Here is a 60,948-nt window from a genome sequence, read left to right on the forward strand (position 1 = left end):
GTTTAAACATTTCAAAAAAAAAAAAACGGCCACGTAAGCCAAAATAATTGGTTTTGAGATTATTTGTTTAATTTAACAGAGTACGCCCACAGGGATGCGTAGCACAGCTTGTGGTCAACTCTCATTTTAACGTAGCAGGGCGGCGCAACAGAGTCATCAGATGTCGACCACCTGAGGTTGTTTATAGTGTGCACACAATGCATGGGTCTCGGGCGTTTTTTTTTTTTTTTTCGCTTCCATCGGAATGCGACCGCCGCGAACGGGATCGAACCCGTGACCCCAAGTTCATCCGTCAGTGTTGATATCGTGGTTTTGACACTTAGAAGCCCCGAGGTTTCGTAAATTTTTCGCGCCGTATTTCTGTTTACTGTTTTAGAACTACCCACGCATTCATTTTTCTCCTCGGTGATTGAGAGACTACAGCGCCGCAATTCCCTTTATCCGTCCTCGTAGGGAACTCGGTGGCTGAGACGGGGAAGAGTGCTCGTGGTCGCCGGGACTCACCCTATAAGAATGGCAGCGTGTCTCCAGGTTCTTCACTTTTATGCCTGCGGTAAAGTGTCAGATAGACAAGTTCAGATTTCTTTTGCTCTTCACTGAAGGTTGAAGCTATCTTATATTCTGGAGATTATTGTTCGAGAACCAACTTCCGAGGCATATTACATATTTCTTGAGCGCGCTATTCCTTCAAATATATTTGTCGCAGTTTTTTTTCCTCAATAATGTGCACCGGGGCTGCTCATAAAAGGGATAGTATGTTGCTATCGGTGTCATTTTAAGGACTTCGAATTTTCAATTTAGGGACTAACTGTCGCTGTAGCGAGGCCAGCTATATTATAGCATAATATATCTAATTGCACCACCAGAAACAAATATATGAGTCGGGAGCTATACTGTGAACATTTTGACTTAGTCTGAAGAACAAAAATAACGTACAGCGCGAAAGACAAGGACTGCGAAGACGACATACACAGCGCTGACTTCCAACAACATTTAATTGCGTTGCCACATCGTGTGTATATATAGAAGAAAGGGCATGCGCAGAAAATGAAAGGCAGTCACATGGGGTGTTCTAACAGCAAGTCACTGAACTAAAAGCATGCCCTTTCTTCTATATATACACACGATGTGGCAACGCACATAAATGTTGTTGGAAGTCAGCGCTGTGTATGTCGTCTTCGCAGTCCTTGTCTTTCGCGCTGTACGTTATTTTGGATCACGAATTACCAACTAGCTCAAGCAACCACCCTAGTCTCAAGAACTGTTAAAGTATATTTAGAGCGTACTGCTGCGTTGCTTCGCTGAAGTTTGGCAACACTATCGCACTTTTTCTTGTAATCAATCTGTGAAGCACCTGGCTCTTCTTTCTTTTTTCTGTTTATTCGAAAGAACAAAGAAAGAAGTAACATTAAAGTAAGGACTGGGTCGATATCAGAGAAGCCACGAGCCTGCGGTTGACCGCAGACTGGTCTTGCTGACCGTTTCCAATGTTACGATTTCACGAACTTAGAAAAACAAACAATACCCATCCTGCCACTACACTGGCTCGCTTTATTAGATGAGTTTGCATGTTTTACGAATTTCAAGTTCCTGTGAAATTTTAACTGATGTTCGTGCGTGTGGTTAAAGAAAACCCCTTGTATACGAAAATATCACTATCATTGTAGACCTGAGCTGCTGCCCTTTAGACAGGGGAGACAAGGTGTTAGAAACCTTGCGCCTTTAGAAACTCTGCCAATTAAAATCACAGACAACACAGAACGGGTCATACCCAGAGTAGAGAAAATTAAAATTCTGGGTCTTCTCACTGACGCAAGGAGCTGTAATGCTACGGCCTTGAACCGTCTCACAGGTCAGGCCAACAGTACTTTAAAGCTCCTCGGCAGGGTCTCAAATCGAAATGCAGGCCTCAAGGAGGACAATCTCATCAGAGCATATCATGCATTTTTCATCAGTCATGCGACGTACATTGCATCATACCTGAACTGGGGGAAAGGAGAGAAGGCTAAGCTAAGCGCACTTATACGCTCCGGACTCGAAAGGGCTCTGGGACTCCCGCACGGAACGAGTACCGAACTCCTCAACAAGTTAGGACTTCATAACACTATAGATGAGCTCATTGAGGCACATTCGATGTCACAAATTGCAAGACTCTCCAACACTAAGCCAGGGTGCAAAATTCTAGACGAAGTCGGAATACTGCCTCGAGGAGGAGACGACTCTAAGTTCAAAATACCCAAGGAGGGGAAGACACAATTAGTTGTAGACACCATATATAGAGATATTCATCCTGTCCACAACAAGGGCAGAAGGGACGCCAGGGCCAAATGCATTCTGGGTAAACTGCACCAACAACAAAGCTCAGCTCTTTTTGTCGATGCAACTAGTTATGGATCGGGCAACCGCTACGCTATTGCCATGGTCGATGAGAGCGGTAAATTAATAACCGCGGCGTCACTAAGAACGAGCTCCATTCATGCCGCCGAAGAAGCAAGCATAGCACTTGCAATTACAATGAGGAGAGGCTCCACGATTTTCTCCGATTCCCGTACAGCTATTAGGAATTACTCAGCCGGCTTCGTCTCAATGGAAGCACACAAGTTACTTATACACAGTATTAATACTCATAATTACGACCAACTGGATAGCTCACACCTAGTCTGGTTTCCGGCTCGTCAGGGCCACTCGGTCAGCCCCGATGACTGCAATCCTAACGAGCAAGCTCACTCTGCTGTGCGAGATCTCACATGCCACGCATCAGATCAGGAACTGCTCCAGGATGACCGCGGCTCCTACAAAGACCCACTTACTACTTTTCACGAGATCACCTCACACTATAGGGACGGCAGAAGGTTTTTTCCTCCCCCCCCCCCATAAGAAGTTCAACCGAACTCAGGCAGTCACATTAAGAATGATTCAAACTAAATCTTATCCCACACCTTTTGTGCTTAAAAAAATTGACCAGGATTTTCCCGCGGAATGTAACAGTTGTGGACACACTCCGTGTCTATTTGATCATATGTTCTGGCTGTGCCCCAACCAAAGGGCTTCGGATCTCAACAGTGAGGAGGACTGGAGTCGGCGCATATCCAGCGAAGTCCTCCAAGATTTACTGCTGGCCGTCCAGAGAGCTCACGACATCGGGAAAGCTTTTGGCCTACCGGTGCGCCTACGTGGGCGGAGCCACCGACTTAACCTGGGTGCTTGTGCCCTCGGACCCTAGTTTCCCTGGACTAAAATAAAGTTCTTGCCATGCCATGCCATTGCGAATGTGCTGCACTGAAGCTGTAAGGGCAATAAAGAAAAAAAATAACAGCCATTCCACTCTGTGAAGATGGAATTGCACCGAAAGCTGACGACAGTCAAAGCTCCCAAAGGAAAAGCAAAGTTCTTTCGCTGCCATTCCATCTTCACAGAGGGGAATGGTTGTCATTTGTTCGTTCAGCATCGCGGGAACGTTCTTCGCCGGTGGTCGTCTCGCGCCGGCGCCGTTTACATTCTCGTTGCTGGTCCCTCCGGCGCTCCTCGTGCACATGTTGTTCTTCGGGTGTACGAACTATACGTGTCCGCCCAATCGATAACGCAGCTGTGTTTAGCACCGTTACCTCTCCGGCTTATATACTGAGATAACCTTGACGACACGCTATTGTATATGGCGAGCGTTCTAATCGGTTCCGCATTTTGACATCAGCGCCGCCGCACTGCAGCCGTACGTGATCACACATAAAGCAAACAATGAAACCCAATGTGTATGGGTTTGTTAGAAATCGCTATGTGCGTTTCTGATGCCGGATTCCGAAAAAACTACGGAAGGTTAGTCATATACAGCTTTCGCTGTAAAAAAGAAAGGCAGCGGGGGTGGCGCAGTGGTTATCGTATTCTGCTGCCGAGCACGGGGTCGTGGGGTCAAATCCCGGCCGCGGTGGACCCCTTTCAAGGGAACATAATGCAAAGCCACTCATGTGTCATTCTTTGGGTGCGTGTTAAAGAATCCAAGGTAGTTGAAATTAATCCGCAGTTCCCTGTTAAGCCACCCTGGACAGACCCGTTTTGCGGCTTCCGGACGTTAAACCATGTAATTTTCCTAAAAAATCATGTCACGAGTTTTATGTAATACAGCCCACTATAAAAAAGAGAAAAGAAAACAGCCATCTTGTGGTGACTTCTGGTCCTAGTGACGTCAAGTGTAAGGTCCTGTTTAAAGTATAAGAATGCCTATCACTGCAGAAACCCATCCTCGTATCTCAGTTTCTTGGCTTACCAGAAGTAAAAGCGCTTGCTAAGAACACTACGAGAACGGTGCAGGTCAACTATTAGAGGGGTAATGGTAGCAAGGGCAGTGTCAGGAGTTCTTTTTTTTTTTTAATGCAAGGGGCTTAAAAGATTCACTAGTTGGACGTAAGAAGCCGGTGACCCGTGATGACCCTCTTCTTTGTGACCAATGATTTGTTGTCGTTCGGGTCGGGACATGGTCCATCCCTACTAAATCACGGAATCTAAGCCGGGCTACGTGACGTAAGAGAGGAGTGAATTGTAGAAATTCGCCAGCGGCTCTCTCATTCGGTGATCGTGTGCGCAAGTAGAAATTTTTTGTTAATGGATGTAGGAATACAATGGTCGACAACAGCGTCGGCGAGCAGCACGAATTTCTGATATTTATATATATTTCTATTTATATATTTCTGAAATATATATTTCTGAAATTTCTGATATTTTTATGTTTGCTGACATGCTGTCCCGTGAAACTTGGGATCGTTACAACTTTATCGATCACTCTTGCACCACTAAAAGTCCGGATAGCATGTAAAAGTGTGCCTGTACCTGATGCGTTCGTGTTTGCTTGTCAGTGCGTGCGTGTGTGCGCGCGTGCGTGCGCGTGTGCGTATCACACTCCTTTCTGAAGACAGATGATGATGATATATCGGGTCATGCCTAGCCCCTGCCTTGATCGACCTGTTTCTCGCCCGTGATCGCACGGCAGACATCTAAAAGACAAACTCGCCACGCTAAAGATTTAAAAAAAAACTTTAAATACGTGGACGACTAACTCATCATATATGATTTCAATTCAAATAACACTGAAACACTGAATGACGCGGTTGCCGCGTTTAATGAATGTCTTGACAATCTGGTTATTGCACACGAGCGACCTAAGGATAATACTATCCAGTTTTTAGATACCAAACTAAATTTGACCGCCAATCATTGCTGTTGGGAAAACCACCCTAGAGAAACAAAGATGCGGCTTCCGCATGCCTCGTCCCGTTCGAAGTTGGTAAAGCGAGCAATCGGAAACCTCTGTTTTGTGAATGCGTTCCGCAAATCATGCCCCCACCATATGCCTGGCAGTTTTTTTAGACAAAAAGAGCGGCTACTGGAAGCCGGCTACCCTATCCACGCACCTTTATCAGTGGAGGAAATTGCGCTGAAAAAAAAAAGAAAGAAAAAACTGGCGGAACCGGGTGCTAAGGGCGAGCGCAGCCACGAAAGTACAAAGAAGGTGGTTGTACCGCACAAGCATGGAATGTCACGTGGTTTAAAGAAAGTGTGCCGAAATGTTGAAGTGGACGTCGTATTTTCAGCTCCACAAAAGCTGTCAAGCATATGTAAGGCCACCGATTCGTTGAGAAAGACTCGCCGAGGCTGCGCGAAGAACCATCGGCCGCCATTTGTGCACTGAGCGCAAGGTGTCGTATAAAGCTCCCCTTTCTCGTGCGGCAAAGTTTACATAAGGCAGACAGGCAGATGCCTCAATGACGGGCTAAGGGAACACAAGCGAAAATTGAACTGTTATCGAGATGGACATCCCTCCGTGCATTGTGATGATTGCGGGTGTAAACCACTGTTTAAGGATTGTGTAGTCGTGTTTAGAAAATTACAGATCAATATACGAGGGAGATTGTAGAAGCAAGCTAGATTGCAAAAGAAGGTGCAAACTGCGTCAGCGCACCGTCGATTACTCCGAGCAGAAAGGAAACGGCCTATCTGGAAAATGGTGGGTTGCGCGTGCTATGATTTCCACTCGTGTGAGCCGGCATAAATACCATGCTTTTCTGAAATAACATTCAGTTGATAGTTAGCGCACTTCCTGTCGCTTTTCTTGTCCGTGTCAATCCAGCGCTATGATTTCAATTGATGCAATTTATGTATAAGATTACGTTTGTCAGTCTCAGCAGTGTAAGCACAACAACAGAGACGATCCTTCACTGATGAACATATCAACAGCGTTCAAAACTACACAGGTAAATACAAGTTCTGTTGCATCTAAAGAGTGCTTGAATATTAAGGGACAAAAACAGCCATTAGGAAGCACATTAGTAATGGTGTACAGATGAACGGTAGTTGGAAGTGAAGGAAGACGAAAGCTAATGGCAGTATTCGGACGACCATGTTTGTCTCCGTCTGCAACCGCCTGCTCGCGACACATATTCATGTCGTAGTTCTGGCACGTAATGTCCTCAAATTTAAATTTTAAGATATTTTCAAAGCTATTACACGGAGTCATTGCTTTGAGATGAAGCACCAGCTAAAGTGTTTTATTTTTTTTATGTCCTTAACTCAATTACTACAGGAAGCCGGATAAACGCGTTATTTGGTTGACATTCTTCATGAGAACTCTTTTAGCGCAACCCCCTCCCTGTTCAGTTCTTTTATTTTGCCAAAAAATTCTCACTTACTGCGAACAGGAGAGCCAAACTTGAATATAGCTTACACATTATGCGACCAAAGTGACCCACCAGTTCGTGATAACCTTTCAACTTACTCTGCTGCAAGCAGCTCATATCATACTTAAGAAACTCTTCCGGACTAACATGCTCAAGCACTTCTCAACAAACATGCTCAAGTCTGGCGGTGCAGTGTCATGGCTGCCAGTGGTGGCCATTGCACGGCCTGTTGCATCTGTGTGTTGTCAATGGGACTTTCCACTAACTTGCCCCCGTGAGGCTATCATCGAGCCTCCTCTTTGTGTATTCTCAAATTGGGAGCAGCAGGCGCAAATGATGGGTTGTACAGAGCTTTCTTATTTTCCTCTCTGTTGTAGTTGCCTTAATTTCTGCAAGAAAAGATTTTAAAAACGTGTTGCGTAATTATGGAAAACCACACGGCTTTATTTAGCATTATGCAAAACAGTGGCATGAAGGGCAGGCAGCCTACAATTCTAGAGAGTCGTTTTTTTATGCTATACCCACTGAGCGGCAGATATGTGACGACGATTGTTGACGTGAATTCTTGCTGACGTCCTAAATTCCTGAGCATGTCTATACAATTAGTGTTATAAATAGGGTGTCCCACGTAACTTGAGCCAAACCTTGAAAATATGCAAATGCCACGTAGCTGGACAGAACCAGAGTAATGTTGTTTACCATCGCTTGGAGAACCTCAGATTATATTTCGCGTTCCGCCTAATTGCTTAAATAGTCTTAGTTAACTGATCAACTTGAAAAGTGTCGATGACAAAATTGCAGAACGACCCGAAAAACTCCCGATGTATCTTCCTGTTGCTAAACACGTACTATATAAAAAAATGTTTTTTTTTTTCAATCATGAAAGAAGCCCACGAACGCACGCAAAATTGCCACGTGACGAGACGCTCGTGCCTTGGCGCGCATACGCGGTCGGGCTTCTCTCATGCATGGCATAACACTGCTGTGTAGCAGGTATTGAGCGATAGAAAACTGTATCGGCAGTATTCCATGCTGCACTATAATTTTCTCATTGACACATTTCATCTCGTTGTAACATTTGAGAAATTGATAAATTAATTAAGACTAATTATGTAATCAGGTGGGATGCGAAAAGTAGTTTGTCTCCAAAGCGATGGCAAACAACATTACTTTGGTTCTGTACAGATCCCTGACATTAGCATATTTTTAGAGTTTGGTTCAAGTTACGGCGGACACCCGGTATGCACACTACACATTACGCATTATCACATTATGAAAGCAGTATACTAGCTTTAGCTCTTTGACATTCTTCAATAACTACTTAGCAACTCACATTCGAAATTCGTCGTGTTGCAGTTCATACTTCGGCAGGTGAAACCGGTCAGGCACTGTAAATGCGCCATATATGTGCCGTTACGATGGTACCTTTCCTTTAGAAAAAATAGTTTGGTGCGCGGGTTCGGTTGTCTTGCGGAAGACGTGCGAAATGACGAGACTTCCTCGTCATGCATCTGATATGAAAAATTAGACGCGATCAAGGCGCCTGTAGTTGAACGACAGCGGAAAGTTCTAAAGTGCGATCGAATGTGAAAACGAGTTGAAGTCTACACAAACGCACTTAGACATATGGCTGCAATATACACGAATAATCAATTAAAACTCGTAAACGTTCACTTTCTCCAGTATTTCTTAAATAGCATTTGTGTAAGAGCTCTGCTCCGCAGTGCACCCAACCACTATGGATTTACGTATTTGAGTATTACATATATTTTAGTGCGTGGTGTCAAAAATTCAACTCCCGTAGAGCCATTCCTCCAGCTTACGCTGTAACTGTCCTGCGTGGGCCGCGCAGGGCTGTGACATTTATCAATTATTCCTTTATTTTTTGCTGTGAATAAAGAAAAATAGAAAAGCCGGGTACTCTTTACCTCAATGTCCCCATAGCACCGATGTATAACGAAATAGAGCAAATAGAGAGGAGATGAGAGAGAGAGAGAGAGAGAGAGTAACAAAGCAAGACAATATAGAGATGTTAACCATGTTGCCCCTTAGATTGTTGCGCTACATAAACAGAGGGGTACGAGAGAAGGAAAAGGAAATGAATACTTAGAAGTCAATGCTTACGATGTGGTGTCTAAGCTAAAAGCACCGGCATGGTTGACACGCATTCATGCAGGCGTAGGAGAATCTTGAAGAGTTGATGTTTTGGCGCTCAGAGAGTTTGCTAAGGCACTACCTATTCCTTGTCTTGCGTCAGCACCCACGCGGTGTGGAGGTCACAGCGGCTTGGCGGAGAATGGAAACGCTGAGCACCGGCAAAATGTCATTCTCATAGTACATTCGATGCTTGTTTGCATGCATCTGGACACAGTGGAACGCCAGAGGTAACACGGACAACTTACAAGAGGGCAAACACCCCATTGTTGCAGCGCTAGAAAATTCTGTCTGAACGGTAACGGATAAAAAAAAGATAGTTCAGTGCGGCTGGTTGTGACGTATCTCATTACTTAAACAGGACTCCACAGTCGGCTGCACCTTGAGATAGCTATAAAAACGAGCGTTTGCATTGCCTGCACTGTTTCACCACTGACGCTTCTTGAGAAACGGCAGCATCATATGCGTACAAGATGAAGCTCGAATTGACGGAGATTACTCCCACCGCCCTCTCAGCCCTTCATAGACTAAAGCTGCTAGACACTCGTGAGTAGCGACTACGTTATTAGAGTGGTCGGCAAGACAATTACAAGCCGGTCTTAAGAACTAAGCTTTTTATGAATTCGACATTAGATGCTACACTTAGTATAATCCAGCTTGAAGGCCTTTCGGCTTAAAGGCGCTCGTTGCGAGGCCCCTCCGGTGTGAGCAATCCGTGTAGCAGGGTGCGTGAGGACAATGTAAAGCCCACGCTAGAAAATTTTGCCTACCAATGACGCCTACATCTGCTCTACATTCCGTGCCCCTTGACAACATTCAAGAAGGCATTCTATCTCTCCTTCACGCATACTGTCTGAACGACGCAGAAAAGTTGTGAAGCAAGTGCCTCGTTTCGCCTCCAGCGTCAGAAAGCGTGCGCAAGGGCGTTGACGAGATAGTCCTGATCAAATAACCATACTCATGCTCCGTGAAAGTAAACAAACAAGTGTTTAATTGAATTGAGATCGTTACCCTTCCTTTTGTAAGAGACAAAGAGTGATTAAGAATCCAGTCCCACTTACGTCGCAGGTGTCTTTGTCCGCTCTGACGCCTGCATGAAATGAAAACAATCGCGTGTTTGTCTCGTATTTCTTTCGTTAAGGCACTTGACCGAGGCTTACTTATTTCGTTAAGCAAAAGCCTACTGAACACAATAATATGTGACTGATCAAATTAACACATGCTTAGTGTTTGTTCTCTTCGAAATGCTGCTTGTTCACAATAAGACTATATCTTTACGCGCGATACCTTACGTTTGCGTCATCACGAGGAGAAGTGCATTTGCATACTTGCTCTTAATTTTTTATTAACTCGCTAAGAGCACTTCGAGTGGTATGTAGACAATGAGCATAACGACCTTAGTTGAAATTCAATAAATAGGGACGAAAATAATACTTGGGCGTTGAAACATTACCTATACGCGCTAGGTTAAACCTCCGGTCGCTGATTATACAGATCGCCACGAATGATTGTACCGAAACAGCAAGAGTAACTTTGTCGCAGGGCGAAACATCTCCAGGAGGTTTCCTGTGCAGGCTTGTCCCATCGTGAACAGAGGTATTGTACGGAACACAAAACTCCCCATAGCTTATGCTGACTCTCGCAGTAGCGCAAGTTTTCCATCCAACGTGTTTTAGTTTGTAAGCTCGCGCCCAGATACGTACCAGGCTGACGAGCCAACAACTTACAGAAGCTCGCGTTCCTGCACCCAACTGTGACGTCACGGTGAGGAACACATCTCCGTCCACCACTGCACTCGCTGTCCTGGAATGCGGAGCACACAAAACAGCAAATTAAGGGCTGCCTCATGCAACAACCGTGCATTGCTCGGCTCTCAAAGGCGATGCCACTACACGGTTTTGAGCCGTCGTGCAACTGTGTGGAAAATGAAACTGTCGCACTCTAACGATGCAGTACAGGTATAGCCACGGCGGTGAGTAACCACCCGTGTACAGGCGCGAGCTTGTGTCACGTACGTGAACGTTTCTTTGGCGACTTCCGCGACACCGTTTCCTACGTGGTGTACGTATGCGCTCTGGAGCAAAAGTCTACAAACTGCGACAACAGTAATATATATATATATATATATATATATATATATTGTGTAGCACTGCCATGCAGGCTGTAATTGTCTCAATGCACAACAATTGTCGAACAGGTCCGCGTGCTCTGTATACTCCATTTCTACCTCCATGCCTAGGCTGCAAAATGATGAATTCATGACCTCCGTGGTCTCCAAACATTTACTGCTGGCTGTGCGCGAGAAATGCTTCAGTTACCATCTGTGTAAGTATCGAATGTGCCGCAGGTCGGGCAGCAGAAATTGATGAGATTGTTTTTGTTCGCAGTAGAAAAATTCATCCGCAGGTAAATAAATGCGTAACAGCTCAGCCAGAGACCTTGGCGTTTGCAGGTCGCAGGAGGAATGGTTACTAAAGCGGAGGGGAGGGCGGTTACAGGGAAGGCGAGTGAAGAGCGGCTGGCGAATTATTATTTATTATTATTTGTTTTGAACACATATACACAGTTAACAGGAAGGGAAAAGCGAGGAGCAAGCTGGCAACTGCTACCAAAAGGAGGAGAATTGGTGGCGCAAAGGCAGGGAACACAAGAGAACAAAGTTAACATTTACAGGTATGACCATAAAGTACTTTAAAAGTATGTGGTTTGTTCGTATTACCTACCAGCCATGCAGTCTTAGCATAAGGGCAGCACAAGATTAAAAATAACGAATACGTGGTGAAACCAGCTACCATAGTTTTTAAAATGGTGATCATAAAGGTCCCTCCAAACCTCTTCGAACACGAAGGAGGCTTTCCATTTCAATAAAGCTTATACCATTTTGGAACATTGTGGGTGATTCTAAAGATAAGGCAATAGCATTGAACAATAGTGTTCTCCCTGTTCTGCATTCACAGTGTTGTTCTGTATTGAATGAAATGTTCGCCTTGTTTTTTCCCCATCCGTTAAATGTTAATCTTCACAAGTATTGTATAAATAATTACCTGCTGATGGATCCTGGGCTCATAGACTCTTTTGATGTGTTCCACATAATTGAAAACTTCAAATTGTCATCCTTATACGGATGGTTAACTCGACATTTTTGAAGAACGTTGAAATTTATAGTTCCATAATATTAAGAGACCATTTTTCACAGTTCATCGCTTTTGTTCAGTTACTCGGCCACTGGAAGGTTGGCAAAAAAGAACCATTCTTCAAATCTGGTGAAGCTCATTCTTCTCTTATCTACACACATATAGCATGTCTGGCATCCTCTGCAAACTCTTAAGACTTATCTACTCAAGTGTAGTTAACTTCCTTGGATCTACTGCATTTTTCGCGACTAGTCGGCATGGGTATCGTGAATCATTTTCATGTGTGGTGCCACTAATTTGTTTTACTAATGAACTCTTCGATGCTCTTGAGAACACGTGTTTCATTGGTTGCATATTTCTAGGCTTTCAGAAAACATTTGGTCTTGTCTCTCACTCAATACTGTGTTTAAAATTAAGCAAATGAAACATATATCCTAACGTTATTGCATGGATTGAAAACTTTCTTTTTAACAAAACGCACTTTGTGAAATCTAACAATTTTGATTCCCCTTCCTGCCCAGTTGCTTCGAATGTGCTGCAGGGTTCTGTCCTCGGCTCCCTTTAACCTTAGGTTTATATTAACGACCTGACTAATGCAGTTCAATCATCTATTAGGCTATATGATAATGTCTGCGTAATTTGTCGGGTAATATCTGCAGGCACTGACCATATAGCACTTCCGACTCACCTTAACTAACAGGTGTAGCACATGGCAAATGCGTTTGAATGCTAAAAAGACTAAAATAAAAAAACCCTCTGAAGATCGGCCACATGTAACATTAGTATTTATAACATTGATGGTTCTGTGCTAGACGAAGTGACCTTCTATAAGTGTTTCGTAGTTCACATATTTGCTAACTTTCCTGGGCAAACTCATGTGAACGGTCTTGCTATAATGTTAGTTGCACGTTAGCTTATTTAAGACGCACCTTTTCGTGAGCAATATCGTCTCTTAAATTAACCTTGTATAAAACAGTTGCAATGTCTAAGCTGGATTATGCAAGTGTTTTGTGGGATCCTAGTCAAGAACTTATTAACCAATTAGAATCAGTACAAAACCGTCATGCGCGTGTCCATTTTGTCCCATTACTCCGGTTTTTTCAGCATATAATCGATGAAACTATCTTTGCCCCTTTCCAAGACCTCTTTGCACAGGAAAATGTCCCGCTTATCAATATACCACAAGATGTTTCCCCGACCAGCCGTGGTTGCTTAGTGGCTATGGTGTTGGGCTGCTAAGCGCGAGGTCGCGGGATCGAATCCCGGCCACGGCGGCCGCATTCCGATGGGGGCGGAGTGTAAAAACGCTCTCGTCTACCGTGAATAGGGTGCACGTTAGAGAGCCACAGATGGTTAAAATCAATCCGCAGTTCCGCACTGTGGCGTGCCTCATAATTGCATTGTTTTTCAGGCACGTCAAAACTCATAATTTATTTTAACTTAATCGATGACAGGTGTCTCAGCTCATATCGCAGTGTAAGCGCAGAAGCATAACCTTTCTGATGTGCTTGCACATGTAAATTAGAAGAACAACGTGGCGATCGAAGTTCAATTTCTTCGGTTACTTGACGGGTTGCAAAAGACTTATGGCGCGATGGCCTCCGAGATTGTAACGCGAAGGTGCGGCGTTGCAATATCGTAAGCCGCGATGATGCAATCTCGTTTCCAAATGTATGGACTCAAGACGGTGTGACTGCTGCAGGACCGCATGAAGACCCGAAGATGCTGAGCATGTGCCGCCTCTCCCCGCTGCGACCACGCGATAGTAGCTGATTTCATCCGGGCCAGAAGCTGATGCCTTGTTGACCAGCAGTAATGCCGGCAGCCGGTGTACACTATTGCCTGCATTCGAGTTCAGACGCTGCTTGAACACCGCCCCATCAGTCGTCGCCCCAGAGTCAGTGAAGGCCCCTTTTTGCTGCTTGAGGGTAGAAACGCCATTGACTGACTGCACGGCACCTTCTGTGCGCGTACACGCGTCTTCCCCTCCACAGTTCCCTCTCTAATAGTTCCGCTCCACTGTTCGTCTGCCCAAGAGAAGGGTACCGAACGAGGCTATTGTCTGTTTCAATTCTCTGCCTTCTCCTCCCCCCCCCCCTTCCTGCCATATTCTCAATGTCGGCTGCACTTCCTCCCCGGGGAACGGCACATCCGTGGAAGGTGTGATGGTGGGCAACTAAGTGAAGCGGTCGGTATGGTGGTAAATAACGTAGAATATAAGCAAACCGCATATCAGATTGTGTTCGCTAGTCACGTACCGTTGAACAGTTCTGCGCTGTGTGGTCTTGCTCCCACAGTTCTGCGGGAGAAACGGAAAAAGCAAACGGATAATTGCACGGCCGATCGGTTCACCGAGTCGGCTAGAGCTATGGTGAACAGCTTGCTGGAAGAGACAGCATTACTTATAGGCGTCTCCAACCTTTCCGTTCACAGTGCTGCCGAAGCCGTAGGAGCACTGGATAGGAGCAATGGAGCCATGGATTGCGCAAGTGGTACGTGCTGTCAGCGCCGACACCCTAACAAGGCAGACAAAAACTCCTAGGTAATATTCGGTTCTGGGATCTCTATGCATTTGCTGACACGCTATTGTGCTAATCAAGCGACGTTCCTTTTTTTTCACGTTCGCTTCGGGTGCTGATAGTGCATACTCTTGCGCGCATTTCGTTAATTTACACGCAGTGCGAGTAGCAAAGAAATCGTACGAGGTGTCCCTCAAGAAGAGACATGGCCTTTGGATGTCGTCTCAATTTTCTGGTTTGGTGCTTACAAGCTACTGGCAATATGAAAGAAAAAAACGTCACAGTTGTAGTGTGGTGTGCGGTTACGGAAGGGGCAATTTAAAGAATACGCAACTACGGTCCAATGCTCTGTTTATGGAATATGACATGACAGCATAGTATTCAAAGTTTCAACGTCGCGCTGTGACGTTGAAAAAGGCAGCGAACATTCAGTTGCTGCCTGTTCGTGTCAGCGATCACGCGTATTTTTTACGGTTAATTAAGCGTCTCCTTTCAAGGTTTTGCTACTTCCACTGCGAGACGTGGGTGCTTATCGAGCTTGCAAAGTGGACGTGCAAACCATACATCGTAATGAATGTTCTACAGAATCACATTTAGCGCTTTGAATAGGAATTAATTGCATCCTGAATTTGTTTTAGGAGCGTTAATACATGATAAACATTATTTAAGCAATTTCATCGCTTTTTTTCGGATGTATCATTTTTTTTCCGCACGGAAATCGGTCCCCCTTCAATATGGCGACAGACTTTGTATCCTCACCGCACCTGCACTAACCCACTAAATTTCTTTTTTTCTTTATGCCGGTCGTGCCATGTAACAGCATTCTAAGAAGCTACTTCACCGTAAACATCCCGGCCTTTCCTTGCTTCTCTAGCTCTATCTCCTGTAAAACACTTGTAACAATGCGCGGGAAGCCAGTAAACACATTCTTTTTATAACTAGCATGTTACATATCAAACAAAAGCAAATCAAAATCCTGTAGAGAAGTTAGCCAGTTCCATCCCTTCCTGCTTATGATAGCATCCTTTCAAGTGCGGGTGTTTTTTGCATGTCCACATCTAATCAAGTGTGAAGACGTATCACGAGGCACAAGCCATGCCCAACAACAGATAAGCAAAGTTCCTCGTGAGTTTTCAATTGCATGTATTACTGCATAAACTCATGTGTAACCATATCTTGTCACTACTGTCTCTGTAATTAAAGTGTCATGCAACTTTTAATATATACGAAGCCTGCATGGCATTTATGTATCTGAATCTTGGTTTTGTTAGATTTTGAGATGCAGTGGCATACTGATTTATTCCATTAAGTTATTTATTGGCATATGTCTGCAGACTCCCGAAAACTCAACTCAGCCTAGCTCACGCGGACGCTGAATCAGCCAGAATTCTACAGAGCCGAGCTTGTAATTGAACTCATACTCCAACTCCAACTCATATTCACCGAAATTCTACTCAGCCAGGCTCACATGAGCTCAGTCTCACGAGTCGGTCCAAGTCTTAGTGAGCTTACTCTTGAGTGAGTTCACCAACGCTTGTACACATTACATGACGTTGAAGTCGTGACCTGTGTGGTGCATAAGCAAGCATTGCATACGAGGCTGTGCCACATCAGACGAAGAGAAGCATAACTGTACGCATTGCAGTTTGTCTTACAGAATTTAATTGACGGTTGCATGAAACCTTCGCCTCATGTCGATTCCGACAAGCTCATTGGGTCTCCATCATATTTTTTTTTGTCGATAGTGCTGGCGATTTTTGCCATTACTGTGTGGCCCCATGACTGTGTTGCAATGAGTGTGGTGCGTCAGACTTTTAAAAAAAGAACGGGTACATCCCTGCAAGTAGAACAGTCTGAACACGACGCAAACATGTGCGCATAATAAGATGCAGACAAATGCTAAATACATGTAAAGACGGGATCGCACTTCAGCCAAATTGGTCGTCATATTTCGCAAAATATGTACAGGTCTATACTGCCGGGTCTATGGGCTACAGAAGAAACACACGCCGAACCTGGCAGTTACCGCGAAGTAGCAGCTGCGGACGCTGGCGCAGTCCACAGCCGACCACTCAACCACTCTAGACAAGTGTGTTCAGTCTGTACTTGTATTTAGGCGCACTTTTATTGTACACATATTAAGCTTTAATGTGATATCCTCAAATATTCCACAATGTTTGGCTTCTAAAGCTTGCAAAGGTAAGCAGTTTTATTCCATTGCAGTTCACAAAGAAAGCTCGTATAAAATATTGCAGGTCGTAGTATGATATTGCAATATTGCAAATATTGCAATATGTAGTGTGATATTGACATTCAATCAGCTTTTCGACACCAAGGAACGGAATCAGCCTTCCATGTTTTGAGCATTAGGTTAATGCAGGCAATTCAAGCAGGCGTAATATTTGGCCCATATTTTCCTTTCGGGAATACTAGATTAGATTGTACCTTGAGGCTTTCCTTGCACTTTCTCGTTTTCATCGAAAAATCTACCTCGAAATGGCTCCTATTAGCACGCCCCAACATTGATGCAATACAAGTGCTTGACTAGCTTAACGGATTGTGGTGCTTGCTTTAATTTGCAGTGAGGGAACCGTGACTTCTGCTCCAGTTGCGTAGGTATTTGGTAGTCTGAGGTTTTGAGCCTCACTTTAAGACAATCTGCCGAAGCAGTTAGAAGCATGCGCACGTCAATGTAGCCGCAAGCACGAACCCGAAAGGTCGCGTAAGCCTATAATTCCAATAGCTTCCTACTTTACGCTTGCCACTATGAATGCAAAATTGTAGCGGTCTATTTTATTATTAAACAAACAAATCCACTCCTGAAAACTTATTTCACGTCTGCCGTGGGAAATATACGCCGCATCGCTACGTACCGCAGCCTATTGATGTAGGTTCTTGGTACAGATTCGCAGTATAATAAATGCAAGAGACACATGGGCGAGTAAGCAGACGACACTCACGTCACAATGCCATGATGCTAAGCATAAGGCACTGCAGCTCCTAAAAAAACATTAGTGTCGGCTTTTACGCATTCTGAAATATTCAATGAGGACTTTCTATGCGTAAATATAGCCGACTCGCCGTGATGGACGAACCAGGCTCGCCCTAAGATTGAAGTTCACAACACAAATTCAATTCCACGTTCAGTAAGCACACACACACGCATTATTTGTGACTGTCTTTAGGGGCAGACGCGAGCTTTCGGGTTGGTGCTTGCTGCTGCGTTTGGTACAAGAATACGGTTACGAGCAAGCGCCGCTTATGCGCAGTTACGGGCAATATACGCGTAACTGCTGAGGAAGCTGACGCTAAACACGGGTATAGCGCGAAGGCCTCTCAGTGCAGACTCGGTGATTTCGCTGCAGCCGAATTCCGAATACTGCATATACGACGAGGATAACCATGTGGGCTTGTTGATAGGTCGTCTTGTGATTTGTTGTAGCGCAGGCAGAACTACACGGGCACAGAAGGCACATGAGACGATTGACAGCGCTGAACGACCAGCTGCGAACAACTATGAACGTCCGCCCTGTCTCCTCGCAATGAACTTTAGAAACCGCTGTTGCCCATTCCAAAACAAACTGAAACTTCAAATAGTTTTTTAATGACAAAACACGCGTAATTCTTGCCCCGATTAACGACAGATCAATAATATCATAGCGCAAAGGGTTTTTCTTATTATTTCGAACATTTTGTGGCATATGCCGCAATACTTGGCCGGAAGCAACCCTGGGTGTCGGGCCAGCGCGCCATATTGTTGGAATCGCAATCGTGTGAAATGAGCCCTATAAGTATTGCATTGCGACGCGTGTGACTGCACCGATATTTCGTGCTCCAATCGCAGCATGTGAAACAGCCTTAACGTTCAGCGAACAAAGCAGAGAATTCAGGGATACCTCAAAAATTTGTGTTCACAAGCTTTGTCGTCAAATATTCGCGTTTTCAGATGTTTTATCCACTTTGATGGCTCAAAGGATGTGGCGTCGTGGGACTTACCCCAAAATCATAGTTTCGATTCTCGGCCACAGTGGCTTCACTGCGATGAGAGTGGAATGCAAAAACTCTCATTTTGCACTTACAGTGTTGCCGTGTCAAGCACGTGGTAGCTATCGAATTGATGCCAAACATAAAATAATGATATCGAAAAATGTTACAGCCATGTCATGAATACTCACTAAGGTCCCAGCCAAAGATCTCATGAAGCCTCTTGAAACTACGACACACTTTCGACGATTGCTCATTAGGAGGTAAAAAGAATTGGCCTTTCCATTATCAAATTCCTTCTTTAGAAGAAGAAAGAATGATCAAAACATTCTGCGGCGATTTAGCGGTAAATGTGAGAGAAATTCACAAGTGTCACGTCGCACCTCTTTGAGGTCCCGGATTACAAAATTTAAACCACTTTCATCCTAATTGCTAATTGCAGCATTGCTCAGGAGCTCGCTCGACACGAGTCCCGTCTCTTCGAGGAGCTAAGTGCAACATACCACCATCAGTTGCACTATATATATATATATATATATATATATATATATATATATATATATATATATATATATATATATATATATATATATATATTAAAGAGATAGCTTCCACAGTTTTGCGTTGGGTACAAAGGTCCATTTCGATGGAAGCGCATTCGAGAAATCTTAAGTACAAAGATAATGGAAACAACCCATTACGGCGTGATTCGTAATCCATAATTAAGTCATCACTCGGACCGTAAAAACTATTCAGACGCCACCGTTTTTATCACAGTTAGGTCAATTTTTTTCTGCCATCGTAACGGCCCTGAGACAAACCTAAGCCCGAGAGAAATCTTTCCACCGTATTCAGAAATTGCGTCTTCAATTGAAGCACATACTTGACTTTCTCAAGATGACGCCTGACGAGAACGAGGCCAAAGAAAATCAATGAGTGACATTGGCACGTTCACGTCAGGCGTCGTTTAGACGAAGTCAAGGGCGGGCTTCGAGTTAAGGTGCATCTCTGAATACGGGGGTTACACGGGCTATTTCCCAATCTCGGCTGCGACATTGTAAAGCTTACATTTTACTTTATGCTAAGTCTATCTATGGACCATACAATGGTTTCAATGGGAGGAAGGTGAAAGTACGTGCAGCGACAACTTACCTGAATAACTAGGGAAGTCGGGCGCCGCCAAGGCTTTTGTGACCGAGAAAGAACAATCGTTATTTTTGACAGACATTCTTGCCGAATGTAGACAGGCTTTTAATGCAGGCTATGTGACCGTTTTCGTGCGCCGATACCGATGGCAGCGCTGCCTAATGCAGCGGCTCGACCAGTGACTTAGTGACTTTACGTTGAGCGCACAGCTGTTATCAAAAGCTCAGATAGCGCACGATGTGGCCTTCAGACGCGGTACACCACCAATGAAAGAGCGCGCAATCACTTATCGCTTCACACAACCGCTTTCGGATTCTGGATTCTTCCAGAAGTGCGCGTTGACGTCGGCAGTGACGCATACTGGGATTACTCCGCCCTAACCAGTGAATCCACCCGTGGAGCCAGCCACCTGTGACGACGTCACCGTTCAAGAGACGGTCAAAACCACCATTAGTGAACCGATGGGAATTGAGTATATTTGTCAAGTGGTTTACATGTGTATGCATATTCTAACAGTGTAAAAATTGTTAAATTGTGCATAATCGTCATCTCTAACACTGAAACGTCACGTAAACATTTCATCCTCACAACCTACGCCGTATGTTTCTTCTTCAGAAAAATTACCACTGTTCGTGAGCGAAAGCCTACTTACAAAGAACAATAATACGCAAATTCGCTTTACGTGGCGCTGAACTAGAGTTCTTGCTGCCCAAATTTTTTTCACTGTACTTGGAGTATACATGCTAATTGTACTCACAGTGGTTCTCCTCGCTTTAGGGCACTAAGATGTTTTAGTGCTGCGTGGAAAATAGTGCGTAGAGGCAAGGCGAGCGTGTTTCGTAAAATCTTGTAGCAGTTCACATGTGACACAATAACATTAAATTGAAATTGTTTGGACAAACTGCATGGTGTCAGGGTGCCAAAGGAAAGCTGGTTTCATAGCGCCAACGTATTCTGCTGCTTTTTAAGGAGTCTGCGAAGCCAGTGTATATTACCATTACCGGACAACCTAGCATATCTAACGCTTAATTCATCAATCGTGATGATTTTTCCTATATTGAAATTCTAAACTTACTGCGCATGTAATTGTTAACGATAGTGTCGTCACTTTTGGCACGAGACGTCACCGCAGAGCTTGGCGAGACACAACAGGCTGCATTCTGAGAATTACGTCGGCCAGGAAAACACGGCACTTGCTTCACGCTTACTTGAAAAAAAAAATTTCAGATTTTTTTGTGCAACATTGAACAAGAAGGCTGAAAAAAAAGATTCTCGCGACACTCGGCTGGAAGAAATCATTTGAAATTCAGTAGCCTATGGCCTAAAAAAAATTTTTTTTACCCTGAAATATTTTTAAAAGTGACGCAAATCACACGAACTTCAAACGAACTTCAAATGTCGAATGCACGAAGCATCAGATTTGCTACTTTCTGCCCGTTCGACAACGCGAGACATTACTGCATCTCTGAAGCGCTCGTAACAGAACGTTCAAAAGTTACACGAGTTGTCGTGGTACATTTTCGGCATTAAACTGCACTTTCTCTCATTTTTTTTCAGAATACTACTTTTGCAGTGCTTATTCGTGACATTTATATAAGAAACACATTTCTCGTCGTTCTTACTATATTTAGTAAAGCAATGAAGGGGGCTAGTTGGTGAACGTTCATGGTTATATTGCGCTCAGCTTTACACAGACGATATTAAGGAAGGACAGGACGCGGACGGACGTCTTATCTTACTATACCTTAGCCACGTCAACCTGTAAGCGCCGCCGCAACTCGTTCGTTTTCAGCACTTTAAATTAAATATAACCTGCAGGGACGCTGCAATGCCATGCATGGTCTGAAGGTGGTGAATAGCCGTGGTTTCCTTCAACAAAGTACCGTTGCACGGGAACCTCGTAGTATCGAAGAACGAACTTGTTTGAATAATAGTTGCGCAGGCATCCTTCGATCACTTCAATATCGTCTGTGTTGATAGGGTTACAGTCCCGTCTCTGAGGCATAAATTTCTAGCCTGAAATTCGGTGTAAGCTTGCCAGCCGTGGGTACACATTTCTTGATCTTCTTACGAATACTATCGGTTCGCAGTCTAATTGGTCGAATAAATAAATAAATAAATAAATACACTGAAGAAACTTTTCTCTTCTTCTTTCCTGCATAGTAAGCGAAAGCGAAATATCATTTGCGACTTGAAATATCACGAAGTAAGCGAAATATCATTTGCGACTTGCTGAGATACGCACACGATCTGCTGACTTACGTAAATCCGTAACGCTTGATAAGGCATGGTTTAAAAACAGCGCCGGCTGTAGCAAGAGAGTTGAAATCCAGTCCGAACGCCCCCCCCTCCCCCCTCCCCCTAAACTCCTAAAAGAAAAAGAAGGTCACTGATAATATGCCTTACCGATGGCACAAGACAACAGAAGAGAGAAACGGATAGCCATATTTCTGGCAAAGTGCACGTTTTTGTGTGCGAAGAACGTGCAAAATGTAGAAGACCACCGACCTTTCAATCTGTGAAAAGAGAAACTAAAATGTAGCATCAGAATAATACCAAACTAGAACTTTCATAACAGGGGCGCATGAATAGCCTTAATTAAACCGGTTAATGGTCCAAGTGGAATACGAGTTTCTAAATCGGCAAGTAATTGTTTCACATCTGTATACCCACCTGCTGGCCGCCGACACAGCAGGGACTTTTGTACTGTTCGTCACTTAATTGCAGTTCGCAGACTTTTACACACTCGCGTTTTTGAAGCGCTAGGAGGGAAGTGCAAGCAGCACTAGTGCTGCCTTAAATCCCGTGCGTCTCACTGCGCTCACGACACGTGTCTCGTGTCTGCGAGATGTCATCGATCACACTCGCGAGGTTTCCACGAGGGCTCCGTACTACCCCGCTAGAACTACAGTACAAAACATGGTTTTTCGTGGCGCAGAAATTCAGAAAAAAAAAAGCAAAAGCTAGTGAAAGAGCGGGCATCAAGAAAGGACCTACCCTTCCATTAGCAACTGCATTTATGTCTGCTCTTTCTTTAACTAGTTCTCTTCTTTTTTTTTCTTTCGTGAATTACTGCGCTACAAAAACAATGTTTTATACAGCAAACATCAGCTAGCCCAAGAGGACGTTATCTCTGTGCAACATGTCTTCTCCAAATTTGCGAGAAGGTTTCTTGAAGCAGTGAATACCCCCACGCGTCGTACAACGTAAAGTACCACGACGTATTCTACGGGGGAGGGAAGAGGATATGCGCACTAGTCATTATCGACACATTCGGCTAAATAGCAGAAAAGCAATCATCAGCGTTTCCATCCACTCTGTGAAGAAGGACGAGCAGCGCGAAGCGGTGGCGTGTTTTACCTCAATCGGCGCATCTATGTACATATAGGTATTATTATTATTATTATTATTATTATTATTATTATTATTATTATTATTATTATTATTATTATTATTATTATTATTATTATTATTATTATTATTATTAAAGGACACAGACAAAAAATACAGTTTTTAACTGTGGAGTTATTCTTTTATGAAATAGTGACGTGTGCAAGTACCGCCGCATGGCAGACGGGGATTCCACAATATTTACAACTTCACTGTGAACGACGTAAATACAAACAGTACATGAAATTCGCCGTAATGCTAGAGCAGTCTTAGCGACTAATTGTACTATGATTTGTTTTGTAATAGTTTCGAGAAAACAAGAGTCACAGCTGTTTTTTTTTTTTTTTTTGTAACCATACTCCTTCCGTAGACGGCAATGCGTTGACAGCAGACGGGAATTCTGTAACGTTTACAACTGCGCTTTGAACTAACTAATTATGACAAGTAAATGAAACTCGGCGTACTGGTAGAATCATCTTAGCGGCCAAGTTTGGCATACTTTCTTTCAATATACCTAAATTATATTACCTAGATTAGTTCTACATGGCTGTTCAACTGATTTGAGGAATAAACGTTGATTTTATGTCTCTGTTCTGTCTCTAACAAGTTTGCTTAAATGTTTACAAGTGTTTAAAAGTGTTTACAAGTGCTTAAATGTTTACACGCGTTTACATGGTTCTTACAAGCTGTTTACAAGTTGTACATGGTTGTTCAACTGATTTCATGAATAAACGTTGATTTTATGTCTCTGTTCTGTCTCTAACAAGTTTGCTTAAATGTTTACAAGTGTTTATCCATCATGTTATTCATGGTTCACGTTTATTATTCACTTATTACTATCTTCAGGTATTGTATTTCACAAGCAATTATTATTATGCCTGTCGCATCTCCTTGGCGGGCTTGTTGTGTACGAGATACTCGTATTCTTCAGATGTCTCGGCATCCACGCGTCTGTATTGGGCGGATGTCTTCCGCTAGGGCCCCCAAACGATGATGATGATGATTAGGATGATGCTGATGATGGTGACGACGACGACGATGATGATGATGACGACGACGATGATGATGATGATGATGCGGCATCCCCTTTGAAACGGGGCGGCCTCAAATCGTCACCTAACCTGATGAGTTACCCAAGTATGCCATCAATGCTTTTCCTTCCAACATACTTGTATAAATATTTTAATCTTATCTCTCTACCTTGTACCTTTCCCTATGCCTGTATTAGATCCGGTCGTATCAGTCTCTTCCGTGCTTTTTTTTTTCCACCAATACTCCAAACGTCTCTTCCTTATCTGGACTGCTCACCTGTGGATACTTCCGTCTACTTTAAATCCAAGCGCTTCTGGAACTTCTACGTTACGTGCGGGTCTCGCTGGGTGAATCCCTTCGCATTCCGTTGGAATGAGCCAAGGCGTCTCCGGATTTTCGCTGCAGCACACACAAGCATCATCTTGTTACGAATATTTGCTCGGGTATGTTTTTGTCCTTGGGCAACCAGCTCGAGCCTCAAATAGCAAGGCACTGCCCGTTGTGTTATCGTACAGATTTTCCCTTCTAATTTCCTTTTCTCATTCTTGTAAATCTCCATGGTCTATTTCGTTTCCAATCTTTGCATCCGATTCGCTGTCTCTGTTTCTCTCTCTTTCTTGCTGATTACTCCTGCCTGTTTATCTGCACTTTCAGCTACCTTATACTTGGTTGCCAACTTTCTTGACCTCATGCTCCATTCTGTGCCCGCGCATTTCAAAGACAGATAATTGTGCACTTTAGCCGTCCATTTATTTTGAGCAATTTTCCTGAGTTTCTCTTCTAAACTAATGTTCCTCTGCGCTTCTCTGACTTCAAATGAGGCCCACGCCATGTCCCCTTGCACTACCCCACTTTTGGTTTTGCCGTGGGCTCCCAAAGCCAACCGGCCCACTGATCTTTGTTCAACTTGCAACCCCGACAATACATCCGACTTTAGGCACACAGTGGCATTTGCGAACGTCAGCGCTCGCATCATAACTCCTTTCTGGGTTGCGCGCACCACCTCATACATATTGCGACCCCAAAGGGCCCTATGTTTCATTATTGCTGCATTCCTCTTCCATTATATTTTTATATTATCTCGGTGGGTGCTTGAGTAAGCCATTCCTTCGTTTATTCATATTATGGGGTACTTATATCACTTGACTAAGGGTATAACTTGCTGTTGAGTAGAAACCACGTCTCTTCATTACAGATAATTCCCGATTTCTCTGTGCTGAATCTAAGGCCTAGATTTGGCGTTGAGTTGCCACACATATTGGCCAGTGTGTGTAAATTTCTTGCATTGTCCGGTAGTTGTCGTCCGCATACATCAGTGGGGGATCCTTCTGTTACACCACTTGCCCATTACGGCTGTATGATAAATCAAATCTTCATTGACTGATTTCTAGTGGTATTTTTATGCCCGTAACATAAAGCTCGAACAACAACGGAAAAAAATTGTGGAGTTTTACGTGCCAAAAGCACTTTCTGATTATGAGGCACGCCGTAGTGGGGGACTCCGGAACTTTCGACCACCTGGGGTTCTTTAACGTGCACCTAACTCTTAAATTATTTTATGGTGGTTTACGTGCCAAAACCACTTTCTGATTATGAGGCACGCCGTAGTGGGATACTCCGGAAATTGCGACCACCTGGGGTTCTTTAACGTGCACCTAACTCTTAAATTAAATTATGGTGGTTTACGTGCCAAAACCACTTTCTGATTATGAGGCACGCCGTAGTGGGGGACTCCGGAAATTGCGACCACCTGGGGTTCTTTAACATGCACCTAACTCTTAAATTAAATTATGGAGTTTTACGTGCCAAAACCACTTCCTGATTATGAGGCACGCCGTAGTGGGGGACTCCGGAACTTTCGACCACCTGGGGTTCTTTAACGTGCACCTAACTCTTAAATTAAATTATGGAGTTTTACTGCCAAAACCACTTTCTGATTATGAGGCACGCCGTAGAGGGGGACTCCGGAACTTTCGACCACCTGGGGTTCTTTAACATGCACCTAACTCTTAAATTAAATTATGGAGTTTTACTGCCAAAACCACTTTCTGATTATGAGGCACGCCGTAGTGGGGGACTCCGGAAATTGCGACCACCTGGGGTTCTTTAACGTGCACCTAACTCTTTACTTAAATTATGGTGGTTTACGTGCCAAAACCACTTTCTGATTATGAGGCACGCCGTAGTGGGGGACTCCGGAAATTGCGACCACCTGGGGTTCTTTAACATGCACCTAACTCTTAAATTAAATTATGGAGTTTTACGTGCCAAAACCACTTTCTGATTATGAGGCACGCCGTAGTGGGGGACTCCGGAACTTTCGACCACCTGGGGTTCTTTAACGTGCACCTAACTCTTAAATTAAATTATGGTGGTTTACGTGCCAAAACCACTTTCTGATTATGAGGCACGCCGTAGTGGAGGACTCCGGAAATTGCGACCACCTGGGGTTCTTTAACGTGCACCTAACTCTTAAATTAAATTATGGTGGTTTACGTGCCAAAACCACTTTCTGATTATGAGGCACGCCGTAGTGGGGGACTCCGGAAATTGCGACCACCTGGGGTTCTTTAACATGCACCTAACTCTTAAATTAAATTATGGAGCTTTACGTGCCAAAACCACTTTCTGATTATGAGGCACACCGTAGTGGGGGACTCCGGAACTTTCGACCACCTGGGGTTCTTTAACGTGCACCTAACTCTTAAATTAAATTATGGAGTTTTACTGCCAAAACCACTTTCTGATTATGAGGCACGCCGTAGTGGAGGACTCCGGAACTTTCGACCACCTGGGGTTCTTTAACGTGCACCTAACTCTTAAATTAAATTATGGTGGTTTACGTACCAAAACCACTTTCTGATTATGAGGCACGCCGTAGTGGGGGACTCCGGAAATTGCGACCACCTGGGGTTCTTTAACGTGCACCTAACTCTTAAATTAAATTATGGTGGTTTACGTGCCAAAACCACTTTCTGATTTTGAGGCACGCCGTAGTGGGGGACTCCGGAAATTTCGACCACCTGGGGTTCTTTAACGTGCACCTAACTCTTAAATATAAATTATGGTGGTTTACGTGCCAAAACCACTCTCTGATTATGAGGCACGCCGCAGTGGGGGACTCCGGAAATTTCGACCTCCTGGGGTTCTTTAACGTGCACCTAAATCTAAGTACACGGGTGTTTTCGCATTTCGCCCCCATCGAAATGCGGCCGCCGTGGCCGGGATTCGATCCCGCGACCTCGTGCTTAGCAGCCCAACACCATAGCCACTAAGCAACCACGGCGGGTGAACAACAGTGGAGACAGAGGGCATCCTTCTGTCATTTTGGGGGGGGGGGGGCGTTGCTTCAACTGACCTACACCAACTGGCTACACCCACACTCTGCTATGGCATCCTTGCTTCAGTCCTCGGTGAATTTCCACCACTTCATTACAATTTCGGCCTTCCCGCGCAATTTTCACTCGGTTGTCTCTATATATCTCCCTTAGCTGCTCCCCGAAATTGTTATCTATGCCTTCATGCTTGATAACGCTGCTCGACGTCCTGCAGCTCCTGGTGGGCCCGATAGTTTAGGGCTAGACGCAATTTTGAGTCGAATACGTCGAAGACGGACGAGTTAAGTTAATCTTTATGAATTTAGATCGCACTTGGGGGCGTCACGGCACAGGATGACATCGACTCACACTTATTTTCAATCCAGTTTTCGGCTCCTTACACTCGTTTCCTTTTCTTGTGTTTATAGTTGCCGGCTATTCCTGTGTGTTCTCGGCATGACGAGGTGTCATTTAATATCATTGTCATGTTCATACGACATCTACAACTCACCTAACCAATTGTTTATTTCTACAAGTGGTTGCAAGATACCCATATCCCAGATACGCCAAATCCCTCTCAAGTCGGCAAAGAAGACCTTGTCTTCAATATCAAGGCGAGATAGGCAAAATGCGAGACTTCTATAGGTGTAGCAGGACCTAATTTGATCAAGCAGGCTACGTGATGTTTTGCCGCCACCCTCTTTCCAAGGGAACGCCAATATCATCATCATCATCATCATCATCATCACCACCCACAAAAGCTAAAGTCACTGAAAAAAGTAAACCTGTCTCCATCCGGATAAGCCAGTTGATTCCAGGAGACGCCGCGGCGCAACATCAGCTAGAAAGTTTTGCCTAAGCTATTCCTGGCCATTGTGGAATAGCTGGAAACGAACAGGCTGACGCAGAAGCAAAACAGGCGCACACTGACGGAACTATTATACAAATTCATTTTTCCCGGTATGACATTAACGCCTTGCTCCATACCTCCCTTAAAACTTCTACGGCGCAACGTTGGGACAACCCCGAACATCGACAAGAGCGCCTCCATAGACTTGACGCTGGATTACAATTCCGGCTTCCACTTCGGTTGCGGAGAAGCCAGGAAACGCTCATTCATCGATTACGGCTGGGTGTGGCATACACCAATCGATACCTTCACAAGATTGGACAAACACGGGACCCTGAATGTAGCGTCTGTCACACTCTCGAGACAATAGCTCACGTACTTTGCGTGTGCCCTCAATACGCGGCCGAACGAAGAAAACTCAAATCTCCATTTGACAGCTTGGACTCCCGCCCCTTTTCAGAAGAAAAGCTTTTGGGCGCGTGGGGGAGTGTTGACTGTGCCCAACGTGCCATAAAAGCACTTTTGAACTTTTTAAGTGAGACTGGTTTAGACGATCGCCTCTAGAAGCTGTGAGACGTGTAGTCAGTGCGAAATGTGTTTGCGCAAAAACTTTTTGTGGCAAGATTACTTTTTGTATGGACAAGATTACTCTTAGTGTATTGCGTCTCCAGTGCGCATCCGCATATTGGACAACGTGTATATAGTATCTCATTGTACCATATCATAATCATCCGCCACCTACCTTTCCCTGTATTTCCCACTTCCCCATTCCCCAGTGAGGAGTAGCAGGCTAGAGACACGCTCTCCAGGCCGACCTCTCCTCCTTTCTCTCCATTAAAATCTACTCCTCCTCCTCCTTGCCTAAGCAGCTGAGATAGACAAGACAGCGGTTGGAGAGGAGGAGGTTTACGGGGCGTGGTCGTGGCCTTGTCTACCCCTCTGTATTTGGCATGGCTGTTGCTTGGTCTCTCTCTCTCTCTCTCTCTCTCTCTCTCTCTATATATATATATATATATATATATATATATATATATATATATATATATATAGTGCACGAGTAAATGCCAGCCCCAGCGTATGTTTCTGCAGAAGACTGGAATTACTACTCTGAAGTTTCGGCGGTAGCCTCAATGGCATCTTAAGAACCAGTCTCTGGGTGCTTCTGTGGTGATATTCCGCATGGTCGCAATGCATTAGAGTCGCTATTTTCATGACATTTTAGAGAAGGCAGTTCGTGTTCATTCTTGAAAATTAGATTGTAAACAGTGACACTGAGCCATTGTGAGCCTTCTTCGCTTCTGCATCACCCAATTCACTTCCAAGTGGACAATAGTCCCATAAAAACCATTCAAATCTAACATATAGCGGTAACTTTGTTTTGCGGAAGTGTATTAGCCCGACGCTTCAAAGAGCCAGCGCTCTGTAGGGCCTTTCTTTCATTACACCTATAAGTAGCCGCAGAGCAGATTTTGCGTCGATGAATATTCTTCACACTTTTCTTCATTATTCTTCGCGGAGGAATGCACAAATCTGCCCATCTGTAATTCACACTAGTTACATGAATGTTGATGCTGCCTTCTTACGTAGAGGAAAATGTCGAATGACACGATGTACCAGCACGACGAAAGCCGCTACTGATGGGGACGACGACACTCACATGTCTGCATGAACACATCACCCACAAATGATATATATATATATATATATATATATATATATATATATATATATATATATATCTTGAGGAAATCACGCTGGCCCCGGTAGTAAAATGAAGAAAAAAGAGTACGACGTACTTTGAATAAGCACAGTATATTGCACTGATGTTTTGGGCTGGTGGACCAGCCGAAACCTCAGTGCTTATTCAACGTGCGTCGCACTCGGAGTCAGGTGGCAGAACGATTGTCTGAGTGCGTTAAACAGATGTCGATGGCCTCTATGCAATTACTATACAGTCAGCAAAAGCAGTACTCTCAGCCATTGCGGTGAAGGAGGCACTGTCCCCAAACAATGACATGTATCTTATCTGAATGATCTGAGAATGGTAGAAGTGCTGCCGAGTCACTGAATAGAGAGATAGAGAGAGATAAATGAGATGCGAAGGGTAGGGAGATTAACCGGAAGATAGATATCCAGTTTACTATCCTGCACTGAGGAAGGGTTAAGGGAAAACAGAAACATATAGAAAAAATACACACACGCAGAGAGAAAGAGAGACAGATTAGAAAAGAATGCTCTGTAACAACACTGGGATGTGTTTGTTGATATTATCACTGGTCGTATTGATACGTCTGTTATAGTGACGATGAAGCATTCGGATAAAAGCAGCCAGGAATCGTCTATACAACCGAGGCTTTCTTGAAAGTGTCATTTTTAATAAAGCAGGAGCTAAGACAGTTCACTTAAAAAGGCGAAGGCAGAAATGTTAGGCAGACGAACTCGGATTTGTAAAAGTTTACACAGAAATTGGCTAGGATCAAACCACATGCCTCAATATCTTTCTTTGAAAACGCTGCACTGCGTCAGCATCATTTTTTTTTATTTTCTTCTGTTTTCTTTTCTGCGAAACACCTCGATTCGGCGTCGAATCGAGGTGTTTGGTCAAAGCCAAAAAAAGTCCTTGCTACCAATCGCCTCATTTAGATGAGCCTCAAGAATCCCGGTGACGAAAGCGTGGAAACCGTTTCACTTTGCGTGCAAACGTCCGGTCTGCCCAGCGAGCCGCATCAGATTAGTTTAAAGACAAAGAGCCTTTCAAGCGAGCCTCCGCGAAAGTTGCAAGCACTTGTTCGCGGTGTTTCTCCACTGGTGCAAGTACGATACTTAAAGCAAGCATTTGCCATCACCATTTCCGGCGTCAAATTAGCACTCTGCGAACTTTATTTAGCAGAAAGGTGCCACATTTTTCATGAAGTTCGCGTATAATTGTAAATCAATAAACGCAATCGAAGATCAGCGTCGCGCCTTGTTCAAAGAAGAGAATGCAGGAAAAAAACAACTCATTAGTGTACTTTTGCGAAAGTGCAGTCACGCAAAAGGTTGTGCGAGGAGTCACATATCTGGAAACCTCAGTGCTTTTTCAAAGTACTGTGGAGTGTCAAAAGTTCCCCACAAAGTCGAGCATTACGTGGGCGCTTTAGCTCGATGCGAACGCCGACCTCAGAATTCGAACTGAAGTGACACACAGAAATGGTTGCATCAATTAATCAATAACTTTGTTTATTTGGATTACGCTTCTTGCGTTAAACATAGAAAGCTCAATATATCAGTGACAGTTGAAAGGATATTGCACTTGCTGAGGAATGCATTATGTAACCGCGCAAACGACAACGGACGGAGAAGGAAACACACAGCACAAGCACGCTTTTCCTGTGTGTTTCCTTCTCCATCCGTTGTCGTTTGCACGGTTACATAATGCATTCCAATATCGACCACCGACTAGCCCGCCTCTCTCTGGTAAACTTGCTGAGGCCCTGAACATTCTTTTGAAAATAAAATGCGCGAAATTCGGTAGATCAATGAAGAAACAAGCACTGAAATATGAAGTTTGCGAATCCCTAACTTTACACACACACACACACACACAAAAATGTTACGATTCTGCGAAACCCACCAAGCACGGCCAACGCCCACAGCCCCACATGGAAGAATTCCATGGCTTTGCACATATCCTCGAGATCCCGTAGAACCGCCCCACTGTCGTGTCTTGCACGTCTCAAACAGAACGACTGGGAAACGACAGCGGAGAACGGCGATGCTTTTTATTCCAACACTTAGCCTCATGCTGCCGCTGGAGAGTTCTCGCGTGATCGTGGCGGGATTAACGCAGGCCCGTTCAGTAAGCGAGCGGTCACCATCTGTCTCTGACTGCGTAGTACACGCGACAGACTGCTTATCAGAGCGTGCCGTGCCGGCAAGGTCCGCGGCTTTTTTTTTTTTCTTTTTGTAGTGCTGGTTTCCACGGCAGAGAGTGCAGCAGATGGCGCGTTCCGGGAAATCACTTTTGTCGACACAAGCGTTCAGTGAAGAACGGGAACGAATTCGAGTGGCTCGCGCACATCAGAAACGCGCTGTCCAAAAGCATATTCACAGCTTCCGCTATTGGTTGTGATGAACCAGTTAAAACAACCTAACACAGGAGTTGTGTGTGCCCAATCGAATATAATTGTTTGCTAACGGTAGATTTGCAATTAGAATTAAAGCACGGGGTTTAACGTCCTGACACTTTACAGTGAGTTGTGAGGCTGAGAATCAGTAGCGAGGGGGCTGTCGATGAATTCTGGCCACCTGGGGTTCTTGAACGTGCGCTGAAAGTACGGTACGCTTTTGCGTTCTGCCTTTACCTCAATGCGGCCAGCGCGGTTGCGATAGAGCCAGCGACATCGTGATCGAAACCCAACGATCTGCATTTCAGTCCACTGCGGTACCTTTTATTGAGCCTAGTGAATAAAGATTGTTAGTTAATCCCTTATGCTGGTTTTATTTCCTTGTACCCATCAGAACAGATATGTCACAGAGAAAGCATTTGATCAAAAAAAAGAAACCAATCTCTTAGACATGCGCACGTGTTATTGCTTACAAAATCATACAGAGTGAATGCCGAGCAGAGACTCTAGACAAAACAATAAGGTTAATCGTTAAATAGCAATTGCTAAGAACACAGAACACTTCTGCGTATAATTTAAATGCAGTGGGCGGATTTAGTAGCATGGTAAACGCGGACCTTTATGTGTTTACGATAGTTACCCCTGGTTCGACCCGTGCATCCAAATTACGCGCTTAACATGACACCATCACGTGACATCACGTAAGTTGCGTGACTGCGGGGCACGTATAAACACACGACTGTTGGGCTGGTGCCCTACTTACTGTTGGATGATAATGAATAATGCCGTGTTTACCTTACCACACGTCGTTATGACACTACCAACGAACAGCGAGGATTCTTTTCTTCGATTGAATAACATATATGATTATTTGACTGGCCACTGCCAGGCGCTGTGGATCGGGCCAATGCTCTCACGGAACAGATTTTTAGTGTAACTGGAAACGAGGCAGCCGACCGGCTAGTGGCTACTTCCTACCGCAAGACCGCCACAGCCATCTTGAGTTCGTCTCACTTGACGTCAAAAACGTTCCGTGGCTCTAATGTAGCCTATCTTCACATTTTTCTGCAGGTATAATATACAAAAACAGATATTCATGGCCTGTATACATGCATAAATTTGTTGTAAAAGAGCAGAGGAAATGAAGTGAAAACAAAACTGCAGACAAATAGTCAGTGAGGCTAGCACTGTTGCCAGGTTGAAAAGCTGGTATAGGACATTCGAACCCCCTCATGTGCGTAGCACACTATGCGCACGCTACAGAAAAAGCCAGCAAAGTCTACAACAACCCTTAAGGAAGGTTTTCTGCTTTAAATAGCTCGGTGCCATGCGCACGAGGCGCTTCAGCGCCAAGTGCTCCCAGAAGCCCCGGCCACGGGGGTGGCGGCGCGCAGTTCACTTACTATTCGGTGTATTGTCTTGTCTTGTGTCCCAGACAGTGGCGCGTAACCACTATGGGGAATTGGCCAAGAAGCAGGAGGTTTTTCGTATGGTTAGAAGTAGAGAGAAACTAGATTTTTATAGTGGATAGGGGATCTGCACCTTTTTTTTTTCTCTTGCGTTCGTTCCAAGTTGTGCTAATGTCAACTAAACGCCATGGAATGCCAACTTGCTCAAACAGCCACCCTTGGTTCCTACGATTTGGTAGACATTTTCTGCGACGGCAGCAGGCTCTCACAGCGAACACCTGGCACATACCTGGCACCTTCGCTAGTACAGCTTCACTTGATGTCATCTCCGAGAACGCGCACAGATGCCACAACTCCCCAGAGCCGTGCGTGGCACGCGAAAAGACTTGAACGAACCGCCGAGGTGCAAAGGTTCGAAATGATGCAATGGTCAGCGCGTGACTTTCTACGGTGCGTTGCGTTAAGGCATGCACGATTTTTATCCCGAGATGGTGGGTCGAGTTTTCTTCGCCACAAGGCGAGGTTGAAGCCGATGAGGGTGATCGATGACGACAACGGTGTAACAGAAAATATGAACGCAGAAAGTGAACCCACTTTTTCAGGTGTGAACTGCTGTCGCAGTAGAAATGATCTCGAAGGAAACACAGTAAGATTAACTCTGAGGATATGTACGGTTCTAGACCATAGACTGGAGAACGGGTACTCAAGATGAGAAAAATAGAGAATTTATGAATGAGCTAAAGCTCTGCATACAAGGCGGTGATTGATGGATGCATGGATGTGGGGGTGAGGGAGTGGGAGGGCTTAGGACGAACAAAAGGAGACCGCGTGGGCGCTGTCGTTCACACAATTTGCCAGGCGCAGTAAAAAAGAAAGGACACAATAGGAGGACTACCGTGAACGTGCACACCATCACGCGGCATTCATTTATTTGAATGTCATTTGTCCACAGCCGATACGTGCTCGCAACGGGACAGACTTCCTGCTCGAGCAATGGCGCAAGTGGCGCACTGCGCGGTGTCTTCAGTGAAGTCACCGATGCCGCTAGCGGGTAAGCACAGAGGTGGCGGAGGCGCAACCCTTGCACGCGTAGCTGTTGTCGGGGTTCACCTGTGCGATGCTGTTGGGTCCACACTCGACGCCAGGCTTCTTGTCCACGCCTGCAGCACGAAAAAGTATTTGCGGTTATAACAAAAATTGTCATGAAGCGATCACGTCGCGTCTCAAGGACGGTCAAAGCTGAGAAGCGTGGAAAACAGCGCACGCCTCCCAGTAAGAAGCGATTCTATAGTGGGTCTAATGCTACTAAAAATCCACACGAATAGAACCACATATACGGCATCTTTCGTTCTGTATCCTCCAATAAAACAGTTTACACTGCCTCATGCCGGGTTTGTCGTGACCTAATTTGCGACAGGCAACGATACCAGGGCACGTCTCTGCAGCAGCTGGCTTCACTGTAGTAGAGGCACGCACGCATTTTTTTCTTTTTCATACAAACCAGGCGAACGAAAATTTAACGCAGAAGTGCCGTCGGGAACACTTTCTTTTTCGCCTCTGATCTGTTTGCCGTGTCTATACTAGCTGACCTACGCGAACTTGACGGTGCTCACGCGAATGTCTAAGCATGTGGGCGAAAAGCTCGTCGCTTCACTGACGTAAATCGCTTGATGCCATGCAAATGCAGAAGTGGAAGCATGTTTGAAGTGATCAATTGAGAACACAGTTATCGATTGATGCTGATGTCCAGTAGGAGAGCTTAAAGCGCCTTGGCCGCGCAGACAGCTCTGGTGGTGCTTTTCAAGGGTCCCAGCTTTAAACGGGAACCGCAGCGCCCGCTCGACACAGGGACAAATCTGGCTGTACAAGAAACAAAGCACTTGAGAAGTTGGTGTTCTCGCACGTGGAAGAGGCTGGCAATTCAGAATGCGCACTGAACGCACGCCACTTGTAAATCCTGGTTTCATTTACTCGTATGCACCTGGCCACAGCGTCGGGTTTATATGAAAGCACTGCGCAGCGATCACGTGGCAAAGGGTTATTTGCATTGCCTATGGTGCTTTTGCGTGAGTGTACACATGAAGACTCAATAATGTTTGCAGTACTGGCGCCAATCTCTCACTCTCTCCCACGCACGTTCTTTTCTGGGTGGGAGAGGGGGGAGGAATAAGTGCAGGGCTGTGATGCAGGGAAGTGTCGCGAACGCATTAATTACCGAGGTTGCCGCGAAACATGAAACCCTCCATTCGAAAACATATGCATTCTGTTTCGATTAAGTGTGAAGCCAGCCATGACTGCACATGGAATTATCAAGCTGCACTTACAAACGGCGCGGTCGGTGCCGTAACAGGGACACTTGATGCACACTGAACCGGTCTTCTGGTATCCGCACACCTGGTCCGGACCACACTGTGGACCCTGAAATAGTCAAAGGTTGAAAAAAAAAACGCGCACACTGAATAAATACCTTATAGAAGTACCATTAAAAGGAAAAGAGGGGCACTTTTGGTTCGTGCCAGCGTCGCATGTTAGAATCAGCGCCAGCTAATCCATACCAGCCTATGTTTAGTCCAACGTAAAACCAATAAGTCTTCAGAAAGTGTCTTATTACGCCCCCCCCCCCCCTTCTTTCTTTTTTGAGCGCCAGCCGACGCCGTACTTCACCTGCAAATTCCCTGACCTCATCACACCGGCTAATCAACAGTCCTGGATTGTGTGGTCCTTCCTTTGGCTCATGTAAAATACAGGCTGTTATCTGTTATGCCTATTAAGTAGCCTGCTGAAATTCATACCGGGATACTTTGCACCCGTGTGGGCTCCTTAATATATGCTAATATTAACGTTAAAGATGTCGTTTCCTGCACCATCGCTCGTCGGGTGGTCTATCTCTGTAGTTTGCTCTCAATATTCTTGAAGCTCCAAAAGCTTCAGCTGCGTTAAGAACTCGACAGCTGGATATTTAGCGCCACTGGTGTTTCACTATGGGCTGGTTTAAATAGATGTATCTTTTATTTTATTTTGTTTATTGGTTTAGAAAATACTGCAGGCCTTGTAGTGGCCCTTGCAGGAGTGGCATAAGTACAGGAAAAAAAACAAGGAAATGCACGAGTACGTGAGTAGCAAAACGAAAATAACAAGAATCAATTACAATGGAATGATTACAGGAAAATAAAAAAATAACGATTTTAGAAACACTGCACCAAAACAAGATAAATAAAAGCAAACAACATTTTCAACAGTCGCATGTTCAGCTGTCAACGCATTCAATGCTTTCAGTGTTAATAAGAAGTGATATGGGCAAGTTATTCCATTCGGTTATTGTGCGAGGAAACAAGGTGAATGAATAAATAATAATTAAGATGCCACAACCACCCGAAAATACCGCAATTCAATCTAATTATGCGAGTTTACCAGCAGCAGACTACGTACGCTTATCCCTCCGCATCTAGTGTCTTGGTGCTCCAGGACCAGACCTAAAAAAGCAAGAAATAAATAATTAACATCGTTCAAATATTACGTGTGACTTCTAACGCATCGACGATCGGCATTTCTACGAAGAGAAAATTATATGTTCTTACATAATGTCTGCCACTAGTTCTTGTTGCAGTACAAAGAACGTGCTGCACCTTTGCACTGACTGAATACTGGTCCATTTTAATCCAGCAAATACAGTTAGTAGGTGCAGTAGGTGAAGAAAGAAAAGAAAAATAATCAAGTATACTTACACTCGTAGGGTGTAGAAGGGCAGTCCTTGAGCCGGCATTGGAAGCCAGACTCGCACTGAGAACAAGACGAAAGAAAGGATCATATTGAATGACCATGACGCGAAGGTTCAGCGTTGAGCGAATATTCGCAACTTTCGAATAACCAATCGAATATCGGCCTATTCGATCGGGTCCTCGAATCGAACAGTCGCTATACGAAATCTGAATATTTGTTTCGAATGCATTTCGAGTACCCTGCGTTGACGACTTTACACGGTGAAACCAGATTTAAGCAAAAATGTGATAACTGTCACGCCAATCACAGTATATGTAACAGTTGACACAGTACTTTTGTGTAGCTCCAACAGCCAGTCTTTTCCGGCTAAATGTGCAAGAACACTCGCAGTGAAATGTTTAGCCACGCCATTCGGCAGTGGGTGTTGTTTGGTACTATTTGGTACAATTATGAATACGTTTTATTGTAACATGCTTTAGACAATGGCGCCTTGTGCCGCGCGACCATTGGAACGAGAGAAAATTTGATTTTTTTTTCTATTTCTGGCATCATCGCATACGCCACACACATTTCCTATTTGGTCGCGAAGTTATATACAGGCATTAAACGGCCAAGAAGGCTGCCTTTCTAAATCGGTCAGGATAATGCATGACAGCGTAAGCTTCATAGAGCCTAGCGTTTGCGAACCAACTGGTCGTATTAGTGCTTTTAATAAAGCAGGCTTTGTAGTGTGTGGTATAATTACAGAACATTTGTAATGTAAATACCAGGGTGAGGAACGTGTGAGAATTATTGGCGAGATGGCTGTACTTTATCTGCAAACCAGTCGAAAAGCATTCGGTATTCCATCCTGGCACTATACCAAGCGGAGTCAAAAACTGCGATTCGCACACCAATAATAAACATATTCAAGGAGGCCTTCTGGGTGACATCTACACGAGTGATCATTCAAGGGGAAAAGTAATTAACAAGCTGCAGTGTCAATAGTTGAAGTAGGACGCTATTAATACTCACCGAGCATGATGTGGGAGAGACATCGATGCCTGCAGCGGGACAAAAGAAAAGAAACAGATGTTTTGCTTCACGTGATACGAAACAAAATTGAGAAGCAGTTTGGAATCGCACTTAGCCAGCTTTCAGTAGATAGATAAAAATTACTTCCACGTTACTTGGTGGAGAATGCTTAGGAAGAAGGCAGTGCGCAAAATAAAAGGCTTAGTGGCCAGTCACAGATTATCGCATAAAAGTTGCGCTGGTCCGTGTCTGCGCCTACTGGTTTTGATCGGTTCTGCGCATTATCTTGTTTCTCAGCTTTAAATAGATCACCCACCCAGTTCGTTTGGGAGCATTGTAACAAACTGTCACCTAGGAACCCACCGTGGTGACATAGTGGCTTTGGAGTTTTGCTGCTACGTCTGAGGGCGCGGGATCAAATCCCGGCCGCGGAGGCTGTTATTTCTATGGGGACGACATGCGAAAACACCCGTGTACTGTGCATTGGGTGCACATTAAAGAGCCCCAGGTTGTAAATGTTAATCCGCATTGCCCCACTACGGGGCTTGCCTCATAATCATTTATCTTGATCTTGGCACATAAAACAGCAGAATTTATTTTATATCTAAATTATGATGCAAGAAGTGCTACTCACAACGATGGTCGGTTTCACAGTTGGCCCTGCTCGAGTAGTTGGCGTGTAGAACGCACCGCTGACCTCCAGAACAATCGGCATCCTGCATAAGAATGAATCAATCAGTCCAAATGACATGTAAAGCGGCAAATTATAGAAAGGATGAGAGAAAACGAATATGCAGATTCAAAGCCCATTCTGGAATTAAAAGCCCATTCCAGAATCAATGTGGAGCGAAGATTGTTTTCGTCAAGTGGTTAATTAGCTGCTTTACAACTGTACAACATTATGCAGCTTAGCGATTTGGTGCCTGCCCGGCAAATTAGTAACGCAGAACCCCGCCCCCCCCCCCTCCACGTGATCCGCACGAGCTGGGATTGCACTGTCTCTGGAAGGGGCCCATATTTCATCATGCCATCTTCGAGATCAGCATAGTTCACCATAGTACAATCTTCAGGGCTGGTTCACGTATTTCAGCAGTAGGCTTACAGAGCGTACCTTCGCCTGAAGAGAAGACGTAGAAAGAATCGATTTATTAAAGGGAATATGCGCTTTAAGGCGTTCATTTGTTGTACTGAGGTTTCTTAGGTGCAGTTTACTTCACTGCCTAGATCCCTAGAGAGCGTAGCCGCTACATCTGTTGGGGTACTACAGAAGGGGGCTACATATAAGGTGATATCTGATCTACGGGTGCTGCTCTGCGCGTGGGCTATCGGGCTAGGCAGCAGCGGCAACCACGGTCAGCAATGTCTGCGAGGTGTTCACCTAGAAAACATTGCATTATATGTGCGAGAAATTCGGTGACTGCGCTACAAACACAACGACACTCACTAACGCAAATTATGGGCGCAGCTCTTGGGTGTTTTGAATTTGCAATATATTGTGGCAAAAGACTTGATTGTGAATGACAAGGTCCTCCCGGTGGTGGCGCTGAGCCTCTGCTAAGCCAGTTAGTTTAGCAACCGCGGCAGACGAAGCCCTTCCTCAAAATTGAGAGCTGTGCGAGTTGGTGTGGCTCCACCTTAACGAAAAAGTGCGCGAAATCGACGTAGACGAGGAAGAGTTGCGAGTAGTGCCCATGTTTGTCGTTTCTCTCTTTCTTGTCTACGTACTTCTTTTGCGCGCACTTTATCGTTAGGAAGGACGCAGTTCCACCAGTTGCGTCGCTGCGTGTTCAGAAAGACCTGGCTGACACTATTTTGTATTAAGATTATATTGTCACGTGGTAATGACAGTGAACGACGATACAGTGTCGAAACTGAGTTACAAATCTAACACTTTATTTGGCAAACTTGTGGCTCGACAAAACAAGTAGCACACAAGCACAACGATAGCAGCGAGCAGAGTCGGCGATCGTCGGAAATTTGATGATCTGCGGGTCAAGCGTGGCGGCTTTTATACATGACTCGCCGAAGCTACCAGTGTAATGGCTGGTGCCCGCGTGGCTTGCGCAAGGTACTAACCAATTCGCATCGCTCATACAATCGGAGTATTAAAATCGCAAACCATGACAATCGACACAAGCTCGAGCGATAGCTAACGGGATCACATGATAGTACGAAACGAGTGGTCGGGTGGATCCGCATGACACCAGCTTCCCGCGCGCACTTCACTGAAGGGGCCGCTATCATGGGTCTCCGCCGTTCGCGGCTCGCGTCTTTCATTTTTCGCTGTGCTCGTTCGCTCGGTTACGCCACCGACGCCGAAGCAGGAACGGGCGCCTCAGAACTGCGCTCTAAAAGATACGATATTCTGTGCAATCATATACACTTCTCGGTGCAACCTAGCCTCGTGTGAATGTTTATGTTTGACTGACTAAAAAAAAAAACATCACTCAGTCATTGTTACCTCAGGAAGGATTGCGGATAAGTAAACGTACTCACCGACTGACAGGTAGCTGCTGATACAGCCGTAGCGTAGCCTGAAATACACAAAGTAACAACAATATAACGACAGTGGCGTGCATTACGCATCTAAAACACTTAAGATGTGCTGCAGAATAGGTGTTATTTTTTATATCATGTGGGATGTGGTTAGTTAGAATGCTATTCAGTTTATACCGCGCTAACATTTTCCGACATTACATCACCCAAATCTTGCCGAAGTGAAATGGTAAGCTCATTATATAGCTTGGTGTATGTTCGTGCTTTACTTTAGCGAACAGGAATATGAAGCATCCACCACGTGATTGTGAACTTCGGGCTATCTTTCATCGATGCATGCATGCCTTCTGTATGTTTTTTTTATTGCTATGATATAAAGAGATGTATGCTTTCACATACTACTTTTATTTGCGACGAGTGTCTGAGATTATAAAATAGCGGTCTGGAGATAAATTGATAAGACAACATCGGCGTACAACGAAATTACTGCTCTTTCGGGCAACAACAATAATCAGCATGATTAGTAGATAATTCAGGGAATAACATGTTTAGAGGGCAGGCCGTAACCGCATGAGTGAAGTCAACCAGTGCTTAAAGCATTAAGCTTCGACAAAGACGTCCTTGCAACAGTTCCAAGAAAGAAAAACACACACACACACACACGCTGAGTGTAAGGAAACTGCGACAAGGAGCAGCCGGCGCCGCTAAAAGTTCCAACACCTTCTATAAGAAAAAAAAACAATCGCTCAAGGTCCACAAGGAACAGCACAGCTGTCAAATCTTCTGGAAGGCGTAAAAGTGAAAACTAAGATTGCGGTAGCCATTAAAATATGACAAAGTGGTAGCCAAACGAAAAGCATAGCCGATGTAGCTTTTTTTTTTTTTTTTGCTTGGAGCATGCGTCCGTTCCTCGGCACGCTACAATTCTATGTACACGATGCCGTCTAAACGCTTATCGCGCAACCCTCGTTTTAGCCGGCTGCCACACGTCGCAGGTATATCACATGTGAGAGTACGGGGAGGTGAGCCCTTGGCGCAATGTGGCATGCCTTGCAAGAGACTCGGGCACCAGAAGAACGAAAGGAGTACAGGCGTTACATGTGCTGGGCGAAGTGCCGGAAGGAATGACTACGGTGCAATCCGTCGCGCCGGTAACATCGCAGAGTTCAGAGGGCGAAGGCAGCTGCTGACGCTGCTGTTGTTGGATGACAAAACAGATGGGCGCAGGTGGGGCACGAACCCTCGTTTTCGCATTACGCGGGCGATGCTCTTACCATTCGAGCAACCACGGCACAGTTTTCCCATCCGCTTTCTGGGGTATTTATGTTCATCTACAAGAACTAAACCTGGGAGTGTTAGCCAGCGCCACACCTCACGGCCTGTTTTTTTTTTCACTTCCTTTTTTTTGTGTGTGTGTCGCAGGCGTCAAGTGTACGTGATTCTTTCGGGTGAAGGCAGCTGGTTAATAAGCCCACACGTGCTACCTTAAGGCATGAATGCTGCCGGATTCGAGGCCTCGCTATGGAATGAACGAGAGGAAAGGAAACCGAGGGCCCGACTTTTATTGGTCATCATAAGACGTCAAGCAACGATACCAAGGATAGCATGAGGGAAATTATATGTAGTTATTAAGTGAACTAAAGAAATACTCCGAAGTTTAGTTCAGGTAGGTAAAGATAAATACCAGAGAAAGTGGATGGGAAAACGACGCCGCGTTAGCTCACTTGGTAAGAGCATCGCACGCGTCATTCGAAAATGTAGGTTCGTATCCCACTCAGGGCCAGTTTTTTTTTCATAGACTTTCACTTCCATTAATATATCATTTATTTAATACAGTGAATAAGTACATGTAACTTCCCCTATGCTGTCCTTGTTGTTTGTTGGCTCCTTATAATATATGTAGTGCAACTGACGGTCTGCTCCGGACGACCACTTGCACTTCGCTTCTCGAAGAGGCTAACCATGGCTCGAGTGAGCTCCTGAAAAACACCTCGCAAAGTGGTGAACGTTGATCAAATCATGAATTCGGGACCTAAATGAGATTCGGCGTAATTCTAATGCAATAATCGTTCGCATACCGCTAAGTTGCCCTCGTGATTTTCTTTCTTCCTTTTTTCTAATTTTTTGTCGTATCATGTCTCAATTCACAACGACAGAGGTGCAGCGGTTGCTTGGCTAATACAGCCACCAATAGAGATAGTAGTATAATGTGAACTGCGAGGGCTGACAACAGAACTAAAAGTACGACAAAAAAAGAACGTCTTTATGTTTCTGAGAACAGAAGGCAAAAGTAAGTGAAAGCGAACTCGTTCATTGACTGGTTTATTCATTGTAATTCGCAGAATATCAACAAAACTCGGGGCATTTGGCCGTCGCAGCTTCGTCAAGTCGAAATTCGGGACATCTACTCAAAAGTCCAGACTGTCCACTTAAATTCGGGATGGCTGGCAACCCTATTGTTGCAACCCCGGCCTGCTTCAGTTGCCACTGTACACAGTGCTTGTTTGCACTACGTCTGCTACCGGCCAATCGTGCAAGAGAGCAGCCCAAAAGATGGACGAAGAGTCAACTAGTCACGGAGATAAGTCGCGACTTTGAGCTTTAAGGCTGTGCTGTCCGTGCAATTTTAAAAAATGAGCTTCGCACACATGGTGTACTCAGCTTGTATAGAGCCAATTATCGTGCTCGCGGAAATACGTTACTCAAAATTAATCCAGACACAGATGTTCTGCAATGACGCATACTTATAAATGGCTCCACAAGGCCGGCGCGTCCTCGAAGAATGAACGACACTTAATTAGTCTAGCACAAATCCTGTCACTACCGATGCTATTGATGCCCGAGGTATAATATGTTTTGCTGTTACGCGACTAGGTGTCCCTGACTCCTACCGAAAACCATACGCGTTCACCTCAATGACCCCCATCGAACCACCCGCAGCTCCAGAACGTAATGGCCCTCTGGCGCAGGCACAATAGAACACGCCTTTTCGAGTACGCTTACCGAGGACGGCCAGTGAAGCCAGCATCAAGTGGAAGGATCCCATCGTGGCTGCTTCGGAAGAACTCGATCCCGTGCCCACACACGCGCGCACGCAGAGATTGACAACTAGTGAACCGACAACGGAAGTGCCACGTTCTTTAAAGAGTAGCTTGCGTCGTTGGCCGCGCGTGAGCCCCAGGTCGCAGGTGCGACACTTGCTGGCCTTTGCGGCAGGTCGAGTGTCCCGAGTATCTTCCTTCGCTTTTGCGCGTGCGTGCGTGTGTGTGTGCGTCGGCCCGACTCCACGTGCTCGCTTATCGGTACGGCGGCAAGGAAAAAAAGGAACTGGCAAGCTCTGCACTTTCTAGAGGCGGCTTTGTGCGTAAGCCGCGAGTGGATGACTGAACACGACACACGGGTGCAACGGACTGGTCTGGGTCACACGTGCCTGCTTGCGCCCGATTAGCACTGAAAACAAAACAAAATTAATTAGAACTGCTCATGCGTCAGCTCTGTCTGCAGTCTAATCTGCAGTTACAGCTTCCGCGATGTTGCTGATTTACGTTGTTGTTGTTTTTTTTTTGTTATTGTTGTTGTTAGTATTCTTGTGAGTGGACGTTCTTCACTAAATAGGCGCGCCGGTACTTCGAGAACTGTTCTAATTATAATTAGACTTAATTAGCCTATTTATTTAGTTTTCGCTTGACTCTCCATTAGTTGGACAGGCTGTACCCTCGCACTTGTTTTTCCTTTTACATTTAGACTCTGCTGCCTCGTTTCTAGAGGTTGAAGGGGCTTAGGATAACTTTATCCATGAAGCCATCCTTTAAGTAGTAGAAGCAATAGGACTTGGTGAAAGATAGATGTCTGGGTTCGTAGCTACCTACCGATGCGATCATTCTACGCGCTATCCGCGGATGGCCTGACACCCCAATATTACAGTAGTCGCGGAGTCCCTCAGGGCGGAGCACTAGGACCAACGCTTTCTGATCTAGCCCTTATTGGACTACTCGAGGACCTGTCAAGCACCGTACGACTCTTTATATCTACGCCGACGACATCTGTATCTGGACGTCAGCGACGACACGGCTTCAGCTTCGCGCTCGGCTTCAGAAGGCGGCTTCATTGACATCATGCTACCTTGGCAAGCAAGGTCTGGAGGCAACGTGGGAAAAAGGCGCAGTGGTGGCATTTACCCTGAAGCCAATGTCTGTATACGGCATATCAATCAACGGACAAGTGATATCATCCAGCAGAAGTCACAGTTTCTTGGTGGTTGTGATTGACAGAGACCTGTCATGGACTCCTCATGTGAAACACGTGAAAAAGCAACTGATCGCTATTTGACATCTGCTCAGGTTCCTTGCAGGAAAGAACTGGGGGTGTCCACACAATCCATGTGTGTTGTTGTTGGGTTCCTACGGTACAGTCTACCTGTTATATGGAACACCCGCAAAATCAATTTGCGTACAATTCAGAGCATTCAAGCCCAAGCTCTGAAGATGTGCCTTGCATTACCACCCAGTGCTTCAATGGCGGAAACTATTGCCGTTGCTCAAGCTTATCCAATCACAACGCACATCGCAGTCGAGACAATGCGTGCACATGTGAGGCACATTGCCCGGACCCCTTGCCACCACCTCGCCGCACTCACCGGGAAAAGGCCCCGCATGTCATTTAGCACAACAACTGTCAGTGCGTATCGTGTCTCGCTTACATCGGGGTAGGCACCTGCGGCTAGACCGGTTTCTCCTGCATGGTGATTGTGCCATCCTGAAGTGCACCTCAGAATTCCAGAACAAGTGGGGAATGATCCCGCAACATTCGCATGCGAAGGTGGTGGGATCGTTCTCCCATTTTCGGCAAGTTCTTTTTTGATCCACTTTCGTTTCCATTAACTTATCGTTTCTTTATTTCATTTATTAAGTACAACTAATTAATTTCCCCTATGTTGTTCTTGTTGTCAGTGTTTTTTGGCTTCATATGAAACGACTAATAGAAATCGGGCCCCTCGGGTGACCTCCTTTCTTCTCGTTTATTTCAAGCATTCAGATACTACCATTTCCAATGAGAAAGCTTCATAACGTTCTATGAATCATTCAGTTCAGCACCTTTTAACTTTCGGCTTGTTCAGTAAGCAATTTTTCTCTGTCCTAGAGAAACCCTACGAAATTTGAAAAGAACAAAGAAATGCACGTAAAATGCCGACTCGCACGCGGCGATTGCGGTGCTCTCAAATGAACGATCCTCGCATTTCGCCTGGTGTGCCACAGACGTGCTTCGGGCCCGCAAGACAGTTCACAGTAGCAACACGCGTACCAGACAGCACGCCATGTTCGTGCCGGCCAGGCACCGCGTCAACAGTCGGCATTGCACGCAAAAGACCCGAACCAATCGCCGAGCGCAAAAGGTGCGCGACGATGCAGTGGTCATCGCGTGTGGCTTCCTTCGGTGCTTAGCGCCGAGGCACCAGTTATGTGCTCAGCGCAGGAGGGGCGGGGGTGCAAAATTTTCTTCGCCACATGTAGGAGCCGAATCCGAGGAGGTCAACGCACACCCTGTTTTGGGCTCTTATCTGCCACTGCAGAAGAGAGAAAACGAAAGTAAAGACGGGGAGGCTAATCAGGGGACATTTCCAGTTGGCCACCCTGTACTAGAGAAGGGCCACGAAAGATGACCGACGACTGCAGAAGATAGGAATACATGGAAGATTGCATGGGTGCTGTCACGCATTTTGCCAGAGCGCAGTAAAAAAAAAAGAACACTGTGAGCACGTCAGCTAGCGTGTACGTTCTAAACTTGTTTCAGTCATTTTGTGCAAGCCACTCAATTCTTCGCCGAATCCTCACGGTCGGTATGTGTCACTTGTTCAGAGGAACAACAACAACGACATCAACCCGGCACCCATTTATTTGACCGACCTTTCTCCAGACGCCGAGGCTTGGTCGCATCACGACGAATGTGTCTTTCCAGCAATGATGCAATTGGGGCACTGCGCGTCGTCTTCAGTGAAGTCACCGGTGCCGCTAGCGGGTAAGCACAGATGTAGCGGAGGCGCAACCATCGCACACGTAGCTGTTGTCAGGGTTCACCTGTGCGATGCTGTTGGGCCCACACTCGACGCCAGGCTTCTTGCTCACGCCTGTAGTGCAAAAAAAATTTGTGGTTATAAGAAAAATTGTCATACACCCATCAGTGCATTTCTAAAGGATGTCGAAAGCTGAGAAGCCTAGTAAGAAGTGATGCTAAAGTGTGGCTAATGCTGTTAAATAAGTAATCGTGCACAGACACATGGTGCACACAAGGTGCACCTTGCATTAACCTCCTCTACGTGGACCCGTCATGCTTCCAACATTGAAAAATTGCAGCAGCACTCATCACGATCACTACACAAATTCGCTAGCATTTCACATAGCGACGCAACGTATTAACTCGGTTGGGCGATGACATGTATGAGGAGTGTACAGCAGCGGGACTCTTTCACGAGACGTTCATTTGAGGGATCGCCAGTCGTTTGTGCGCAGGCGCGAGTAAGATCGGGCGCGAGAGAATATGTGGGGGCGTTGCGGAGTACGGTCGAGTTCTTTTTTTACGCTCTGCCGCTGGCTGCCCGCTCGGTGGCAGTGGGTACGGACGCCCCATTTGGTGATCGCCGTGCCTGAAGAGACAAGGTTCTTACTGGTACGTGTTGTATAAGTCGCGGGTTGCTTTTTTCGTCGCGACGATAGACCGGATTTTCCACAAGCACTGCTCCAGGAGGGCACATGTAACCGGCAGACGGAGGCCTCTGGCGAGTACCTGAGGTTGTAGGCGGCGCAGGCTCTCCGGGGTACCCAAGGGGTAGCGGGGGTATCTAAGCTGGAAGCAAGGCGGCCCGTCGGTTGGGGACGCGGAGGCAGAAGCGAAATTGGTTGTCCGCGATCTTGTACACCCCTGGCACGCGCAGGCCTCGGCGAGCTCCAACCCACGAACCAGTTCGGATTCTAGCTTTGAAGCGCCCCATTGCCGCTTTGGTGTCCTGGAGGCGCCGCCAATAATGCGAAATAATGACACGTTGTTACAATTACTGAAAAACCGCGACTGAATATATATATTACGTCCAGCCGCCAACTTGTGACGCTAATTTCAGCGCTACCGCGCCCCGCGACTTTTTTCAGTATATGCGGCCCGGACTCTACTACGGTCGCTACTGCTCCCACGGAAACATCTGCGATGTTATTTACAAGGTACATCGCCGTAAAGCGCGAGAAAACTATGACCCGCCACAACTGACTTAGCACAAGCGCCGCAAATGCCAGCCAGTCTGTCCGACGCAGCGGTCGCCAAATCGGGAGTCAGTGCCCGCTGCTTCACCTATTTTACCGCGCCGGCAGCCAGCGTCCGAACGTAACCAAACTCGATCCCACTACGCAATGCCGGCACGCCTAGGGAAAGAAAGCCTACAACACGCGTTAAGAAGCTTCCTCCGTAGTACTCAGCCAGAGACATGTTCAAGGAGCTAAAGCCCCCGGATTTTCTCTCTCGCACCCTCTCTTACTCGCGCCTGCGCACGAACTACTGGCGATCCCGCAAATTAGCGTCTCGTGACTCCTTCGCGGTTCCCCCAAGAACACTCGGCGTCATCTAGCGCCTTCACCGCGAAGCCTGCGCGTGGCCTCAGAAATGCATGGTTCTACTCCGGCTGCGTATTTCGCGGTCACTATATTGAGCGCGAATTGTGATGGTGGCAAAGTACGCCGGGTTCTGATAGCTTAGTGTGTGATGTGCTCCCACCGCGTAGTTCACGTTAGAGTCAGAGGCAGCACGAAGGTCAATTTGCTCGCTGCTGCCACGCTTCCTCACTCCAGCGTGTGGACAGCAATTGTGCGCGGTCATCTACTGAGATGTTTTAGTGTTTGCTTGCGCGCGTAGGACACCATGCTCGTTGATTTAGTTAGTAAGCGAATGTTTACAAGTTAATACGCCCGATGAAGCTACCATCCCTACTTCGTATATCTGTCTACGAATTTGCTATCGCAATCGGTACTTCACCTTTAGGGCGATACTGCGACTTCCTTTTGCAGACAAATTGGGTGAACAGCGTGCAAGTAAGAATATCTTGGGGAACACTTTGTTTACTGTTACTGTGAAGTGTTAGCTGCGTATATACTAGTTGACGTACGCGAACTTGACGGAGCTCGGGCAAATGACTAAGCCAGTGAGCGGAACACCTATCGTTACATTGACGCGAGGCACTGCACACGCAAATACAGAACTAGAAGCATCTCAGAAGTGACAAATTGAGAACACAGTACTTCACAGAATCTGGTGTCCAACATGAGAATTTAAAGAGCCTTGGATACACGGAACGCATTGGCGGTGCTGTTCTGGGTTCCCGATGAGTCCCACAGCTAAAATAGATTTCCGAAGCGTGTTCTCGACGCAGGGATAATCGGGCTACGCAAGATAAAAAGCGTATCAGAAGTGCATTCCGTTGGACATGATGGACGGGGGTAATTGAGGAATCGCTGAACACGCTCCCCGTTTAGGTCGTGGTTCCATTTGCCTGCAAGCGCCTGACAACAGAGTCTTGCCGAACGAATGTGTAAATTGCTCCATTGCGATTATTTCAGTGTGATTTCCATTATCTTCAGTGCTTGTGCCGGAACGTATGCATATTGCTGAAAAGTTATACGACACACGCACAAACACGCACGCACACATATAAGTTATGCGCGTATTACAGAATAAATTACGCAGGGTGCTGCTGTAGCGAAATCCACAGAGCTAGGAAACTCCGATATTGCGATGATCTCTCCTTTGAAAGAGAGTTCCCAGTTTGAACAGGTGTTCAGTGAGCAATGATTCACTTGAAATTGCCAAGCTGCACTTACACACGGCGCGGTCGGTGCCATAACAGGGGCACTTGATGCACACCAAACCGGTCTTTTCGTATGCGCAGACCTGGTTCGGTCTACACTGTGGACCCTGCAAAGTGCAGAAGTCAAGAAAAAGTTATGACAGAAGGAATGCCTTTAAAAAAACATCTCGTGGCTCCTGACATCTTCATTGTACTAGCCTTAAGGAAGTGCAAGACGAAAGCTTCTTCAAGAAGCTTCCAATTATCCTAACAAGCATTAGATTACTTCATTCTTCGCCTACGAATTTACTAACGTCATTACACCACATAATCATGTGCACTAGTAGATGATATATTAAAATGAAAACAGGAAGGTTCGTCACCTATAATGGCGACAGTTACTCTACTTGACCTAACAGTAAAATTAATATTAGAAATATTGTAAAATAAGTCAGCTCCGAGTGCTTGTAGCCTCTGTCCTATGAGGGCATATGTCATTGCTCTTGCGGCTATGAGCCTTAGATAGTGATAGTTTTCTGTCGACGTTACGCTACGAAGGAATCCCGGGATCCTAGCCACGGACATCTGCTACAATAGCCGTATATTTGCAGTTATTTTTGTAACATGAAAGAGAACGTCACAAGCACCCTATACTATAGCTTCAGAGGCAAGGCAGTTCACTATTAATTAGGCGAGATTACAAGTGGCAGTTTACGTACATTTCTTCCACCGCATCTGGTTCCTTTGTTTTCCAAGACCAAACCTACAAAAGGATCCAAGAAATAAGAAAAGAAAAGCTTGTATCATGTTAAATCATATCGAGTTCTAACGTATCGGGTGTCGGCAATATTTAGAAGTGGAATGAAACAAAATAAGTCACAATGCAAGTGTTTATGAGCGCAGAGAAAATACTGTGCCTCAACACTGACTGAATCCAGGAACGCCTGAATTTCAGTTAGTGAGCCTTTTTCTGCGAGCAGTTGCGCAACAACAAATAATTCATACTCACACTCGTATGGTGACGAAGGGCAATCCTTAAGCCGGCACTGGAAGCCAGACTCGCACTGAGAGCAAGGAAAAAAGTGGGACATTGAATGATATTAAGAATTAATTGGCGCAAGGTACGGAGTGACGGCTACGCTGGCAAGAAGCCAAAAGACAGGTGAATGGGAGTTTTGGATGCGTTCACGTAGTTTGGTTCACAGGAGACGCATTTTGAAAAGCGTAAATAAATCAGGGCATAAGGCTTAAAGTATTTCGGGTGCGAAGTCATTGTTATTGTGGTTGTGTTACATGAGGTCTGATATCACGCGACTAATGGCACATCATCCTTAGGTTCAAGATTTATTGACTGTAGTGGGTGATATGCATAAGGTGTTGTGCGGACTGGCACCGCTGCGGCGCGAGACCCGAGCTCGGGCTGCTGATGCGAAAGGCTAGGTAGGACTCGGGATCAAGAGCCACTTGCGATTCCTCGAACGAGCTGCAATAAACCCCATTTTACGACCAATTTTGAGTTACCAGAAACGCCATGAAATAGAAGTAGCAAATGAGATCCCGCAGTAACAATTGTCGGGGGACGGGAAGCGCTCGTAGAACTGGTAAGCAATGTTAGGCGGAAAATACGGCGGATGTGGTCATACAGAGCGCTAATAAACAATAACAATTTCAGGCATTCTTTTAGGTAACAATTCGAGGCTTCAAGTAGAACAGTACTATAGGAATGCTTACCGAGCAAGACGTAGAAGAAACAGCGATACCTGAAAACGAGGTAAAGCGGGAGAATTAACATGCCGAGCTTTGCGAGACAGTAAACGAAATTGTCGGGATGTGCTTAGGATTCAACAAATTGGCTTCGGGACTTGCGTGCCGAACCGATGAGTGAAGGAAATGAGGGAAGCGATGTACTCACAACGGCGATCGCTTTCACAGTTGGCCCTGCTCGAGTAGTTGGAGTGGAGAACACACCGCTGGCCTCGTGAACAATCAGCATCCTGTAAGCACCAAAACAAATCAATCGCGATGGCATGCGATAGAGGCAAGTTGCAAGAGTAGCAGGCAAGAAAACAAAACTTATCCGAGAAACTGGGTGAGCACGCGGCAAAGAAAACCAGATGCGAGGAAAACAGAAGAAATCGTGTAACCGTTTTCTTCTGCATCCGTGCAACGTATTCCCGTTTTAATGATTGTTTCGCTTGCAAAAAAAAAATTATTGAACGAATCTTATCACGAAAGGGTTGCGGATAAACAAACATACGCACCGACTGACAGGTAGCCGCCGACACAGCCACGCCGCAGCCTGGAAAGCAATGCTCGTAAATAACGGGATACTGGCTAGAGTTACATGCATTCAGATTTACAGCTCTTCAAATGCATTGCAGAATACGTGTTCACACTTCACTCTTGCATCACACGGGATGCGGATAATTACATTGGTATCAAGTTTATACTCGTTTGAACATTTTGTGGCTTTACGGTGTACCGTTGACCTGGTTATATGTTGGCGATTTTCTTTAGCGCACCTGGACAAGCACAAAACACTTGATTGCGAATTTCAGACAATTCTCCGAAGCATGGATGTCTGCTTTATCCGCGCACGTAGCTCTTAACATATACATTATATGTTCAGCGTTAGATATAAACATTAGATATAAACCTGGAACGGCCACGGCAGCGATAGAAATCGAAATTGACGATATAATCTAAGATGATTTTATGTTTTACTACAATTGGAATTCATGTGTTTAAGTGGGCATGTCGTAAATGCGCAGTTGAAGTCAGCCAGTGCCGGCAGCAGGAGCTTTTGGCGAAAGCGGCGACTTGCACCAGTTTCGATTAGCATTAAAGACCTTGCCGGAGCTGTATCGAGAAGTGTACTCATATGTGGTGCAACTGAAGGCGGGAACTGCTCCTTTACCTTAATGAACACTTGAAGGCTTCAGCGAAATACGCACATTGTTGTGACGTTTAGCGCTTCTAACAGGTGTGCAAGCACACTGCGGATAACTTCACTGGAACAGCACTATGTGCATTTCGCTGCACATTTGGAGCCCGAAGCGGCGACGAATGCAACCATTATCACGGCGGCCGCATTTCGTTGCCGGCGAAATGCAAGAAATTCCCGTGCGCCAGGTGCACGTTAAAGAAACCGAGGTAGTCGAATCATCTGGAGATGTAATCGTCGTCATCAATCACAATGCGTCATAATCGAATCACAGCTTTTGGCACGCGAAACATAACTGAATTTTGAACCCGCATTTCTCGAGACTAGCGCCGTTTCGAGCAAACTCGTACGGGGCGATTATTTGTGCAAATACAACGTGCCCCCCGAAAAGTCATTGCCGAAATATCCAGGAAGAAATGTCACGACTGTGTAAGCAAATACGTCGCGAATTTTGTCGTCCGAAAGTGGCCGTGTGTCAACGCGTTCCCAGTACCGATGGCCACTGCAGCGCCACCGTCCGGAAGGGACGCGAAGAAATAACGCTTTGCGGTCCTTTGCTAAAAAGGCAGGCATCCTCCCTTTCACCCGGTCCCTTACCCCTATCTTAGGCAATGGGCCATCCTTTCTAATAGAAGTTTTAATAAATCCTTCAATGACAAGTACGCTTCCCGGCTCGTTCCCTGCAGAGTAGGTATGTGCCATTTTGATTCAAGAATGCGGAAGCCATGAAGTACTTGCATATCTGCACTGTGAAGCGTTTATGAAGCGGTAACGCAGACGTGGACGAAGAAACATTTTAATGCGTCCTCATTTTTAATGTATCGAATGGAATGAACTGGCGTTCGATTTACTTCTGCGATTCAATGCGTAGAACAGCGTTTTCTTAAAAAGGAAGTGGAGAAACAGTGGATTTTTTTCCCCAAGTTTGATGGCACTTATGTCGAATCCGGTGCGACCCTCCAAATTCGTTCCATTACGTCTTGCGAACTCACTGACTACAATTCGTAGATTGGAATATGAGCCGTAAAGTGATGAAAAATACTGTAGTTATGTTAATGATTCAATTAAGCATTTGAATCTCTCGATGAAGCAATGGCCGCCTCATCGAGTAATTCATCTCAAGGGTAGGAATTGCGCTAGCTGCCACGGGACATTTTTAAACATATCGTGCAGGAAAAAAGAACAAACCTATATATACTTTCGACAGTGTACGTACGTCGCAGGCAGTGACCGGATACTTCTTTTGACCGGCTCCTCGTTTTTTTTGTGCAGTGAAATTCCCGATTAAAGGAGCTGTAATTTGCATTCTGCTGTGTAAAACTGCGCCCGACAAAGATATAGCTGCGGATGTAGGCGCAAAAAGCATGTGATCGCAAGTGTACCGCTGGCTAGGCAATAACTCAAACTAAATTTTTAAAAAGAGGCCTTCTGCAAATGAGGTCAGTTGCAATATTAAGCCAGTCTTGTCCGTGCTACATTTATAAATGAGCTCTGCACCGTCTAGCCCGATAACATGGCGTACAGAACTGGTCTTAAGTCAATTGGCACGTTTCCGCGAAATGCGGTGGGGAAAGAAAAGGCGTACAGATACAAATGTTCCGCAGTGACGCCTCTTAATGAATTGTTCTACAATGCCTATATACGCCACGCGAGACGATGCACGGTATATATACCTAATTTGACTAGCCCAAATCCTGGCACTACAATGGTTCGAATGCCCAAGGTACCTAATGATGCCCCGTCATGCGTGCAAGCGCGTCAGGTGATGGCTAGCGTAGCGCAAAAGCTTTTACCCCAATGAACCGCGCCGAGCCATCTCCGGCTCCCGAACGTAAAGACGCCTGTCCGAGTACGCTTACCCAGGACGGCCAGTGCGACCAGCATCAGGTGGAAGGATCCCATCGTTCGGCTTGGCTGCTTCCGAAGAACACGTTCCCGCGTCCACAGGTAGCACAAACTGAAATCGTCAACAGGACTGCCGACAACGGAAGCGCCGCGTTCTTTAAATAGTAGCTTGGCTCGTTGGCCGCCTTGTGACAGGTGCAACCGCAGAGTCACTTGCTGGCCCGTGCGGCAACCGAGCGCATCGGGTTTCTTCCTTTGCTTTTGCGCGTGCGTGCACGTGCGCGAGCATGTGTGTGCGTGCGTGTGTGCGTGTGTGTGTGTGTGTGTGTGTGTGTGTGTGTGTGTGTGTGTGTGTGTGTGTGTGTGTGTGTGTGTGTGTGTGTGTGTGTGTGTGTGTGTGTGTGTGTGTGTGTGTGTGTGTGTGTGTGTGTGTGTGTGTGTGTGTGTGTGTGTCCGTCCGTCCGTCCGCCCGCGTGTTCAGTTATCGGTACACAGCGGTAAGGAAGAAACTGGCCGGTTCTGCAGCTTCGAGAGACGGTTTCGCGGGCAGACTGCGCAAGTGGACAACTTGCCGGCACGCGGGTGCAACATACTCGTCAGGGTCGCACGTGTCTGTGTTTGCGTCCGGTTAGTGATGAAAAAAAAAGGAGAGGTTGCCTTTTTTACCCGCGCACGCGTTAGCTCGGCCTGGTGGCTTCCGTGGCGTTCCTTGTGTGCGCTTTTTTTTTATCCGGCATTACTTTTCTCGCTACACGTAAGCGCGGCAGTACATTTATATCTGCTTGAAATAATTATTACTGGGATTTTATCACTATATTTACTTCACCTTCATCACTGAGACAGGCTACCTGGTCCTCATTTTTCCTGTGCATTTATAAAATAGAATATCTCCCCAATAACCTAATATAACCTACACAATACGCTCGAAGAACTCGTGGAGGCGCAACAAGTGTCCCAACTTGAACGCCTTTCCAAGACCCGCCCGGGCAGACACGTACTTGAAAATCTCGGCATCACATACCACTCGCAACACGGCGTCAAAGTAGACATTCCAAGACCCATGCGCGAGCAACTATACGTACCCCCATTGCCTCGCAACATGCACCCCCAACACCACACGGGGAGGCGTAAAGCCAGGGCAAAATACATGAACAAAAGTTACTCTAACGACAAGGAGGCGGTCTTCACCGACGCAGCCCGCTATCGAGACAGGAAGAGTTTCGTGGCGGCAGTTACTAGCCACCGAGGCAAGCACCTCACGAGCGTCGCCGTGAACACGGCACATGCCGAAGCGGCAGAGGAAGCGGCCATAGCACTGGCCCTCACACAAACCAAAGCTACATACGTGATCTGCGACTCGCAAACGGCAATTCGCAATTTTGCAAATGGGCGCATCTCGTAAGAGGCGTATCAGACACTCCAGCGAAATCCCATACACCTGGGAGAGGCCGACGTTGATAACCGAAGGCATTTGCTATGGATCCCGGCACACGCTGGAATGGGCACCCCCAATGAAGCGGCTCACGGCGTTGCTCGAGGCCTGACTCACCGAGCAGCATCGGAGGAAGAGCCCCCGCGGGGTACTGCAAACGCCTGGGCATGGGAGGATCGTATGACCAGTTTTCACGACATTACGGCACACTACCAATTACAAAGACGCATATACCCATTCCCTCACGCTAGGTTAGACAGGACGCAAGCAGTACACTTCAGACAATTACAAACAGACTCTTACAGAAACCCCAGACTCATGCACACCATGTATCCAGACATGTACACTACAAACAGATGCACATCGTGTGGCGAGGTTGCCACACTAAATCACATGTTATGGGAGTGTCGGGACCTAACAAACAAGTCGGGCAGTGCTGGCCCCTCCGTCTCTTCCACCGCCAGGCTCCAGTCACGCTGGATGACCGCACTGCTCAGCTCTGACCAGACAGCACAACTCTGGGCCGTCCAGCGAGCCGAGGAAGCCGCTTCGAGACAAGGTCTCGGAACCGCGTCCGCGGCGGGTGCCCAGACCCACTAAAAAGACGCCGGACTCAAATCTTGTTGATTTGAAATAAAAGGTTACGCTCTCTCTCGCATCGTGAGCCACACAGCGTATAAACGTAATGAAATATAAGCTGGTCGTCGTATTACACTTGAATCGATGGCCCGCAAACTCTGCTTTTTGTTTTGTTCGTAATTTTTATCATAGAGCTTGTACGTCCGCTCGCGCGCGTTTTTATCTTCAGGTGATACGCCACCCTCGCATTTACGCTTTGCCTTCGCGCTACTAGGTTTAAGCACATCACTATTGACGACTTACAAACCAAATGAAAAACTAGACAAGAAAGAAAACACTGACTAAACATAATTTCATGTAATATATAGCTAGATAAAGACAGCGTATTTCTTGTGGTTTTAGCCTCCTTGTAATTTTGAGCTGGACCCAAAGAGATCTCAGGTACATAATCACTCTCATAGAACGACAGAAAGCTGAGCTAGTTGGTAAGGATTCATTATGCAAAATAGAAGTGAGGCGTGCAGACAGGACACAAGAGTAGAGAAGTGGACAACACTAACGCCGACTATCAACTGAAGGGAGCACTGTGTCTTCTTTCTTTTTTCGCCTCAGTGCTGCCTTCAGTTGATAGTCGGCGTTCGTGTTGTCCGCTTCTCTACTCTTGTGTCCTGTCTGCACGCCTCACTTCTATTTTGCATACTCACTCTCCAAGTCAGTTCTTATTATGTACTGGCATGCGACGGGTGTGAACACCTTCCCCGCGTTTTTTCTATCTTATAGTTAAATACTGAAGGCACAATCTTCTTGTGCATCAAGGAAGTAACCATGTCTTCGTGTTTCTTGTCGCTAAAGCACTTTCTTGTGCTTGAGCACACAGCTAATTACGTTACATCGTATGGTATATTGCCATATTGACGCTCCAATGTGGATGTCTGTGTGCAGGACATTCTCACGGGTGTCAAGTAACCATGTCCTCGTGTTTCTTGTCGCTGAAAACGCTTTTTTGTGCTTGAGTACACAGCTAATTACGTAACATCGTATGCTAGATTGACATATTGATGCTCCAACGTTGATGTCCGTGTGCAGGACATTCTCACGAGTGTAAAGTAACCATGTCTTCGTGTTTCTTGTCGCTGAAAACGGTTTTTTGTGCTTGAGCACAAAGCTAATTACGTAACATCGTATGATAGATTGCCACGTTGCTGCTCCAACGTTGATGTCTGTGTCAGCTCAGGACATTCTCAGAGGTGTAAAATTACCATGTCCTCGTGTTTCTTGTCGCTTAAAACATTTTTGTGTGCTTGAGCACACAGCTAATTACGTAACATCGTATGTTAGATTGACATATTGATGCTCCAACGTTGATGTCTGTGTGCAGAACATTCTCACGGGTGTAAAGTAACCAAGTCCTCTTGTTTCTTGTCGCTGAAAACGCTTTTTTTGTGCTTGAGCACAAAAGTAATTACGAAACATCGCATGCTAGATTTCCATGTTGATGCTCCAACGTTGATGTCTGTGTCAGCTCAGGACATTCTCACGGGTGTAAAGTAACCTTGTCCTGATGTTTCTTGTTGCTGAAAACGCTTTCTTGGGCTTGAGCACAAATCTAACTACGTAACATCGTATGATAGATTTCTCCGTTGGTGTCTGTGTCAGCTCAGGACGTTCTCACAGGCGTAAAATAACCACGACCTCGTGTTTATTGTCACTTAAAACGCTTTTCTGTGCTTGAGCACACAGCTACTTACGTAACGTCGTATGTTAGATTGCCACGTTATGCTCCAGCGTTGATGTCGGTGTTAGCGCAGGTCGTTCTCACGTGTGGAAAGGAACCACGTAATCGTGTTTCTCGTCGCTGAAAACGCTTTTTTGTGCTTGAGCACAAAGCTAATTACGTAACATCGTATGATAGATTGCCACGTTGTTGCTCCAACGTTGATGTCTGTGTCAGCTCAGGACATTCTCAGTTGTACAATAACCATGTCCTCGTGTTTCTTGTCACTGAAAACACTTTTCTGTGCTTGAGCACAAATCTACTTACGTAACATCGTAACATTGCCCCGTTGTTGCTCCAACGTTGGTGTCTGTGTCAGCTCAGGACGTTCTCACAGGTGTAAAATAACCACGACCTCGTGTTTATTGTCACTTAAAACGCTTTTCTGTGCTTGAGCACACAGCTACTTAGGTAACATCATATGTTAGATTGCCACGTTGATGCTCCAGCGTTGATGTCGGTGTTAGCTCAAGTCGTTCTCACGGGTGTAAGGTAACCATGTAATCGTGTTTCTTGTCGCTGAAAACGCTTTTTTGTGCTTGAGCACAAACCTAATTACGTAACATCGTATGATAGATTGCCATGTTGTTGCTCCAACGTTGATGTCTGTGTCAGCTCAGGACATTCTCAGTTGTAGAATAACCATGTCCTCGTGTTTCTTGTCACTGAAAACACTTTTCTGTGTTTGAGCACACAGCTAATTACGTAACATCGCATGCTCGATTGACATGTTGATGCTCCAATGTTTTATGTCATTGTGCAGGACATTCTCACGGGTGTAATGTAACCGTGTCCTTGTGTTTCTTGTCGCTGAAAACGCTTTTCTGTGCTTCAGCACACAGCTAAATACGTAACATCGTGTTCTAGATTGACATGTTGATGCTCCAACGTTCATGTCTGTATCAGCTCAGGACATTCTCACGGGTGTAAAGTAGCCATGTCCTGATGTTTCTTGTTGCTGAAAACGCTTTTTTGTGCTTGAGCACAAAGCTAATTACGTAACATCGTATGATAGATTGCCACGCTGCTGCTCCAACGTGGATGTCGGTGTCAGCTCAGGACGTTCTCACGAGTGTTTTTTCTTCGTAGCTGACGAGACAGCAATCCTGATGAAATTATTGTTACATTTAGCGAAAGCTAACTGCAAGAACAAGATTAAACCGCTTCCACACAGTTCTGCATCCACCAGAATTAGATCTCAGGTGAACGTTTTACCTTAGCAACAACTTGGTAACAATGATGTCTTTCGATTTTTAGACTTTCTTTTTTTATTACGCAAGTGCGTTTTCCTGCACTGCACATTTGCCCAAGTAATGGCGGCACGCGACACCGTTCAAACTAAGACAAAGTGGTACTTACACATACTGAGCATGCACGTACACAATCATTATTGCTCAAACGCTCATTCCGTGCGATATCTGGTGCAAACTAGTTGTGAAGATGCACCCTTTGATATGTTTCTGCTCATTGGAACGCGCAGCATGTGGAAAACGCAAATATTGGATCCAAATGCTGAACCTAAATGATGGTCTGACTGAGAAATCTAAACGAACATACCTATTTCATTCAGATTGGTATTCTTTGTTGGTAAGATGCTTATCCTTACCACCATTTTAGTGTTTCTTGTGAAGGTCGACCATGAACTGAGCAGCACATTCAAGAATGAATAAGAACTCTGTTGTGTACCGTGCTTGTATTTTCGTCGCCGTGCAACTGGAAGAGACTTCGTAGCTCGTTCGTCTGTTGATGTTTGTCGCAAGAGTCAAATGTCCCTGAAATAAATACAAAGAAATTAAAAAGAAGAAAACGGATGCTTACTAAGTTCTTCAATAATTTAATATGTTTCCAGACGATTTACTAGTTAGCCGTGCAATGCCCACAGTATAATATGCCATGCTGAGTTTGATGTCTCAAACTGGTGACTGAAGACCCGGAAAGTTAGTGCAATACCCATAGTTACCTTATTGACATGCTGGAGTTTCAGCGGCGGATTGTTTAGCAAACCAATTAATAATTACATTAGTAATATCATAATTAAGCTACACCGAAAAAATACTTTTCTTTTTTTTCTTTACTTCTCGAATGTAGCCTCAATGCCCAGGAATCAACCTCAATGTTCGTCCCAATTTTCGTTGGCGTGCAACTGTGTTTTCGCATTGCAGGGGTAGATTTGTAGCACTTCTTGTTATTTTTCATTTGTCACGTCCTTTCTCATGCATTCCAGTTGCTTTTTAATAAGTACTGAATGCCTTCATCTCATTGCGCCAGATTCTTGGCCGATCCCCCATAGTGGGTATGAGCCATAACAAAGGGCAAACAAACAAGAAAACAAACATTCTGGGGATTGTCACTTTTACGTCGTTTCGTCCCGAGAGTCACGACTAAATTTTTTTCATTCCACTATACGTCACGTAGTAGTGACTGCGAAGAGCACAGTAGCGATAAGTGTATTGCGAAACTAATGGGAAATTCGGCAGATCGCACCGGTGCGCACCGGGTCGCCCTCGTGCTTTGATGATTGGATGAAACGGCCCATGAGGGCGCCCCAGGGCGCACCAGTGTGGTTTGTTGAGGATCGGGCAAACCTTTGCCAAGGGAAACAGGCTGCACTTAAAGT

At 45.5% G+C, this 60,948-nt stretch overlaps 2 protein-coding genes and 1 long non-coding RNA gene across 3 annotated transcripts in view; all 3 read right to left on the reverse strand.

Moving 5' to 3' along the window:
• Nucleotides 1-10,707, reverse strand: part of LOC142587038 (uncharacterized) — a 22,473-nt gene extending 11,766 nt beyond the window's left edge. Inside the window, exons 1-3 of the long non-coding RNA XR_012829341.1 lie at nucleotides 10,547-10,707; nucleotides 9,881-9,909; nucleotides 505-548 (exon numbers count right to left, since the gene is read on the reverse strand). This is a non-coding gene — a long non-coding RNA (uncharacterized LOC142587038). The remainder of the gene's footprint in view (nucleotides 1-504; nucleotides 549-9,880; nucleotides 9,910-10,546) is intronic.
• Nucleotides 10,708-34,596: 23,889 nt separating this feature from the next.
• Nucleotides 34,597-44,183, reverse strand: LOC142587040 (uncharacterized). Its single transcript, XM_075697923.1, has 8 exons — nucleotides 43,940-44,183; nucleotides 40,937-40,974; nucleotides 39,075-39,156; nucleotides 38,441-38,469; nucleotides 37,432-37,486; nucleotides 37,136-37,179; nucleotides 36,031-36,124; nucleotides 34,597-34,866 (listed from the first exon to the last, which is right to left on the reverse strand). The coding sequence occupies exons 1-8, from the start codon at nucleotides 43,980-43,982 to the stop codon at nucleotides 34,751-34,753; spliced, it is 501 nt and encodes a 166-aa protein (XP_075554038.1). The 5' UTR covers nucleotides 43,983-44,183; the 3' UTR covers nucleotides 34,597-34,750.
• Nucleotides 44,184-46,823: 2,640 nt separating this feature from the next.
• Nucleotides 46,824-54,832, reverse strand: LOC142587039 (uncharacterized). The gene is made up of 8 exons (XM_075697922.1): nucleotides 54,561-54,832; nucleotides 52,019-52,056; nucleotides 51,670-51,751; nucleotides 51,489-51,517; nucleotides 50,767-50,821; nucleotides 50,477-50,520; nucleotides 49,792-49,885; nucleotides 46,824-47,060 (listed from the first exon to the last, which is right to left on the reverse strand). Exons 1-8 carry the CDS (start codon nucleotides 54,601-54,603, stop codon nucleotides 46,945-46,947), a joined length of 501 nt encoding a protein of 166 aa, XP_075554037.1. The 5' UTR covers nucleotides 54,604-54,832; the 3' UTR covers nucleotides 46,824-46,944.
• Between the last annotated feature and the right edge of the window lie 6,116 nt (nucleotides 54,833-60,948).

This window comes from Dermacentor variabilis, chromosome 7, assembly GCF_050947875.1.
Source record: "Dermacentor variabilis isolate Ectoservices chromosome 7, ASM5094787v1, whole genome shotgun sequence".
NCBI classification, from domain to species: Eukaryota; Metazoa; Arthropoda; class Arachnida; order Ixodida; family Ixodidae; genus Dermacentor; species Dermacentor variabilis.

Bases quoted from the DNA above. Each gene is read 5' to 3' on its own strand.
- LOC142587040 (XM_075697923.1), bottom strand. From the start codon at position 43,982: ATGGGATCCTTCCACTTGATGCTGGCTTCACTGGCCGTCCTCG. The intron at 37,180-37,431 runs GTAAGTATACTT...TTGCTTTTTTAG, and splicing joins CCCTTCTACACCCTACGAGT to GTCTGGTCCTGGAGCACCAA. The intron at 34,867-36,030 runs GTAAGTGCAGCT...TTCGTGCTGCAG, and splicing joins CGGCACCGACCGCGCCGTTT to GCGTGGACAAGAAGCCTGGC.
- LOC142587039 (XM_075697922.1), bottom strand. From the start codon at position 54,603: ATGGGATCCTTCCACCTGATGCTGGTCGCACTGGCCGTCCTGG. The intron at 51,518-51,669 runs GTGAGTACATCG...CCTCGTTTTCAG, and splicing joins CTGTGAAAGCGATCGCCGTT to GTATCGCTGTTTCTTCTACG. The intron at 50,822-51,488 runs GTAAGCATTCCT...CCTTGCTCTCAG, and splicing joins TTTCTTCTACGTCTTGCTCG to TGCGAGTCTGGCTTCCAGTG.